Source organism: Arachis ipaensis, chromosome B4, assembly GCF_059453495.1.
Source record: "Arachis ipaensis isolate K30076 ecotype BB chromosome B4, ASM5945349v1, whole genome shotgun sequence".
Lineage (NCBI taxonomy): Eukaryota > Viridiplantae > Streptophyta > Magnoliopsida > Fabales > Fabaceae > Arachis > Arachis ipaensis.
The window spans coordinates 6,582,827-6,654,915 of NC_142439.1; the positions used below are offsets into that span (position 1 = coordinate 6,582,827).

General features: G+C 33.1%; 4 protein-coding genes and 1 pseudogene across 4 annotated transcripts; 3 read left to right on the plus strand and 2 right to left on the minus strand.

The window, feature by feature from the left end:
• Positions 1-8,401: 8,401 nt before the first annotated feature.
• LOC107638651 (chitin elicitor receptor kinase 1) lies at positions 8,402-20,815 on the minus strand. Its single transcript, XM_016342007.3, has 12 exons — positions 20,140-20,815; positions 11,651-11,684; positions 11,516-11,520; positions 11,254-11,412; positions 10,783-10,976; positions 10,604-10,693; positions 10,431-10,524; positions 10,190-10,341; positions 9,979-10,070; positions 9,531-9,669; positions 9,323-9,421; positions 8,402-8,673 (listed from the first exon to the last, which is right to left on the minus strand). Exons 1-12 carry the CDS (start codon positions 20,792-20,794, stop codon positions 8,509-8,511), a joined length of 1,878 nt encoding a protein of 625 aa, XP_016197493.1. The 5' UTR covers positions 20,795-20,815; the 3' UTR covers positions 8,402-8,508.
• A 4,993-nt stretch (positions 20,816-25,808) lies between these two features.
• On the plus strand, positions 25,809-28,059 carry LOC148566560 (serine/threonine-protein phosphatase 7 long form homolog). Its single transcript, XM_088484303.1, has 4 exons — positions 25,809-25,886; positions 26,816-27,528; positions 27,623-27,740; positions 27,799-28,059. Exons 1-4 carry the CDS (start codon positions 25,809-25,811, stop codon positions 28,057-28,059), a joined length of 1,170 nt encoding a protein of 389 aa, XP_088340429.1.
• A 3-nt stretch (positions 28,060-28,062) lies between these two features.
• LOC148566561 (uncharacterized) lies at positions 28,063-28,737 on the plus strand. Its single transcript, XM_088484304.1, has one exon. The coding sequence runs from the start codon at positions 28,063-28,065 to the stop codon at positions 28,735-28,737; it is 675 nt and encodes a 224-aa protein (XP_088340430.1).
• A 247-nt stretch (positions 28,738-28,984) lies between these two features.
• On the minus strand, positions 28,985-29,990 carry LOC107635924 (uncharacterized). Its single transcript, XM_016339472.2, has 2 exons — positions 29,924-29,990; positions 28,985-29,634 (listed from the first exon to the last, which is right to left on the minus strand). Exons 1-2 carry the CDS (start codon positions 29,982-29,984, stop codon positions 28,985-28,987), a joined length of 711 nt encoding a protein of 236 aa, XP_016194958.2. The 5' UTR covers positions 29,985-29,990.
• Positions 29,991-31,698: 1,708 nt separating this feature from the next.
• On the plus strand, positions 31,699-31,866 carry LOC148566562 (small nucleolar RNA U3; annotated as a pseudogene).
• The last annotated feature ends 40,223 nt before the right edge of the window (positions 31,867-72,089 follow it).

A 72,089-nucleotide genomic window follows, 5' to 3' on the forward strand; every position in this document is an offset into this window, starting at 1 on the left:
AATAAAGATACGTAAATAATTATATCAAATAAATAAGAATATAACATTACTAGAGATTAAACCATTATAATTTTTATTATTCTATATTATTTTTATATTGAAATAAGACAAGCTAACTCACCTATATTTATATAAACAACTAAAATGAAGATAATTCAAAATTATTGGTTAATTAAATTGCATAAACTAATTAAATATCTTTAATAAATTACATAACAAAACCAAGCATAATTAGATTGCATAACTAATTAAATAATTATTTTAATTGTATATTAAAATTAATCATTAAAATTAGTTATTAGTATAAAATACATATTAAAAATAAATTAATTTATACATATATTTGTATAAAAATATATAATAATTAATTTTGATATCTAATTTTAATGTATAAATAATATTTTTGTTAAATTAAATAACATTAGAAAATTGCATGATTATTTTCCATACATAAATGCATAATTGAATAGCAAATATCATGTATTTTGAGTTGTGTAACATGGATAAATTAAATCTAATTCAATTTCTGACAATATATATATAATTTATTATGATGATATATTTTAGAGGCTATATACATATACACACACTCATATATATTGTCCACTTTCTTCTTTTAATCAGGATTCGAATCTTCGCGCAACTTTCTACGAAAGCCAACAATTCCTCCACTCAAAGACATATTGCATTATTTATACACAATTGATTAGTATTTTAATTATCAGTCAAATTCTAAGAGCTTATTTAAAAACTATTTAACATGTGAAAAGAATTTATTTTTTTAAAAAAAATATTTCTATTTAAAACTCAATTCTATGATTTGGAATTACTATGATATATTAATAGAATAGAATTAAGTTTGAAGAGTGGAAGAGTGTATTTAAAAATCTAATCATTTTTTGTTTGATTTACAAAGGAAGAAAAATGAGAATTAGAATTCTCAAAAGAATTTAAATCATTCATTTTTAGTTATTCTTGTTTTGTCGATTTTTAGTAAATCGATGGTGGTTCGATTCTAATGGTCTGAGAGCGAAATCTACTCCTCTTTTGCAGGTACCAATTTTTCTATAAGTGCATCAAAGGTCTTCGAATTAGACGAGTATTAAAAATGTTAAAAGGGTATCAAATAAAATAATAGAAGATAAACTGACTGAAATTGAAAAGGTTTGCATTGAATTTAAAAAAAGTGATAAAATGCCTTTGATTGAATCAAAGGACTTTGGACATAAAAATTAAAGATGCTGAAATGTAAATTTGACATGAAAATTAAACAATGCTTGAAAGATAAATTTGTTTGAAAAGTAAAGTTTGTTGAAAATCATAAATTAAAAAGATAAAGACATGGAAGGAACCCTATAAAAATCGAACTCGAATGCAGACTTAGAAATTCACTGGGATATGAGTATGTTTAAGTGTATTTCTGAAGAAAAGTTCCAACCTTAATTTCCTAAGACTTTCTAATATTTATAACCCATTTTCATAACCGACCATAAATGACATGATGCCCCTTGTGTGCGAAACTTTGGGTAACCGTTCCCGCTCTTTTGCCCAAAAGTATTACTGAAAAATCCTTAACTTGAAAAAGCCTTCGATCCTCCTCATTCGAGTAGCTACTCGATTCATCATGTCCGTCAAATCCATGCCAGCAGTTCTCTACTTGATGCTTGCACGTGCATCTCTTCTGATATCTACTTCCATTTCAAAACCTCATTTAACGTTTCGAATCAGTTTAACCTTCAAAAGTAATTATCTTGACTAACAATTCTAAAACCAAAAAAAAAAAAAAATTCAACTTTTGAGTGTATTATAATTCATAATATTCTAAACAAACTCTAATACTCTTACACATTCAATTAGTATTAAATGTTTTAATCTAAAGAATTCTAATTTTATATCAACTTGACAATGGACGTATAGTGTTTTTGTCAAAAATGAGTCTATGTTAAAAACAATATTCTGCCATTAATAAGTGAAATAGATATATTGGTAATAAATTAGCCACAATATTAATTTAATTTTATCTATAATTATATATTATTGTTGATAAAAAATTTAATTATAAAAAGTAAAAACTGACGATGATTATTTATTAATGTTTATAAAACCTATATTAAATATATTCTGCTTCAAGACTTGTTCTTATTTGCTAATCTTAAACCTATGTTTCATGTAGCTACTAATTTTTAGTGAAAATCTTGAAAAAATATTTTGAGAGGCAAATATCATATAATGTTATCTAAATTAAAACTACAAAGAAAATCTGCATAAAATTAGTTTTTTTATACCTTTTGAATATAAGTTTAGAGGTGACAAATGTAATGTGAAAAAAATTAATAACATCCATAATTTAATTTGATCAAAATAAGAGAGAGTAAGAGTTAGTGTTTAAATAATTTTTTAAATATGTAAAAAGTAATGTGATTGTTTGCACAAATATAATTTCTTAAAAGTAATTAATTCAGGATTACATTAGTCCTTTTTATTTTTGCTGTGTTCCATAAAATAAAAAAAGAAGTTTCTTATTGGTGTCTTCAAAATATAGCCATTGGACTATATATGAAACGAAACCCAACAATGAACCCTTACAAGTTACAAGGTTGCCGCTGCTCACATCAGTTCGGATGCGGCTCGGCTGAATAACACTTGTTGCGATAGGCTTTGACAAGCTGCTGTCTACCAAACAGTAAATTGCCAGATTTTATCGAATGGGAATATCTGTATGAAGGCATCTGTACGCTATAATTGGCCATCAACTATATATCTAAAGAAAGAAAACAAGCATTTGCGTTTGGAGTGATGAATGATAATGATACCATAGGGCTGCCAAATATAGCGGTAGTTGGCTAGCTGCATGCGTTGAAACGGCGACGTAGGAGTGTTGTTTTTGTTCTTTTTGGGCTCCTTTTAGTTTTCAGTTTTGAGTTTTGACGTTAGAAGGTGGGTCCCACAGAATAGTGACACGTCGGCAACTTAGGCCGTGAAGCTTTTTAGCCGAGGGCGCGGCACATAGGGGTGGCAATATGTACCCTATCCGCAGGTACCCAATCCGACCCCACTCGATCGGGTAGGGTTGTCAACCCAATTCGCAGCGGATATGGTAGAGTGCGGGTAGGATTTTCGGGAGCCTCAACCCTACCCGACCAACCCACACTCTATATATGTTTATATTATATACTTATATAAAAATATATTTTAAGTGAATGTTGAATTGAATCAAAAACCTCTCACTAAATGTAAAAGATCCACCAATAAAAAAAAATCATTAATAGATAATTTAATATTTTTTTTACATAAAAATTAATTCTATTTTAAATTATCATCAAGTTATATAATAACGTTGTATATTTTTTGTAACTCGCGGGTAGGATCGGGTACCCGCAGATTAAGAACAGATAAAGTTAGGGTTGAGATATTCTCAACCCTCGAATAGAGTTAAAGTTGAATCCAAACCCTACCCTACCCTACCCATTGCCACCCCTAGCAGCACCGCCTCACCAAAATACCCGTAGACCTACATCCTTCGTTCACTTAACTTAGCCCCCAAACGGAATGCTTTTCTATTACTTATAATTGGCTAACTTTATGAATATTAATCATATTGGGGCTCAGGATAAATACCTTGATTTGCCTTCTACAGTCTCTAAATCGAAAAAGGCTTCTTTTAGTATGATCAAAGAAAAGATTCGGAAAAGAATCCAAGGGTGGAAGCGCAATCTTCTTTCGTCAGGTGGTAGACACATATTGCTTAAGGCAGTGGGAGAAGCTATTCCTATTTACACATTGTCTTGGTTCAAGTTGCCTGATGGTTTAATTTCGGAAATTCACTCTCTACTTTCTCAGTTCTGGTGGGGACAAAAAGGTTCTGAAAGGCGGATGGCTTGGATTAGCTGGGACACTATGACTCGCCCACGAAAAGAAGGAGGCCTTGGATTTAAAGATCTCAGAATCCAAAATCTGGCGCTTTTAGGCAAACAGTTTTGGCGACTTGTAACACAACCTACTTCCTTATTATCCAAAATACTAAGAGGTAAATACTTTAGCAATGGTAATGCTATAACGGCAGAAATTGGAGTCTTACCTTCTTGGGGATGGAGGAGCATACTGGAAGGCCGAAAGATTGTTGAAAAATGTCTTAATTGGGCTGTGGGTACTTGTGAGAATATCCGAACCTTTGAGGATCCTTGGCTGCCTCCTCCGTATCCTTTAATGATTTCTGACATGCCAAATAGACAAGCTATTTCTGAGTTGGTTCCAAGAGTTAAAGATCTAATTACTGAAGATAGGAATTGGAATCAGAATCTCATTCAAGAATTATTTTCCCAAGACATTGCAAACAGAATTTTGTCAGTTAAAATTCAGCAGGGTAGGGACAAATTGCAATGGAATTTGAACAAATCCAAGTAATATGATACAACTTCAGGTTACAGAATTGGCTATTTATTTTACCATCTGCCTCTGGAGCTTTGCCCTAATTATATGCAGCAGAAAAAGCCGTGGATTGATCTATGGAAGTTGAACTTGCCTCACAAAATTAAGCTATTTATCTGGAAAGCTCTCCATGGCCGACTTCCGGTGCTTGCTCAGATTCATCACCGCATCCCATCTATATCACCAATATGCCCCTGCTGTCATGAAGCAACGGAAACAGTCACTCATTGTTTAATCGATTGCTCTAGAATTAAAGACGTATGGTCTCAGATTTATCTTCGTGACTGTCTTCCCCCTCAGAGTTCTAACGACTTTTGGACATGGTGGACTGCATCAACAGAGATACTTAACCCGTTGAAGAATGCTGACCGTAATCCTCAATTGCTTGCCATCATTTGCTGGAACTGTTGGAAAGCTCGCAACCAGTTGATTTTTGAAGGTTCTACTTCTATGCCGTCTGCCATTCTAGCAAGCTCTATCAAGTTGCTCTGTGAAATCCAAAGAACTCCCAGTTTAGCGTCATCTCCATGAGGCAAACTCTTAGTTGCATGCAATTGGATTTATCATTCTTTCTTCTTTAAGATTTTTCTTCGTTTTTCGACCACGCACCGTCGGATGAATACCTTCAGTGTAGTATTTTTGGGAAATCCCCACCTTTTATTATGCTGTCCTGCTTTTGGACATCTTTGTATTTTATTTTTTAATAATTAATGAAATATAACCTATTATCTTTGGAGAAAAAAAATGGACATAGGACTTGTTTGGGTGAGCTTTTAAGAAAAGATTTTTTTTGAGTTATCTTTTTTTAAAAGATCTTATAGAAAAGTAAAAGTAATTTTATGTTTGGATATCTCATGTAAAAAAGTCTTTTTATCAATAAATTATGTTTGGGTATAACAATATAAAAGTACTTTTTGTTTATTTATTACATGAAAAACATTTTTTTAAGGAAAAAAGATCTTTTAAAAAAAGATGTAAATTACAGCTTCTCAAAAAAGATATTTTTTTTATTTTACTAGTGCTTTTACTTTTACTACTAGAAATTTGCCAAACACGTTAAAAGATAAAAAAATATATTTTTTCATTAAAAAATATCATTTTTTAACAAAATAATGGCGCCCAAACATGCATGCACGTAATTTTCCGTTATATTATTTGAAATTCCTTTATATAATTCATTTCTTTGAAATTGGTTTTATAAATGCATATTAATACATCAATAAATAACAAAAAAGTCTATGACCAAAAAAATGATGCTCTTTATTAATCAAATGGATAATTATAACTACATATATTTTTTTCTAACAATTTAATCTAAATCACTACATCCAAAAAACTGCAAAAAATACTACCTCCAAGTTAAAAGTGAATAAAGTTAGTTTTAAGTTGTATTAATTCCAAAAAGATACTCATAATAATCCTTATCTTTGACAGCTTGGTCAATAACATACATTATCATCTTCTTAATATATTCCATAAAAAATCATCCAAAATCAATAAACATATAAAAAACAAAGATATGGCAAACATATTTTCAGTACATGCTCTTTTAATTAGATTGAAGCACACTATATAACTTAAAAAAAAATACAAATTGAAAAAATATTTGTGCTCTGGCCTTGTGATTTTTGGAAGACTACTGAACTCATCCGTAAAAAACGCACATGTGAATATTTTCTATTTTTCTTGCGACACAAAGTCTGTAATTACTTTTATGCATGACTATAAACAAGATTTAGGATATGAAAATTTGGTTCACATATACAGAAAATAGTGAAGTTATATATGAAGAAAATATTTAGATGCTCATAAATCAAGAGATAAGTTTTACCTTTAAGCTAGTTATGAGTACTACTAATAGTAATATTAGCCATCTTCCATTGAATTTCTTGCTGATAAATTTAAGAATAAAGCTCTATGGAATTTTGTATGGGACTTAGAAACGCCAAAAAAGGTGAAGGTTCATATGTGAAAAACGCTTTATGGAAGGCTCCGATTGAAACTATACAGAAGAATAGTTACAATTTCAAAAATATGTCATCGCTGCAACCAAGCTCCAGAGTCAATTATACACTGTTTTGTCTCTTGTCCGCACTTGAAGCTTATTTGGTAGCTTGATGACATGCATGGAGGAAATGGAGAAGAAGATGATGAGGTTTTTCTCATATGGTGGATGAAAGTTATAAAGAAGCCGAACAAAAAATCTAAGATTCGGATGAGTAGTTTAGTAGCAATTCTGTTACGAAGAATATAGGTAGCAAAAAACAAATGAATTTTTGAAGAAAAGAAAATGACACCTCAAAAAATATGGAAAGAAGGAGTGAAACTCAATGAAGAATATGTATCAAATAAGTTTGGTGATTCCATAAATAAACTTTACGTAAATAAATAAAGTTTAGTCAATGTGATAGGTGAATTTTGTATAAACTTTATGAAAACACAATAAAAAAAATTAAATCCTAAAAGGTAACATGAATTTTTTTGGGAATTAATTTTTTTTTATATTTTATAATAGAAAAAAAACCTGATTAATATTGAGGTGATCTAATATATTAGATAATTTTATTTTTTAATTATAATTTTGGTTAAAAAAATTATATAGCAAATAATTAACTATAATTTCTCAATTTAAATTAGTTAATTTATTTTTAAATAAAATACGGTGAAAAATCTAACATCATAGCTATATCAATTGATTTTTTAATTAAATCATTTATATAAAATAAATCAATTTTTTTAAATCAAATAGTAGTCCGTGTCATTCATCCAAAATAATTTATATGAAGTCCACTGCAGTCTGCAGGTGAGTTTTTGCCTTATGATAATAGTAGCCCGTAAATTAATAGTCACTAACGTTTAGAAAAAAAAAAAAAACCAAATAGTAACGTTTGCAACTTGGAAATAGGAAATTAAATGGATCCTAATAGACATATAATTATGGAGTATATAATTAAAATTTATTAACTTAAATCCAAAATATATAATACGAATTATTTTTGCTTTAAAAACAAACCTCCTAAAGAATCCAGTTAATTCTGTTTAAGATTTATTTTTTTTTATCTTTTTAAAGCTCTTTTATAATAATTCAATTGTTCAAAAAAAATTTTGATATTATATTTTTTAAAAGAGTACGTATTCTTCTAATAAAAAATGTGAAGTTTTAGGAGTCTTTCACTTTTTTTTTAGTCCTCAATTTTGGATTTTATATTTTTTTCTAATAAAATTAAATATTCTCTTTGCTTTTAAAAAAAACTTTTAGCCAAACTCAAATGATATGGTTTTCTCAACATCCTATTAGATAACTTAAATTTTTAAAATTTGTTTCTTTTACGAATAGTTTAAAATTTAATTTTAAACATAGTTAATCCTTTAAAAATAGTTTAAGCTAAAAGTCCTATATAAGTGACTAAATTATATAATGATAGTTGAAATTTAAGGTTGTGCATTCCTAAAATTTTAATTGTACTATTATTGTTTTTGAGATTAAACTCCGCTCAAATAAATATGCGTGCAAACTATGTTACATGTTTATAATCATAAAAAGACGTTTCTACTTTAATTAACACAAAAAAACAAACATATTTAAAAATTTGTTAAGCTTAATAAATAAAATCTATTTTAATACTCTTAAGGAGATTATTTTTTATTAATGACAATTCAAAGGATTTTTTTTAGTATCTGTTAACTTAATTTTCTTTTATGTCTGAGTTCTAATCTTTTATAAATAATTGTTAAACATAATAGATTTTGTGTCCTAGGCAATCTAAAAGTATATATAAAGTGAATATATACAAATATACAACACGTAAAACATTAAATGTAAAATAATAAGAATCAAACATTATAAGATCTTTATTGCTGTACATCTTTAAAGACACATAAAAGTTATATAAAATCTAAAGATATATTTATATATATAATATTGTTTTTATTTACAGATTCAAAGTAGAGATTAGATTCATGTCATGAATAATGCTAGATTGCTCGTGCTGAGAAAATTGGGAGTTCTATATTGCTTAAGGGCGAAGAGAAACATGTATATGTAAATATATGACTATGAATAACCCCACTAAGCTAAGGCTACCTTCCAGCCATTAAATGCACCAAAGCTTGGTTTTCATAGAAAGAGCCAACATCCCAATCCTCAGTTGCTGATGAAAGTGTCATTAATGCTACCACAATTGATCTCATGCTTGGCCTTAGTTGAGGGTTTTCATGTGTGCAAGCTCTAGCAAGTTGACACATCTGCAAAAGTCAAACTCAAAGTCAACCAAAAAAAATGAATCTTCGGTTTGTTATTTGTTCCTATTCTATCTCAACTTTCCATTTGATGTCCACTAGTGTTCTAATAGAAATGTTTAATAATAATAAAAATATTAGTTAAAAATGGTCAAAATTTATTATTTTTGGCTTTATTTAATACATCTTATAATAAATAAATATTAAATAAATTAAACTCAAATTATTTAGACGAATTATTTTTTGTCTTTCTAATATTATCAATATTTTAATTAGAACTCTGCATTTTATTGCACTGACTTTTATTGAAATTATTTTTTTTTGTATAGAATCAATTATATATCTATAAAAAGTAGACTCATACAAAATTATATTAATTGAGTTGTTTTTATGTGAAGATCATAAGTAAAACTGTTAAATTATTATATTTGAGTTATCTTCGTATAGAGATCATAAATAAAAATAATTTCATATAAATAGTCACCAAATTAGGATCATTTTTTAGAAAAATATAAAAATATTATATGTCACGTAATCATTTTAAACCTCAATAAAAATTAATATGTCTTTAATTTAATATCGAATATAATATCCTCCAATATTAAAACGTTGAGTGTAATTTCTCAACAAGTTCAACTGTTCAAGTAATAATCACCTTAAATACAGAGTCAACAGAGTAGTTGTCACCAAGTCTAGGATCAACATATTTTGAAAGATCTTCTTTTGGGTCTGTTTGACTAAGAACCTCTTCAAACTGCAATTTTTTTTCCACAAAGAAAGTGAAAATATATTGAGTGGAATGTGTGATGAGTTATAAATAGTGATTAGACCAACAAAAAAAAAAGGAAAAGGAAAAAACAGACCAAGGCAACTAGCCCTTTTGATTCAGTCACAATTTCATTTGTCTTGATAATAGCTTCCTTTCCGGATATGAGTTCATAGAGAACAACACCAAAAGCATATACATCTATTTTGGGGGAAACTTCACCATACTGTGCATATCTGCATAAAAAGTATGCACTTGGTCAATATATATATAGTTAAGAAAAGTTTTGTACTATTAACACACATTTTGAAACTCCAAGTGAATCAAACACCATAATCAAACAGCCACTAATACTACCAATGTATGGTATATATTGAGAAATATATGGATAACATCAATAAACTTTTGTCTTAGTGGTCTACTTGCTAAGAGTTTAATTTTGATGTACTGACAGAATAAGCGCTTTTGCTAACCATTTACACGGTCGAAAGAACATTGAAAGAACATCTATAGGTAAGGAGTTAAATGGTAAGTAAGAATCATACTCTGGAGGCATATAGCCAAATGTACCAACAAGACGTGTCTGTAATGAAGAGCTACCATATTCAGTCAATCTTGTTAGACCAAAATCTGCAACCTGTGATAAAGGTTGTAAACTCAGCATTCAACTTTCTGGAAATGCATATCCAAAATCAACAGATTCTGGATCAAATCTGCTGCAAAATAACAGTGATAAGCGCTCGATGCAACGCAAACCTTTCCGCGAAAGTTTTTGTCTATCAAAATGTTTGCTGACTTAATATCTCTATGGATATAGACAGGAACTGTATGCTCATGAATGTATTCCAGTCCTCTTGCTGAATCCAGTGCAATTTGAACTCTAATAGGCCATGATAATGAATCCCTCCCTATATAGCAACTATATTAATTAACAATCTCCAAACTGAAACCAAGACTATGAGATCATGAATGAATTGTTCTTGTTTATTAATTTTACCTGAGCCACGCAAATGTTGACTTAGATTGCCATTCTCAATGTATTCATAAACCAAAAATAAGGAGCCTTCAACACAATATCCTATTAAACGCACCTGCATAAGTAACATACATTAAAATTATGAATCCTTCACAATGCAATTTGAATAAGATGAAGCAAAATTTCATTCATACCAAGTTCAAGTGATGGACGCGTGTTAGAACCTTGAGTTCAGCAAGGAATTCTTTTGATGCTTGCATATCCATTCTCTTAATTGCCGCTTTCTGCAAAATAAATGAGTATAGAATTGAATCTCAATCTAGAAAACATTCTTATGATTTTAATAGAGATTTTTAAACAGGATGTGACAGACCTCATCCCTAAGCTCTGCATAGTATACAGAACCAAAACCACCTTGACCAATTTTGTTATCTATGCTAAAGCCATTAGTAGCTTTGGCCAACTCTTCATATGAGAACTCCACTGACTTGTCAACTGTAATACCGGTCAACCTTGGCGAAATCACAGGGGAAGATTCTGATCCCTTACTCAACCTGCTTCCACAACCTAAATAAGATTTTTTTATATTCACATTTCAATTTCAATTTCATCTCCAAAAGCAGAAATCTTACATTACATTATTACAAACAAGGCCAAAAAGTTGAGGCTAAAACACACTTATCTGTCATACATTCTGATAAGTATACTATTCAATCATAATGCTACTTGATTAACTAACTTATTAGTCATTAACCATAGTATCATCAGAATGATTAAGTAAAATAAAGCATGAATGCTTGAGAAACATTAGAGCATTGAAAGAAAACAAGCTAAGAAAGGGTACCATGTTGGAGTTGAGTAAATTGATCATGAGGGAGAAGGGACACCTCAGCCACCACTTTCTTTCTTCTAAATAGAGCAAAATAGAGAACAAGTGCCAATAATAATAATCCAGTAACAGCACCTCCAATAACTATGCCAGCAATGGCTCCACCAGAGATTCCTGTTTAAACAAATTGGTACAACAACAACAACAATGTCACCACCTCATAGCAAAATCACTCACCAAGATTACTTATGACCACACTTAAGAGTGTTAACATCACCTGATCTGCAAAAGAGAGAGAGAAAAAAAAAGAAGGCATAAATGTTGCAATTACTAAAAAAACTTAGAACAGAATTGACTCATTGCAAAGAATTGAATAATGTTGAAACTTAAATTGGCCAAACTATAAGCCTACCCCAATAGCAGTGGCGGAAACTTTCCATTTTCATCTGCATTTAAAAGCACAAAAGATCAGCAATTAATGCATACAAAATTTTTCTGTAGAAAATCAATCACAAAATACTTGACAATTCTTTCAAGACAAAGTTTATCTCAATTAAAAGATTTGCATGTCATTTTTATATATAAGAAAAAAATGAATACACCAAGTATATGCGTTTGAGAGAATGAGAGAGAGAGAAAGAGAGAGAGCGAGAGTGAGGGGGGGGAAACACAGAGTGGGGTAGAACTAGAGAGTTACAGAAAAATGACCCTAAGGTTTGGAATAGAGAAGAGTATTTACGTTTGGAAAATGATTCGTTCTCTGTTTTCATCACCAATCTGCCACAAGATGTCTCCAAGAAGGAACTTTTTCAGTTGTTCCAATGGACGGGACGAATCAACGACATCTATTTAGCTCGAAAAATGAAAAATGAGAAGGTGTACTTGTTTGCGTTTGTTCGATATACAACGAAAGGGGGGCATTGAAGGCTATAGCAGAAATGCATCAAACAAGTATTAGGGGAAAAATAATCTCAGTAAGTGAGGCAAAGTATAGAAGGCCAATGGAAGGGAAGACCACCAGGATACGCAAGGGAGATAATGCAAGACCTGAGATAGAGAAAAGGCAACCTTGGAAAGGAAAAAGTCCGATACGAGTGGAAGAAACGAAGAGCGCTACATCTACCAAGGATCCGCACGGAAACGGTTGGACGAAAAAGGTTGAAGTTCCAATAGCAAAAGAGAATTTCGATTGGTTGCTAAGGAGTCTGGTAGGAGGAACAACGACGGCAATTAACTTCATATCGCTATAGAGAGGGATCAAAAAGAATTTTCCTCAGGTTGTTGAAGTCAGAGAACTTGGAGCGTATAAAGCCTTGCTAGTTTTTGACACCGTGAAGAATGCGGTAGAAGCGTTCACATTCAAAATGAATTGCTTCCTGCAATTCTTTCATACTGTATGGAGATGGGAGGAATCGGAACGCAGTGAGACTAGAAGAGTTTGGCTGGAATGTTTTGGAATACCGCTACATACTTGGTCAGTGGAGACGTTCAACAGAATAGGCGGACTATGGGGAGAAGTAATCAAGTGTGATGAAAGGACGGAATCAGCCTTATCGTTCAGTTCTGGTCGTGTGTTAATTGATACTTGTGTGTTTGATGTTATCAAGGAATGGGTGCATCTCACCGTAGGTACTAGTGGTTTCGATGTCTTTGTAAAAGAGGTGGGACATGAGGTATATGGAGATAATAGTTTACTGGAGGATGCAAATGTACGGGAAAGAGGCGAAAGTTCAAACCCACAGTCTGGTGAAAAAGTGGTGATGGCGGCGGTCTGGGATCCGGCGACCGAGATCATCATGGAACGGGAAAATGACAGGGATGAGGACAAGGGTAGAATGGTAACATCAGATATTTTTTTGAACGAGTGCAATCAAGAAAATTCAAAACAGCATCAAATGCAAATGGAAACGGGTTCTATCAGAATTAATGGAATTAATGGCGAGGCTGCTTGTGCGAGATTTGACAATTATGATGAAGCGGATTCGGAAAGAACGAATACGGATATTTGCATTGATGATGGAAGTGGATCCAAAAGATTGGAGGAAGGTAGACAAGGTTGGGAATGTGTGGGGTTGGGCTCCAATAATGCTGCGGCCCACTTACAAGGCTCCAAGCCTTGTCTCCTGATTGATCATGCAGGAATTGGGCTGCTCAAGGAGAAGCGAATGGACTGTGCGGCTGGACAACAAGAGACCGGGCAGGGAGATGGGTTGGGTCAAGAGCTGATCGGGTCCGTCGGGTCGGGTCAGTAGGAACAAATCTTGGACGCAGCTGGACTCTCTGAAACGGGCTGCTTACCTCAGCGCCCTCCACTCGCTAATCACGCTGCATTGAATGGAAGTACCATGCATCTTGACTCAGCTGCGCGTCCCTATGGGCTGTCGGGGTCGGATTCGGTGAAGGGTCTTGGAATCCAGCGGAGGGGCAATTGTTACGCTGGGGTGGAGAGCCGGTTAGCGAAGGGGATTGAGGAACGCCATGAACAAGGGGAGGCTGTGGACAAACCGGATGGAAGAAGGGTGGAGCAGGGGACTCAGGGAAGCGGTAGGGTACAACTGCAGAAGGACAAGAGTAATGATTTAGAGATCGGAAAAGAGGATGAAGCTGGAGAAAATAGAGATGTGGAAGGTAAGGGCACAGAGGAGGTAGGATCTAATGCGGAAGAGGAAGAAACAAATCAGGAAGCTGATAAGAGGCGTCTGCAGGAATATCAGATAGCCGAAAATAAAGAAACATAGAAGCTAGCTATGGAGTCAGGTGCAGTTTTTTATGATGAAGAAGAAGATATTATGGCGATTTTAAAAAGTCAGAATGAAGCTCTGGCGGCGAAAAGAAAGATTGCAAAACAAAAGGAGAAAGCAAGGAGGTGTAGGCCCAAACAACATAAAAAGGTGTGTAATAATTCATTTAAATGATTTATAGTTGCTGGAATATTAGAGGCTTAGGAGGGGATGGAAAGTTGAGTATGGTGAAAGAGTTGAAAAAGAAGTTTAAATTGAATATGCTAGGATTAATTGAAACTAAGAGGGAGGTAGTGACTAAATTTGATGTTGGTCGAGTGTGGGGTTGTGACACGGTGGGCTGGGAATATGTGGAATCAGTAGGAGCCTCTGGCGGTTTATTATTAATGTGGGATGATTTGCTGTTTAAACAATTGAACTACTATAAAGGAGATGGGTGGCTTTGTGTGGAAGGCGTGCTGACAAAAAATAACTTTAACTGTGCATTCTGTTTGGTGTATGGCGCACATGTCCGGAATGAGAAACTGAAGATGTGGGAGGAGTTGAGCTATATTGTGGGCCTATGTCAGGTTCCGTTTTGTTTTATGGGGGACTTTAATGAAATACTAAAGTTGGAGGAAAGAAAGGATGCAGCTAGTTTACCGGCTACTGCAGAAGACTTTAAGGAATGGGTGCAAGATTTACAGCTAGTGGATCTACCGCTTACTGATCGGAAATTCACATGGTTTCGAGGTCGTTCTTGTAGCCGAATAGATAGGGTTCTTGTCAGTGTGGAGTGGCTTGAGGAGTTTCCAGATACTCGTTTGAGAGGAGGACCTAGAGGGTTATTAGATCATTACCCGTTGATTCTAGAAGATGCGAGATTTAGTGCTGGTCCAAGACCGTTCCGAAGCTTAGACTCCTGGTTTACACATGAAGGGTTTCTGAGGATGGTGAAGGAGGAGTGGAGGAACTTGGGTAATGAACATTTTACTAGTAAGTTGAAGGCGTTGACGGTTCCGCTTAGGAAATGGCACAAGGACAATTTTGGGGATATTGAAAACAGAATAAAGAAGTTTGAGGAAGAAATCAAGAAGATTGATGACGTGGTCAGTGCTGGCAGTTATGATGGAACACTGGAAGCTAGACGGAAGGCTCTTGTGACTTGTTGTGCGAAGTGGTATGCCAGAAAAGAGATTCATTGGAAGCAGATGTCCCGATCTCAACATGCTAGGGACATGGATAAGAACACCAGGTACTTCCATAATATAGCATCAGCTAGAAGAAGAAACAACAGAATCGAGTCTCTGGTAATTAATGGCAGAGTAGTGAGGAACCAGGCTAGAATAAAAGTTGCAATTACAGGATACTATAAAGAACTATATCGACAGGAACTCTACCCAAGGGTTGGAATCCGTGCTGGGTTGGTAAGGCAGATTAATGAGGAGGAAGCAGGAGAGTTAGAGGTGGTACCATCACCCGAGGAAGTTCGAGAGGCAGTTTGGGATTGTGGATCCAGTAAAGCGCCAGGTATTGATGGTTACAATATGAACTTCATAAAGAAATGTTGGGATGAGATTGGCCAAGAGTTTACTGCAGCTGTTTTGGACTTTTTCCAAAGTACGAAGCTACCAACAGATGCTAACGTAACATGGGTGGCGCTAGCCCCAAAATTTGTGGGAGCTAAGGAAATTAAAGATTTAAGGCCAATTAGCATGGTTGGTTGTGTTTATAAGGTGATATCCAAAGTCTTGGTGAGAAGAATGCGGTCAGTAATGCCAGGTTTAGTGGGAGAGATGCAGTCTGCATTTGTGAAGGGTCGCAAGATACATGACGGTGCCCTCATTGCTTGTGAGACGGTCCAATGGCTGAAGTCGCGTAAGAAGCAGGCGGCAATTAGCAAACTTGACTTTCAGAAAGCTTATGACAAAGTGAGATGGAGCTTTGTGGATGAGGTGCTCCAAAATATGGGATTTGGCCCCAGATGGAGAGCATGGGTGAAGGAATGTGTGACCACAGCATCCATTTCATTGTTGATTAATGGATCACCAACCAAGCCGTTCAGGATGGAGAGAGGTTTGAGACAAGGAGATCCGCTGTCGCCTTTCCTATTCGTTCTGGTTGTTGACGTCTTGCATAGGATGGTGGGTGAGGCAGTCAGGAATGGGCGCATCTCTCCACTGTTGGTGGGTAGGGACAACATAGAATTGTCGCATCTCCAATTTGCGGATGACACAATTTTATTTTGTCCTCAGGATACAGAAACAATAATGAACTATAAGAGGCTTTTGCGTTGTTTCGAGTGGATGTCTGGCCTGAGTATCAACTTCGAGAAGTCAAATCTGATTCCGGTTAACTGTGAGCAGGAATGGGCGACAGATATGTGTGGTTTGTTGGGATGCGCCGAAGCTACTTTACCAGTCAGGTATTTAGGAATCTCGTTAGGTGCAAACCCCCGGTTGGTGAAGACATGGAAACCGATCATAGATAAGGTGGAAGATAAGCTCAGTTTGTGGAAAGCTAAGTCCCTCAACAAAGCTGGCAAGCTGGTACTCATAAAATCTGTCCTGAATAGTCTGCCGGTTTACTACCTGAGCTTGTACAAAATGCCAAAAGCGGTTGCAGACAAGATTATCGGGTTACAGAGAAGATTTTTGTGGAGTAAAGATGATGGGAAAAACGGTATACCACTTGTGAAATGGGAGATGGTACAAGCACTGAAAAAGTTAGGAGGTTTGGGGGTGGGGGATGCGTTGATCATGAATACGGTGCTACTGTTCAAGTGGTGGTGGCATTTTTCGAAGGAAGACTGTCCGCTGTGGAAGAAGGTTGTCTGTTCTTGTAATCTGTTGGACCCTTCTGTGATGTTGTCAAAACAGCCATTACCTATAAGAGGAGGCCCGTGGAAAGATATTTGTCAGCTTAATTTTAAAGAGCCACATAGGAGAGATATGATGATTAGTGGTTTGGCTATGGAGGTGGGAAATGGCAGATGTATCCGTTTTTGGGAGGACGATTGGCTACAAGGTGGTCCGTTAAAAGATAGTTTTCCAAGACTCTTCTCTGTTTCAAACCAACAAGGATCTATAGTAGGTGATTGTGGGTTCTGTGATGGGATAGAGTGGGTGTGGAACTTTCAGTGGAGGAGAGAGTTATTCCAATGGGAACTTGAGCTGCTCAATCAACTATATGACCGATTGCGAGTAGTAAGAATGTTGCCTAGTAGAGACGATACAATTGTATGGAAATTTGATAACACAGGTATCTATTCTACTAATTCCTTTGTGCAGGTGCTACAGAAAGAGACTCTCCCAAAAGACATCACAAGCTACAGCTTCACTAGTGCCATTTGGAGAGGATTGGTGCCGCCAAGAGTAGAGCTTTTTGCGTGGTTTGTCCTAATAGGCAGGATCAACACTAAAGAGAGACTGAGTAGGCTAGGAATTATACCCAATAGCGATACGATTTGTGTGTTGTGTAAAAAAGAAATAGAATTTGTGCACCATTTGTTTCTTGGTTGTGAAATTACTTGGCAGGTGTGGTGCGCTTGGTTGAGGGGTGCAGACAGAGCATGGGCTATTCCGGGGACTGTAAAAGAACTGTTTGAGAGTTGGATGAAAATGTCTGGTCGTAGTTCTGAGAGGAAGAAGTGGCAGATAGGATTCTTCGCGGTTATCTGAAATATTTGGTTAGAACGGAATAACAGGATCTTCCAGAAATTGGAAACAGGTGTTGATGGAATAAAGAATAAGTCGTTTCTGAGCTACAAGGAATGGTGTGGCGTTAATCCGTTTGGTTGTTGATAGCAATGCCGGAGATAACAGCAGATCCTACTCCAGAGTTATGTATCTTTATTTTGGTTTTTGTGTTGTTACCTTTTAATGTTTGCTCCATTCTATTGTGTTGAGCTCTCTTTCTTCAAAAAAAAATCAAGTATATGCGTTTTATTCTTATTAGTTGAATGATTTATAATTTTATTAACATAAACTGAAATTATATAATGATTAAACTACACATATTTTAATTGATATTAATTCTCACTCATTAGGTGTTCTAAAAGGAAATACTGCCAACTGAAATTATCTTCTAACTTTATTAAACTAAAATATACCTGCTTAGCCGCCTGTCCAGGTAATATTATTGTTAGTGACATCATGTTTCTTTTATACTAAATAAATATGATATTTAGTAGACTAGAGTATTGAAATTTAAGATCAATAAATTTTGTTGAATAAGGAGATTCGAACTCTAAATGAGTATAGAAAAATTATACCATTTGAACTTATGGATATCGGCAATAGTATAATACGATTACATATAATATCAAACAATAAATCTTCTTGACAAAAGTGACAAATTTTATTGCAATTCTGATCTATGTCAATTTGTTTTGTTTCATAAGAAATTATCGTCAGGCTAAATAAGAAGCGGACAAATATGAACGAAGCGTGATCTCTATTATTTATTTATTTATTTTTAACAACTCTCGATCTCCAAACCTATTATCAGAAGGGATCATAAAAATAATACACCAGCAAGATTTTTTTCATTCCATTATTTCGTTTCATTGCTAGACTAATGATTGCCGTTAATAAAATAAAATTAAAATGTATGTTTTATTTCTGTAAGTTGATAGTTGTGAAGATCATAATTGTCAGAACCAATCGGTAATCGAATCGTTTAAATTATTAATTTATTAATTTAATTAGTGAGTCATTAATTGAATTGTTTAATTATAATTAATAAATATAAATTTTAAAAATATAATTTAATTTAAATATGTTATGTACTTAGAAAAAACAAATATAATGAAAAGCAATTTGATCTAGTGACACAAAAAGAATTACCAAAAAGGCTTTTTTGTTAATGTTGACTGATTTGGTATGATTTTAATCTATTTTTTTTCTTAAATTGTTAGAATGTTAGATTGGACTAATTTAAAATTCTATTTTTTTTTGGTCATGGACTAATTTAAAATTCGATTCACTAAATTTTCAGTCGAACTGATCCGTCTAGTCCAATTTTAACAATTATTGTCGAAATTATTGTTTTCCAAAACGGTCGAATATACTGAATCAAAAGGAGAATATATGCCTCTTATTCGTTTTTTTTTTTAACTAAAGATAGGAGACTCGAACCCGCAACTTTTTAAATGAATATGAGAAGACTATGTCATTCCTCTTATTCGTTGAAATAATTAAAATATACGTTTTTAATTAAAAAAAAATGCATGTAAACATTCTGTTTGGACCTCAGGAAAGACGGGGAAGTCGTAACCCTCACCAAAGGTGAGAAACCACCGTCTCGGCGAGGAAGTCTCAACTTTCACTAAAGATGTTTGAAACTCACTTACAAACTTAAAACAACATTCAATTTCAAGCAAACGGTTTCTCAAAATAGTATATATAAACCAAAAATCATTTCAACACCATACATGAACTGGCTTGAAATTATAAGATAATTTCGTGAATGGCCAAAGCCAAACTAGAGCTATACCTAATAATAATTAAGCGCACAAAAAATACAACTTCACATACAGTTGAAAGGCCAAAATTGGAACCAATTTTTTATTTATTTATTAAAGTACAACTATTTGCCTGAATATATTTTTATATAAAAAAAAGTGAATACTTCGGCCGTCTTTGACAATTATTTTGAAAGTACAACAAAGTTTAAAAAAAATACACAACCCGTCCTTTGATTTTTTTTTTGGCACAAAAGTCTCATTATTCTTTTAAGATAATTATCAAGAATTAAGTTGATTTTTTTTGTTAAAAATTTCATTATCTTTTGAGATAATTGTCAAAGATTGTTTAGAATTTTTTTCTAAAAATAATTATTAAAAGTATTTAAGTAATTTAACATATTTAACTATATTAGTTAACATAATGATAACATGTCTTTTCATCTTAATTATTATTTTTGTGTCATGGTCACTAAAATTTTGAATATTTTTAAATTTAAAATTATAAGAGCTAAAAATTTAATTTAATTTTTAAATTTTTTTTATATTTTAATTTTAAATAAGTTAATCGATTTTATAAAATGTATATTAAATCTGAAGATTTTATTATAATTTAAATATTACTATGATTTTATGTTTTACTACTTAATTTATTTTTCTCTATTTTATATATGACCAGTTGCATAAGAAAAATGCATAAAATAGAGCTACACGTACCTTTGGCCGGCACAAAAACAATTCCATTCCCGGCACCAAAATCAGAGCCCTGATTGTACCTCTGCAGCAACTCGGCCGGCACGGTGGATTCGGCCGCCACCGTGTTCAAATCCTGGCCGATCCTAAGGGGATACGTGGCAAACAATCCATAATCCTTAGACACATGTATATCTCCGCAGGAACAATTTACAGTGACATTGATCTGAACACCATCAGGAATGTTTATAGCTGGATAGCTATTAACCCTACTCAGCCACTCCTGAGTTGTGAGGTTTGAGAAAGCAACATGAGCAATGTTATTGTACGTGTCACCGCGATGTGTTTCGTATGAAAAAGTGTGACCTAAGAAATCACCGTTCAAGCAGTCACATGAGAAGGGAACGTTGATCCTTTCTTGCTTATCAATGGAATCTGGGTTTTTTATTTCAGGGTTGTATTTCAGAATCTCTGACTGTGGTTTTCCGAAGATGGTGGTGATGTAAGTGAGGTTTGTTCCTGGCCATAGGTAATAGGAAGCTAGTGCAAGGTTGCACCCAGAACTGCATTTAGCTTCGGATTTTGTGGTTGTGGCAGGGAACAAGAGAAGATAACAGAGAATAAGGAGATCAATCAATGGAACATGCTGCTGTTTTCTTGCGTTTGGCTTTCTGCTCATTTTTGTGCTTATGGAAATGGAAAAATCGTTGAGAAGTTGGACCTTGGACGAATATAAATATATAAATTTTACTAATTTATATGTGTTATGTAAAAAGTACTAGAATATATAAAATTTAATATATTGTTAATATTAGCAAAAAATTGCTAATATTTTAGTATTTATGTTTATTTAAATTGTTTTGAAGCATTGTCATGTTTAATTTAAAATTGGATGTTTGCGTGGAGAATATGACTACTTAAGCTTCATCTGGAAAGGGAAGCAAGCGTAACTCCAAATGGGCGATTTTCAAATGTTTAGTAGTTACAAAAGGTTAGTACAATGTGAATAAATAAAAGGAGAAAAATGTCACTTTCTAAAACGCTATCAAACTACGTATTATAATGAAAATGGAGACGGTAGCAAATTTCACACTTAAATCAGTTAGAACCTTATACAGTATACTTAAAGTGGATTAAAATTTAGCTTAAATTTTATCTGTGTGTTTAATAGTAAAAATAGGCTTGCTTTTTTTTTTTTTTTTTACCAAAGATAGGAGACTCGAACCCGCAACTTCTTAATTGAGTATGGGGAGACTATGCCATTTGAGCTATAACTCATTGGCTACAATAGGCTTGCTTTATCTCCGTGTTTCATTGCATATATATATATATATACCAATAGAGTAATATGGTTGGATGCAGGATTTGGAGAAGCTTTCCAGAAAAAAAGGCTGCTAATAACCTACACAATTTCTTTTAACTACACTGCAATTAAAATTGTTGCTGCTCAACTTGAGGTTGATAATTCCTTCTTTGAAATTGCCTTTTTCTGCTAAGCTTTTGTTAGTTTTTGTTTTGGTTCTTCTTGCTTAAGCATATGTTCACACTAATTACTTTCAGCCATGAGAAATACATTAGAAAAGGGAAAAGTTTCAGTCTTTAAACGTTTAAATTTTGTAATAGTATATATCATACTCAACAGATTTTATTACATGCTCCCATGTGTTCAATTTTGTAATAATGTTGATAATTTCCTTGAGCAGAGCTACAACCCCGAAGCACATGAAGAGTTAATGGAATTTTTGAGTAGACACTCGTTGAAAGATGGGGACAAATTCTGTGCCACTATGATGAGAGAATCATCAAGACATAAGAACTTAGTTAATCACGTTTACCGAGCTACTTGAATTATTATAGGTGCGATCAGCATACTGCAAAAATGATTTTGAATGGAACAACTTGAAGCGCCTAGCTTTTAAGGTTTGTAATTCAATAACGTTTTCATTGTATTCAGAATGGTGATGATAATGCTAAAATTTATTCAAGTTACCGTATATATAAATGCAACTGATTGTTCCTGCCTTTATTGCAGAAACCACTCCCGTTGAAACTGAGAAGTGAATAGTCCCAACAACGATGTGCAAGCTTCATTGTTTCTTGTCACTCTGTTGCTGCATATAAGAGCAAAAGGGTTAAGATATATAATAGCACTAAATGCATTTGTTTCTGCTTTCCTTACCAGAAAAGCACAAGATATTTGTGTGAAAAATGTATATCTCACATCAAACTTGAATGGAGGACTAAATCTTCAAAGTGGTGTTTTAGATTAACAATTTTTACTATTTTAGTCTATCAAATTCAAAATTATTTATACTGGTTCTCGAGATTTAGTTGTGGACATTATATTGATCCTTGGACCCTTTCTAGTATTAAATCAGCGAATTAAGTAATGAATTGGCTCAAACTTGCCATGCTAGACACATGGCTAAAGAGCGTCATTTTGTTTTGGCACTTAAATAAGGCAAAAACAAGAAGAGAAAGAAGAGTTTATATAATGTGCAAATCATTATATTTCCCTTTATTCTTGATTCGGGTGGGTTTCGTGAGAAATAGATTAAGTGAAAAATAATAGTTAAGGTGAGAGATTAGGGGTAAGTAAACTTGTGAGGAAGACACTTCTGTTAATGGCAAATAAACAATACAAGAATTAATAGTGAGGAAGAGAGGTGGAGAACAAGTGTTGAGACCTCCACTAATGTCACAAAAGGATGAACGAGCTTTGTTTAAAGTGGACAAGAATGGTTTACAGAGAAGAGAAGCTCTAAGAAGAGGATGAAGGTGAAGGTGAAAGTAAAGGATGAAAAGGGTTTCAAGATCTGTGAAGAAGAAGATGATCAAGGTGAAAGTGAAGAGTGAGAGTGAAGGATGAAGAATGAAGGAAAAGATGATTTACAGAGATGGCTTGAGGTCTCTTTTATAGTGTAAAACCATGATGAAGAGGACATCCATTGGCCAATGGTTTTTAGTCTGACATTTGGTTTACTGCTCTTTCCAAAATATCTTTAAGTATTTGGGATCACCTCAAGTCTTGTCAGCTGAAAAGGGTAGGAAGTTGATACCCACACGTTAAACTAAAGCTCCTGACATGTGACATTAGTGAATGGACATCTAGTTTGGTTTTCTTTCAACTAGATGACACCCTTACATTCCAAATCCAACCAATCCACTTCCACCAATATAGTTTCCACCGAAGAGAAATTCAACTCCTCAAGGTGTTATTTTGGGTTCCATCCTTTTAGCCCAATACCCTTAAGAGGAACTTAACTCTTTTTTGACCATGTTTGTAGGTCATTATAAAAATAATTATGTACAAAAAAGTTTTATATTTTTAGTACACAATCAATTCTTCAAAACAATTTTGTTTTTACCTTATTTAAGAGCTAAAACCAAAAGATATTTTTTGCTAGCTCAGCATTCTGTTCGTTGACTCAAGGCTTAAAAAGATCTAAGAATCAATATAGTATCTGGAGTTAGATTTCAAGAACCAGTATAATGAATTTTAAATCTGATAAATTAAAATAATAAAAATAGTAAATTTTAGAGATCAATGTAAAAATTTAGTCTTGAATGGAGATTAAGCAGATCAGCAGAAGGCATTACCTCAACATAGTGATGGAGATCATTTGAGGCAATGAGGCATGAATTCCCCCATTGCTGATATACGAATGAGCGTCATAGGCCCAAAGAAACCAAAAATACAAACAAAACAAAACCCCAACACAAAGAAACAAAACAAACTGACCAAAGAAAAACAAAACAAATAATTCTTTTTTTTTTTGGTTTCCCACGGTATCCCCCAACCCGGCAGGTCAAGGACTAATCCGTCGCGGTACTGAGCTCCATTTAAGGGTTTGCCGCTGGCCAATGGGTTGCTGCATGCACAAGGCGGGATTCGAACCCCCGACACTTGCTTAAGCGGACTAGTGAGCTAACCACTAGTTGCATATTAGCTATTTTTATTTTTATGACTTTGGTCTTACTGCAATGTCTAATAGGCTTTTATGTCCAGTATTGATTGAGGTTTTTCGTTTCAAATTAAATAAATTGACGTAAATTCAAGTGTCCAGACCCAAGATCCCCCCCAAAAAATGGTCTATACAATAAGAAGTGCAGTAGACATCACTTGTTAAACAATGTCTTTCCCAGTCCAAAAAATTTGTCATTCTTCTTTGGGTCTTAGGCCCCTTATGTTACCCCCCAAAAAAAGAAGAGGGAATGCATTGTTAATCCTAGAACAAATTCATTCCCATAATACCATTTTGCTTAGGTTAAGCGAGTTAATCCACGAGGGTTACGTGTGTGCCGCCACGATCTCAAAGATTATACATTTTAAAGAGGGAATGCATTATTTCTTCAATGCACTTCTTGGGGTCCAAAGGTGAATGATGTAGTAATTAACGGAAGGCATAATAATGATTGTAGCAAATCAAATCAAATGATTTTTGGCATGGCAATCTATGTTAAAGCTGAGGTAAATATAATTGCAGATTGTGTTACTCGAGCAATTACCTTTTGCAAGTCTCAAGTAACTTGAATACTTCTGATCACACAATGAATAATAATGCGATTTGGTGCATACATCAATGGATATTTTCGCTAGCTTGACATTTAGTTATATGCTATGTCACTATTAATAATCTACCATCTGCAACAATAAAATAATATTATTCGTTATTAATTAATTATTTCTAGAACACATGACAAGGATGAATATGAATGGATGATAAGCAATGTTAATTAGTAGTACATACCAAAAATAAAGGAGAGAACAGCAAACAAAACAATAAGAAAAGTGGACATAATCTGATTCCTCATTGTTTTCGGTATCACGAGAATTAATTTGTGAGAGAGAACCGAAGGAATGATCAATTTGGTAAGAAACTGGAAATTCTTCGTTGCTCGAGTTAATATTCCTTAGTGATTGGTGACTTTAACGCCATTTCAGCACATCATAAAAAAAAGGGGGATCGTATGAAGTCGAGAAGTTCCATTGAAGCTTTCAACAACTTTATGAATGAAGGAGGACTGGTGAATTTGGGATATATTGGGAGTAAATTTACATGGAGCAACAAGCAATATGGTGAGAGTTTTGTTAGAGAAAGACTGGATAGATGCTTGGTCTCATCAAAGTTGAGGTTAGACTACCTAAAAGCCACGGTCACTCACTTAAGAAAAACAAAATTCAAAGAATAAAAGATGCATGGCATGAAAAACTACAACAATAAAACAGTATTATTTATTATTAATTAATTATTTCTATAGAACAAATAACAAGGATAAATCATGAGAGTTTTTTAATTTTGATATGGAGACGGTGAACGAGTTTCATAGCGTTATGAGGGTTTGGGGTGTTTCACGGAGATGTGACGGCGTTGTTGAAGAAATCGGTGGCACCGATGAGGGGGGACGGAAATCGGTGGCAACGATTTCAGGGCGCGGATGGGACGCAAATCGGTGGCACCGATTGGTGACCCCTTGCCACGCGTCACGCATGCAGCTGGCTTGTGGGTAGCCCGTGACTCCTATGCGTGTTTCATCCCTCAAAACCCGTGTTTCCCTATCTCTTTCACCCTCCCAACAGTTTCTCATTTACTCTCACACAAACTATCCCTTTCCCCTTTCTGCAACGCTTAAACCCCACCATTTCACCATTGTTGGACCACCAAAAAGCTCAGTAAAAAATCTGAGTAAAAATGCCAAAAAGACGAAAAATTAAGGAAGTAAATCAACCAGAGGTTCATATTGTTAATTATCTTGGAGATCCAAATTATGTAAGTTTTTATTTTTTAATAATTTTATTTAAAAATAATGATAGTGAGAATTTTAAATTTTATTAGCAATATATTAGAATGGCATTAAGTAGAAATTAAGCATGTATGTATGTATGTATAATTCTATTATTAGGTGGTTAGAAATAGAAATTAAAATAGAAATAAACTTTATATGTATGTATGTATGAATGTATGAATGATATGGTTAGTTAGTATATTATCAGTATTAGTAATTGAGTTTAATTAATTATTATGATGAAAAATAAAAATTTAATTTATTGTTTTATTTATGATCTTTAACAATTGAATTTTAATTTAGTAAAATTTAAACAATAAATTAATAATAACTAAAATTATATGCTGTGTTAGATAATAATAATAATAATAATAATAATAATAATAATAATAATAATAATAATAATAATAATAACTAATTAATATGTATGCTGTTTGAATAATAATAATAATAATAATAATAAATTAGTATGCTGTTCTATACGAATAATAATAGTAATAAAAATTATAATTATAATAAAAAAATTAGTATGTATGCTGTTTGAATAATAATAATAATAATAATAATAAAACTAGTATGTATGTTGTTTGAAAAATAATAATAATAATTAAAAAAAATTAATATGCTGTTTTATATGTATGAATAATAATAATAATAATAATAATAATAATAATAATAATAATAATAATAATAATAATAATAATAGAGGCTGATTTACTGTGTAAGGTTAATTAATTTCTGTTATAAAGTAATGAATATGATTGAAGGATTTACTGTATAACAGATTTAATGTGTATGTTTGAAATGCAATTATGCTGGGAATTAGTTATAATGGACATGTTAAGGATAATTGTGTTTTTGAATAATATAGTTATATTATACTTGTTCTTATAATGGAAATGTGATATTGTAGGCTTCAAGGATGTTAATGTGTGATCATTTACATCCGCCGGATCCATACAACGAAATTGTTGAGCCACATTTACGCGAGACTGGATTTTATTATGTATCCCAAATTGGAGTTATTAAAGGTCAGTCAGCAATGATTAATGCTCTGATTGAGAGATGGCGGCTCGAGACTCACACTTTTCATTTTCCGGTTGGTGAGTGTGCCGTGACCTTGGAGGATGTGGCGCTAATCCTCGGTCTGCCGACAAATAGTCTTCCGGTTACAGGTCCGACCATGAGTAGCTTTGAGGCATTGGAAGCCGAGTGCTTGCACCAATTTGGAATTGCATCGAGGAAGACGGATTGTAGAGGGAGCTTTATAAAATTAAAGTGGTTTAGGGGTTTGAAAGATCGTATAGTGTTGAATGATGATGTGCACATACAGATGTATGTAAAGTGTCACATAATGTTATTTGGGACAGTTCTGTTTGCAGATAAGTCGGGTACAGCGGTGCACTGGAAATTTTTACCTTTGCTCCGCAACTTCGGTGGGATCATACAGTTTAGTTGGGGTTCAGCGTGCCTGGCACACTTGTATAGATCATTGTGTAGGGCAACTCGTGTCGACTGCAAGGAGATGGACGGTCCACTGACACTGTTGGTCAGTTGGGCTTGGATCCGGCTACCATTTCTAGCGCCGATTCCCGGCAATCCCGTAGTGTTTCCAGTTGCAAACAGGTAATTTTGATTATAGTATGCATTGAAAGAATTGATAGAAATTGTATTTTTTTTTATGGTAAGATAAGTTAACTAATGGATTGTCCGTCGGCAGGTGGCATAACTGGGACCGTCAAAACTATCCCTACCGATATAAAACGCTTGCGCACTACAGGAGGTTGTTGGATGGTCTACAAGAAGGACAAGTATTTTGTAAAATACAAGTACTTTATGTAACTTGTTAAGTGAATTAATTGTTGTGTAATAATCTGACTGGTTCGATGTGTCCAGTTTGTTTGGCAGGCTTATGGCATTGGATACATCGACCCAGACGTAATTCCTTTAGCCATCCGTCATAATTCGGTTATCTGGAGTGCCACAGTGCCACTTATATCTTTTGAATGCATTGAGTGGCATGCAACTGATAGAGTCAGGAGGCAATTTGGATTGACACAGGGTGTTCCTGCTCAAGGGCAGGATCTAGGTGCATCACACGGTGAAGTTCTAACTGGGCCTAAGAATCAAGATTGGGCCGATACCCACTCTCTTTAGGTGATGCAGTGGACAAATCGATATAGTCACACTCTCTCGGATGACTTCGAGCATTTACATTATCCGTTGGAAATTTACATGCATTGGTACCGAGCAGCATTTGGTGACCACTTGCAATTGTCGAACCTTGTCTTTGAAGAGAATCCAGAAGGTCCTCCACCACCACCACCACCGGCACCGGAACCGGAACCGACACCAGTACCTCCACCACCACCGCCACCGGAACCGCCACAACAGGGGGTTGAGTATTTTACACCATATGTTCCTGACACGCATCCGTCTGATTATTACTCAGCGTCAGTCCCGGCACATCAACAGAATTGGGGTGGTCCACAGTTTGAGTATGGAGAGCAACCTTCATTCAGTCAGCTGCTTGGTTTCATGGCATCGGGGTCTTACCACTCACATTCAGGTAACTATGTTGACATTCCCACTGACCACCAAGCACATTTGGCTGGTATTACTCCAGCTAGGGGGTCATTGGATTTGAGATCTCGGGTTCGCACTTCATCTGATAATTCTGGTGCCAGAATGTCTGTTGACTCGAGCAGAAGTGCTGAAGCGGCGGGAGGGATCATACAAAGTGGAAACCCTAGACGTATTCCGATGACTCTGATTCAGGAGAGTAATAGAAGTTGGACTCAATATGGCGGATACAAAACATATGGAAAGCTCTAGGAGGAGACCACGCCCCATTACTTCGTTCAATAGCTGACCTAATCGAATCGTGTCGATCAGAGATAAGTCCCACACCATCACGTGTCACCACATGTTGACGCAGGTTGCTCAGAAAAAAGTACCATGCATCAGAAGTCTCTCCCTCCACTATGGCAAATGCAATAGGCACGATGTTGTTATTACCATCTTGTGAGACTGCAACCAATAAACAACCCTTGTATTTTCCATACAAATGAGTTCCGTCCACCTACACCACTGGCTTGCAGTGTCTGAAGGCCCTTATACAGGGGTAATAACTCCAGAAAATTCTATGTAGAACACGTATATCAGGAACCAAATCATCCCCCTGGTAAGCAGGCATTGTTTCAAAGTGAACCACTGCTGATGGCTCTTTGTGGCACATGGCCTCAAACCATATGGGCAAAGTTTCGTACGATGCTTCCCAACTTCCGAAAATTGATTCGACCGCCTGCTGCTTTGCTAACCAAGCCTTGCGATAACTGATGGTGTAGTTAAACTTTGACTGGACATCAGCAATTACTGATTTCACCTTTATAGACGGGTCAACCTCTACCAACGGCTTTATTGCTTCTGCAACTGTCTTGGAATCCAGCTTTGAATGGTCTTGAGAAATAGTAGACCTGGTACAAGTGTGACTTCCATTGTACCTCCTTATCTCCCAACAGTACTTCTTCTGCATTTTGGTTACCCTGATCAACCAGTCACAACCATTCCCATATTGTGTACATTTGGCATAGAATGTCGTCGGTTCCGACTCATATACCCGATAGTCCACACCTCTCCGGATGGTATAATCTTTCATTGCCTTTGTTACTGCCTCCCTTGAACTGAATTCCATCCCCACTGTAAACTCACCATCCGCCACAACAGGAGGCGCTGCATACATCAAAAGTAATAAATGCTTCATTATGTACTCAGTAAGAAGTCTTTTATTACAACTCAATTAATAAACACACTTTACTATGTAAGATTGTTATACTCTTATTTTTCGCTATTGAAATCTACGTAAAGAACAACTAAATATCATTCACAACAAAAAACTATTAATTAATAAAAAAATCAAGCGCTATGGTCACAAATGCCTAGTCACATATCACATACATTACTCATCCGACTTATTGATCTGCTACTTCAGAGTTTCACATAGCTACCTAGGTTTACGCACCTGCATTCATATATTGCGGAAACTCTGGTGCGTGCATAGCCTCCAAATCCAACGACCGCATGAAAGAAGGCTCTTGAAACGGATGCGAGTCTGCTAGTGCATTTGCAACTTCCGCCACTTCTGCGTTCATGGCGCCGCCAGCTTCATCTTCGTCTTCACCTGGACCGATGATCTCATAGTTACTTTCAAATTCATCTCCGCTTTCACTATTATAATCTTCCAATTCAATGTTACGGTCCGCTTCAGATTGCTCAAACTCAATATATAACTCGATGCACGACATCCGGTGGCGATTTTCCATGTACATTGAAAACATTTCATGCATATCTGCTTCGTGCGTCACGTACTTGGTCTGAAATTGAACAAACCCACCAAACACAGGTAAAGGATACCTGTACAAAATACACGATATTCTCCTACATCTTTGAGAATCTATCTTCTCACAAATCACACCTTTCAATTCCTCAAATGACAATATGAACGGAATAACAACATTTAATGGATTTTCACACACAAATTGAACTCCCTCATATGTTTGCAATAAGATCTGTCCGTAATAATAAATCTTCAATACAACTCTATCATCCATAACACTATACGTACTTGACTATTTTCAACCTCACAGAATTTTTTTTTACAAAAAAAAATGGAGATGAATCAGAGAACAGAAGAGAAGAGGATGAACATGACGAGGAAGAAATGGGGCTTCTGTGAACTCACCATCCGCTTTTTGTATGCACTAACGGGCAAATCGGACGGACCGACCGCTGCACCCCCCAAATCGGTGGGTCCGATTTGTGCACCCCGGATTAAAATAAAATTTTCTGCCTCTAGTAATCGGTGGGACCGATTACTGCACTCATCCGATAACGTCTTCCTCCACCAGAAATCGGTGGCACCGATTTGTTCCCCATCAACCTCTCCCTCACACAAATCGGTGGCACCGATTTGTTCCCCATCAACCTCTCTCACACAAATCGGTGGGACCGATTTGTGGTTCTTCCTCTCTGCTTGAAATCGGTGGCACCGATTTCTTCCCCCAAAATTTCAAAAACGCAATACCGTCATAACAGTGTAAATCATCGGTAATGATCATATCTCAGCATAACTCACCGGTAATGATCATATCTAAAAAAATCAGCCAAATCATGAATGGATGATAAAGAATGTTACTTAGTAAAAAATACCAGAGACAAAGGAGAGAACAACAATAGGTAATATGATACATGATAAAATTATTAATTAAAAAATTATAAAAAGAGATAAAAATTAAATTCTTAATGTATTTGTTTGTATTTATTAAAATAAATTATTTAAAATTTTTTATTATTAACAATATTAATTTGTCTTTAAATTAAGAATTTATTTATTTTATGTTCTAAAGACATATATTAAGATTACAAATTAAAAAATTTTTTATTGGAAATACAAAAGATTTAAATTTTTAATATATTTATTTTGTATTTATTAAATAAAAAAATTTTAAAACCTTTAACTAATGATAAATTTATCATGTGTCCTTAAAAAATATATTAGCTAAATTCTTAAAACAATTGTTAGTTAAATTTTTACTAAACTCCTAATTAGTATTTGGGAATTGATAAGAGTAATCATTTTATTTTATTTGGTAGGTTGTTGACACTAAATGATAACACTAAGTAATGATCTATGTTACGTGTATATTAAAATTAGTTGCTAGAGCGAAGTTAGTCTTACATCGATTGTTTTTAGCTAGATAAGGAGAGTTATATAGCCAAAGAGTGATACACAAGGATACGATCTTACTTGAACAGGATCTGTTCTATAGGCTCGTACGACTGTATCCTTGAGTTCTAAGGAGACAGGAACCCAAGTCTGGTTGATGAATTGTAACTGTGTGATCAGAGCGTGATTAATGCTGTTGTTGATGAAGATGCGTGGTATTTTTGTTTGTGAGATTGAATCCAAATGGCATGTTGAGGATGATTTTTTCATTTTTTTCCCCTCCCCTTTCAGACTTTAAGTGTAGTTTGTAGACTGAAACCAAACGGCATGTCGAGATATTTGTTGAAATATAAATAAAATGAAATTTTTGCTTTTATATTGATTCAGGCGTATACTTTATCATACATTGTCACAAAATAACCTGCCTGAAGTTTGTAACAATCAGGAAGTTTTGAGTTTGGAGCGAAACCGTATAAGATTAGTAGCTCTATTCAGGAAGGTTCAGGAAAGAAGGTGAATACCAAGTCCTCTTGGGAGCAATCGGTTGAGAGGTTAGAGAAAGCAGTAGTTCATGATCATGAAGGTTTTTCTAAGCCAGGACCATCATTAGCAAGTAAAGAAAGGAATAGCGGATTGGCTGAGAAAGTGAGAGTTCAGAGGACTGAGAGAAGTGACTATGGAACCAGGTATGGGAAGTTTGATAATCATGATGATGGTGAAGTAGGTGATGGTGAAATAGAGGAAGCCATTGATGATCCAAGGTGGGATAACATAAAGAACAGGTACAGGGGGATGGGGGGGGAGCAAAAGTTGGATCAGAAAGGCCTGAGTTTAGAAGATGGAATAAGCAGGAAAATTGGGGTAGAAAGACTTGGAAAGAGGCCACAGAATCCACTGTGCCTAAGATTGTTGGTGAGGGAATCTATGGGGTTGGACCGGTTTTGGCTGCACTGTCGGCTGAACGTAGGGAATTCTATGCATTGTACGTGCAAGAAGGTTTGGATTTGAGTAGTAACAATAGGAAGAAAAAGGACAAGAAAGGATTTGAGAAAGTTCTGAAGATTGTGGAAAAGGTTGGTTTAACTATAAAAGATGCATCAAAACATGATCTAAATAGTTACAGACAGATGAGTTTGGAGTTTGTATGCTATATTGTATTGCAGCTCTGTTACACTTAAATAGTTAACTGCGGTGGATTAGCCATATAAGCTCTTTGCTTAACTACTATTTCTTACAAATAGAAGTTGGTAAACTGACTTGATTGATCCCGTCTTTGAAATTCTCCAGCCCCTCTGTTTGTTTATGGTCTGAGAAGTTAAAAAATATTAAATATATAACGCTAGGAAACTTTGCCTGAGCAAAATTGATCAATTTTTCATGCCCATTGTGTTTAGGGTTTGAAAAGCTATGCTTTATAGATGAATCCTTTGTTTTGCTTTTTTTATCATATTATCCATCTCCTTAAATCTTACTGAAATTATTCTTTTATAAAAAGGATAAAAAGAAAATGTCTATTGTATTTAACTTATAATATGTTTTATTAATCCATCATATTTTTTCAAAAACTCTGCTAATCTGAGCTTATTTTCTAATGTGCAGTCCCAGAAGAATACACGTGTTGCAGAAGCTGATTTTCCGGTATTTCTTATTAGAAAAAATACCATTTTTTTTCATTTTCAAGTTTTCCCTTGTTGATATTAGTAATATTAGTCTTGTAAATTTATTAGAAATTTTAAAATTTTAAATTTACAAACTGCAGATAAAGGTTGAAGACTTCTTTAGGTACTTTTTCTCAGATGATGCTGTAAACTTTCATGAGTCTTTCCATAAAAGATGCGGTGATAAAGGTAGCCTGCATGAAACAACTATGAAACTTCTGCATATGAAAAATCATCTTTAATTTTGTATGCTTTGCTGGTTGTGAGCATGGTTTAAAGGGAAAAATTTAAGATGACTAATACCTGTCAATACACCTTAATGTTTTGTCGAGGATGATTTTTTCATTTTTCCCCCTCCCCTTTCAGACTTCAAGTGTAGTTCGTGGCGTCCTCAAGAGAAATTTGGGTATGCTCGTGAACTATCTTTTCAACATCCAATAAGACTTTATCTTGGTATGTTTCTGCCAGCTTTATTTCTCTTTTCTATCTGAGGTTCAACTAAAATTTTGAATGAAGCCAAAGTGAATGCCTAATATGGGGGCTTATTTACAGAGAAATATATGAACATATTGATGAGTTACAAAATTCCATTTCATGGAAAAAATGATTGAGTAGTGCATGCTTTAAGTAGTTAAGTTTGAAGTTATTAATTCAAATTAAGTAAATATAAGATAGAAAAAATTGTTAAATCTAAGATCCTGAGCATATGTCCTTTGATGAAGCAATAATAAGATATTTGATGTGTCCTTATGATTTTTAAAAACTTAGCAAACTGTTCCGATGGAGACCTGCCAGTGGACATAATTGTGTTTCCTTTTCAGGAGCAAAATTTGGTGGCTCACCCAGCACCACCAGCGTCTGCTGTCTTTGCCGCCGCTCCTCTGTTTCGCAGCCTCTGAGCCGCGAACTCCATCGCCGGTTCCATCTTCACCTGGCCGTTGAACACCCTTAACTTACACCATGAGGACCACGACTCGCCTTTTGCCTTCTTCGATTCTGCCTGCTGCTCTTCTGCCCTGTGCTATCCGGTTCTGCCCTAATTTCCACCTTCTTCTAGGTTGTCTTTTTTTTTTCCTGCCCTATTTTGTTGTTTTGCCGTTATCTCTTGAATGATTTAATTGCTGTTGCTGCTGCTGGGTCCCAAATCTGTTTGATTATATCAATTTAATTCTTACCAACAGTCTCCGATTGATGCGAATAGCGGCCATGGATCAACTCATTTTCCGAACTTAGATGTGGTATGTCCTTATCTGTTCCTTGTTCCATAGAACCTGAAATTTGTTTGTGCAATTCTGGTTGTTGTATTTCTGATTTTGTGCACTTGGTACATATGAATTTGTCCATATCTAATTTAAGTGTGAAAGTCTGGTTAATTAGTGCATGAACAGTGCTATAGGGACATATCAGGATTGTGTTAAAGGAAATGGAAGAAAGAAACACCTGCAGATTTTCATGGTTTGAATGAAACAAGAATGCATAATTTCTTGAATTCACCTCTTTTGCCGTGACCATGTTATTTTTTTTTTGTATACGCTTTCTTGGTTTACTATGTCTACGTGTTCCCTTCATTGCAAGCTCAAGTGGGAAAATCTTGTGAAATGTTGCTTTTGATTTGAACAGAATAACATTACTGTTTTCTAATCTCACCATACATGCTGGTCAGAAACTTTAAATTCTTACCTTTTGTTTCTCAAACGTTCTTCCTGCACTGAAATACTGATGTTGTATGTATGGTTCTTTTATGTCTTAATAATTTACTACAAGTATATGTTGGCGCATTGGCAATTGCTATTGCTCTTCTGTTTTAAGTTGTGTTGATCGAAGTTCTTCGTCTCCCTAATAGGTATTTCACAAAATCAAACTTTTAATCATATTTTGTTTCTGGCATCCAGGGTAGGAGTCTAAACTTTTTAGTCACTTAAATTTGTCCCTAAATTTAACTGTTTCAGGTGCTGTTGTAGTTGGTTGTAGAGGTATCAAAAATTTCATGAGTACTCTGCTGGTTGTGGTTTAGTAGTAGATGTAGAATCTAATTTTGTATACTATATCTAATTTTTAGTAGTAAATTCTAAGTGATATTATGGTTATTTTGATATGACTATGTTTATTTTAGTGTGAGATGTATGAATTTTTATAATTAACTTCATTCTAGTATTTTTGGATCATTATTATAAATATATTTTGGTTAGAGATAATTTTTATTATTTAAAGGAATTATTTAGTATAATTATGTATTTATTTTTATTTTATAATATCAACTCATTTAAATAAAAATACAGAATTATTATACATGTAATCATATTAACTATTATGTTGTATTAATAATTATTAGATATATATATATATATATAAAGACCTATGTCTATACTTATATACAGTAGTTATAGTATACAAAAAAAAAAAAAAAAAACTGAGACCTAAGGTTACACTTATATACAGTAGCTATAGTATACAAAAAAAAAAAAAAAAACAAAAGACCTAAGGCTACACTTATAAAAAGTAGTCAATTAATTATTAAAATAAATTATTTTTTTTTAAATTAAAAAGTTCTCTCTCTTCTCCACTCACTCTATCTGTTTTAAATTTTTAATTAATACGTCATGATTTCTAACATTTATTATCAAATGTGTCATATAGCACTTTCATTGCAATTGAAATAATTTCTTTTTTTAAAATTAAAAAGCTCTCTCTTTCTCCTTTTATATCTTTTTTTTTTATTTATCAATTCTATATCTCTTATATATTATTACTAATCCATTATATATTATTAATTTTTTAAAAAATGTGATATATGACACCCTCTTTCATTATAATTAAATTGACATTTTTTCTTCAAAATCAGAGGTATCTCCTTTCCCTATACGCTTTTGTATGTCTCTTCCTCCTCCACCTATTTCATTTTTTATATATTATCACTAATTACTAATTTAAGTCATTTCACCATCAAAATGTATCATACAATATTTTTTTATTACAATTAAAATTAATATCTATAATAGGTCATTGATTTGACAATCAAAATATATTATATGATATTTTTTTTATTGTAATTAAAATAATTTTTTTTAATTAAGGAATTTTCCCTTTTTTTCTCGTTCTATCTCTCTTGACTATTTAATCAATATACCACCATTTCTAAAATTTATTACCAAAATATTATTTTTTAAAAAACTATTTATTCAGATACGATCATTTCTCACGATGATACCTTTTTTTGTTGGATTTCTCACGATGATACCTTTTTTTGTTGGGTATGCCGACTAAAAATCGCATATCTGGGAAGCGCTCTTCTAACAAGAAAAACAATAATCCATAAAGCATTCGTTGCACAAAAAAAATGAAAAATATACTAAAACAGAACGCTAATCTCGTATCCCTTTCTTTCTCTCATTTGATAAAATCTTTAGTATTTATTTAAAAAAAAACCTTAGATTTTATTAAATTTTAAATTTATAATAAAACTAAATATTAAGATATGGATAAAAATACTAGTTTATATATAAAATATACTAAATAAATAAATATTCATAATATATAGAACTGAAAGTGAGTCAAGCCAATTCATGAACCAGTTCGAGTTTGATTTGTTAATAGTTCGATAAGCTAAACTCGTGAGTTGGTGAGCCGAGTTTGAACTTAGAATTGAGCTCATAAATTAAATGAGTCGAGTTTGAGTTTGGATAAACTCAATTCATCAGCTCATGAACTAGCTCGATTATATATAAAATATTAAAAGTATATATAAATGTATATAAGATATGCGTATACATAATAATTTTATATATATAATTTTATAAATAACACACACACACAGATATATATATTCTTAATTATTTAATTAAAATTTTATAGTCATTTTTTATATATAATTTTTATGTAGGACATAAATAAAAAATTTATAATTGATAGGTAGACAATATATAAAATTTATCTTTTTTAATATTTTTTAATATATATATAATAAGTTATAATTTATTGATATAGAATTATAGATTATATTCATATTATTTGAGTCAGCTCATGAGCTTTCGTTGAGCCGCGCTTGAGCTTGCAAAATAGGCTCGATTGTTAATAAATCAAACTGTAAGTCAAGCTTAATTTTTGTGAACTGAACTTAAATTTGGTCTAATTCGACTTACTTTCGGCCTTAATAATATAGAACAGAGATGCCACTAACTATTTTTTAAATGACTCAACTAATCGTGTATTGCAAAAAGGTGATTAACAATAGTATGATACAAATATATGCATGGTGACAATTTGTTAGCTAGGGGCGAAACGGATCATCTTTCAACTACGATGCTACATTTTATATTGTTAGAATGCTCTGCTAAACGTTCTTTTCGGTTTAAAATTTCATGGACTTATATACATTTTGCCCCAACGAAATACATGCATTTCAGTATTTCACCTCCAACAAAATAATATATTATCATATACCTATAACTCACATAATTTAATCCATTTGAGTTGATTGAATGGTTAGCTCATTTATCTACTTAAACAAGTGTTAAAAGTTTAAATCTTGTATTGTGCATGCAGCAACCCATTGATCAAAGACAAACCCTTAAATAAAATTCAAATTCACGACCAATTAGTTATTTGCCTACTGTGCATTATTGCAATTATTATTGAAGCAAAAATCAAATAAAATAATTTCTCAAATTAATTTTCCATTTTTAAATAGGATAATCGTCGATGTCATTCACAATTTAATAGATATATAACATCATTTACTTTTCTACCCGGGATAAATTTCAATTTGAATTATTTTATTATTCTAATACATTTTTCATATTAACTTGAAAATCAAAGTGCCTTATACAAATATCTAAACTAAGGCACTTTTATTTGCCAAAATATTTCTCATCCAGTAAAATACTAAAATAATAGAAACCTTTTTTCATCTTCGTTGCGACGAGCTATACTTCGGTCAGACATATTAATACAAGAACAATAACAAAAGGAACTAACTAAGGCCATTATTATGAAGGTAACTTAGGTAGGGAAATATCAAGGGTTTTTGGGGGCATTGCAATTTGGGTCGTAATCATAGTAAAAGCAATCACAAATTTTAGTATTATAGCAAAAGCCACTGGTAAATCCCAATTCAGCATGTGCATACTTCCGAATACACAAATGATAGCACTCCGGTTGGCTGCAATGTTCAACGGTTTCTCTTGCTTCACAATAATGAACATCAGGTCTTGCCGTTGCTAATAATAATCCACAATAATCTGCATCAACAAACATATATATGCATGTAATCTTCATGTATTATTTTTTATTTATTTATTGCAATTGTACAATAGTGTATATGTATTATTACATACCAGAGTCAAAGGAGAGAACAAGAAGCAAAACAATGATAAATCTTGGCAGAGTTTGCTTCATCATTGTTCCCGGCTTCACAGTTATTAAGATTTAGATTGATTATACATGGAGTGATGAAGAGATATATATATATAGCTGTATCAAAGATGTGATTTTGATAAACCAAACTTTTCTCTTATAGGTAAGTGCCAAAGGTTGGATCTTTTTATTTTTATTACCATAAAAATTACAAGAGATATATTTTTTTTACTTGTTGAATCGTGCGTGTTAGTGTGTTGGACACATTTTAAACATAACACTAATGGATATTTGTTCGATATACATGTTTGTTATATCCAACCGAATCTTAATTAAAAATAAAAAAAAAATATTTTAAATATATTTAAATACATCTAAATATACCATTACATATTAGTGTGTTCAACCTTATTTTTAACATGTATTTTTAAAATAAATTTAGAAATAATATATTATTATTTATTAAAACAAAAAATTATTTTAAATATTTTATATAATTAAAATAATATATTAAAAATAATTAAAAAATTAATTTATATTTTAATATTAATAAAATAATAAAATATTATTATAATTTATCTAAAAAATATTTTATATTTTATATATATGTATATCTTTATATCTTATAAAATTTTAAATTTATTTATTAATGTATCTTATATCATATTGTATTTTGTGTCCGTGTATCCATGTGAGTACATTATAACTAAAAACTTAAAGAACCATAAAAATATAAATAAAAAAAACAAAGTTATATTGAATTAAATTTATATTCTCTCTCTTCATTCAAATCATTATTACTCTATTGCGTTCTGCATTAAGTCTGCGGTTGACAATCTTTTGATTTAATGATAAGAGATACTAGTTTACTAATATAAAGCAATACCAAAAGTAGGACTTTTGGTAAAAATTTAAGAGCGTTTGCGTTTTTAAAAAAAGCACAAATTTTTCTTTTTTTTTTTTGACAATATTATGTTCTTAAGTTTGTATTTTTTAATAAGAATAAAATATTAAGTTAGTCTTTTATGTTTTAGATTTAATTTTATTTTGGTCTCTGAAGTTTAAAGTGTCATATTTGAATTTAAAAAAATTTTATTTAATTTTAATATAGTCTTACTGTGAAATTAATGTTAAATATTTAATGAAACTCAGTTTTTAAATATAGAAAATTTATATAACTAAACTCTTCGGTTGTCGAAAAAAATTTCCTGTGTAATAGAGATGATAATGGCTTTGTCCTGCCAGTAACAAACTTCTCAGCGAAAACCAAGTTCTCGAAGATGTTCTCCATATACTTGATCCAAGATTAATGATAATGCATGTGATGCATCCACTGCTAATCCTCTCAAGTTTGTACATCTTTTTTAAGGAAGGATATTAAAGTTTGGTAGAACAATAACGTTAATTATTTAACATTGACTTTACATTATATTAAAGCTAAATGGCTGGACTTTATTGAAGTTAAATGAAATTTTTTTGTTATTCAAATAGGACATTTTAAATCTTAAAGAATCAAAACAGAATTAGACCCAAACATAAAGGACTAATTTAGTACTTTACCGTTTTAAAAAATAAGAATATTTTAAAAGCATTTAAGATGGAATTTTTAAAAGTGTATTGTATTTAGGTTTAATTACTCTGTTGGTCCTTATAGTTTCGCGAAATTTTCAATTAGGTCCCTATACTTTTTTTCCTTTTAATTGGGTCCCTATACGTTAATTTTTTTTTTTCAATTTAGTCCCTATTAACGTTAAACGTAAAAAAAATGTTAGTGAATTATGAAATTATTTTTATACTCTTAGGGACCTAATTGAAAAGAAAAAAAAAATATAGGGACTTAATTAAAAATTTCGGTAAAACTATAAATATTCAATGAAAGATATTCCTATAATCCCTATTCAATGATTCTAAGACATGAAAAATATTCTTATAATCTATTTTATTTTGTCACTATCATTCTTTTGCTTATTTATATACAAATTGTACCAAAAATACCTTCTCTTTTTTTTATGACTTTAAAAATACCTTATCTTAAGAATCTAAAAAAAAAGAATGGATAAAATAAAATAGAAATAGTAGTAATAAGTATATATAAAATTCAGTTTCTATCATTCAAGTATTCATTATGATCATGTAACATTTTATATTTGTGTGGATTCATGGAATATAGTTTGTGTTTTTATCATATCATGGTACACTATAGAAAACCACAAAGCTAGGAAATTTGTGTTATTGAAATTTAAAATCTAAAAATGAAAACAATAGAAAACGTAATTTTAGTGTAATACAAATAATGTAGAAATTAGTTCTTGTGTTGCCGCCTCCCACTCTTTGAACTAGCATGAGAATCAACAATAACATTAATAACGGCTGGTTTCCAAGCTGAGAAGAATTCTGAAAGAGCATATTTGAGTTCAGCAGATGTCCCAACAAGATAGTCATCTCTACCAAAAGCTTTAGTAGCCTGCTTTCAGCAATACATGCTACAAAGTCAGCTATATAGTTTGTTAACTTATAGAACACACTCTAGCTTTCTTTTTTTTCCTTTTCTTCCCAAAAGCAGTAAAAGAATACTCATCTTGATCCAAAAGATCAATGAGAATACATCAACATATAGAGTCATAATGAACTCATTATTTGAACAAAGCTATCAAGAATTACCACATTTCCAATAACAAATATCTCATCTTAAATCGAACTCAAAATTATTCATGGTTTATAGACAGAAAAATTTTAGGATTTTGTATCAATCAAGATGCCTCTAAATCTAAAGACATATACCAAAAAAGAGACGTAATTTGTTTTGTTATCATGTTCATGATTACTTTAAATTTAAAGGATCTGTATCATCATGGTAATACAATTGGTCATCCTTTACACCATCAGTCATAGTAGACTTTATGAATCCATAACAAGAGTCTTCAATAAGTTTCTCTTAATCTCTCCCATGTATTAATACTAACATATCATAAACCAAGTCCTTTGCATTGCATACAACATCAACCACAAAAAGACTTAACAATTCATTAAACTATGGACCCTCAAAATGAAATGGCCCTATCCTAAAAGACTTAACCATTTACCGAACCTTTGCCATGCCTTTGAATGATAGAATGATACATATAGCAAATAAGCCATTTGGACACCTTCAATATCAAAAGCATCCAGATTTTCAACTATTTACAGCCAGCACAAAGCAGTAACAAGATATCCATAATATAGTGAGTCAACACAATTTTTCATAGCAACATTCATGTATGGCCAGAGTTAGTATCAATTATAAGTTACCAGTCAGAAGTCAAAAATCAAAACATTCCACTCCTAGTTTATATATACACTAAAGTTTCAAGACTATTTACCCATCAAAACTTGCCTAAATACTAAATGTTAGTAGCATGTAATGTTAATTTCCTTCTAAAGGACACCAATAAGCCTAACTGCTGCAATCAAGGTCAGACTCGGAGGCAGAGCCTTATATATTCATCAATTTTTGCTGTTACTTACAAATATTATGGATATCCTAATTCCCCTCATATTTTTTTTCTAAAATATTATTAACCCCAATTGTAATGGGAAAACAGAGTAGTTCCCTCTCTAAACCCTCCTTATATGTTTGATTCCTTCTCCTTCCCTCTAAAAACCTAAAGCTACCACAAAAAATCCGTTCCACATGAAAAGAGCATAACCAAACTGAGGCAAAAAGCTAAAAAAGAAAGTGCAATTGAAGGTGAAACTGACCAATTACGACCAAGGACCTCAGGCAACAAGGCGAGGTGCGGCCAGGCGAGGCGTGGTGCGGCGACGCGAGGCATGTGATGCGTGAGCATCTTTCCTATATTTTCCTAGTGAATTTGCACCTAAATTGTTGAATTTAATTAAGAATTAATTATATTTTAGCCACTATAGATGCTATTTTGAGTTTTGTGCAATTTTATTTATTTTAGGTAGCATTCGGATGGATTTGATGAAGTTTCTGCAGAGAAAGAGAAGAAGCCAAGGAGATGACCAGCGAATACCGACGCGGACGCATGGCTCACGCGACCGCGCAGAATAGAGGAAATCGCAATGACGCGATCGCGTGCCTGACGCGAACACGTGGATTGGAATCTGCACAAATAACATGAACGCGTGGACGACGCGGACGCGTCACATGCACCACATGCAGAAAACGCAGAAAACGCTGGGGGCGATTTCTGGGCTGTTTTAACCGAGTTTCCAGCCCAGAAAATATAGATTAGAAGCTGCAGAATGGACAAATCAAGTGGTCCCCATCCATCCATTGAAGACTTGATTATTTTAATTAATTCGAATTTAAATTCAAATCTTAAATTAGGAAAAGATATTATTTTAAGTTTAATTTTAAATATTAGATTTTAAATTTATTAGGATTAGATATAAAAAGGGATCTAATGCCATCAGATTGGAACTCTGTACATTTTTACCTGAATCCTTATTTTCTCTTTTCCATGAGCAACTAAACCTTCACTGTTAAGGTTAGGAGCTCCGTCTATTTCTATGGATTAATTTTATTGCTTTTACTATTTTAATTTATGTATGGATTTATAATTTAAGAATTGTTTTCGCTCTTTATTTTATGAATTTGGGTGGAACGGAAGTATGACCCTCTTTCTATTTGAGTTCTTGTAAAACTTGGAAAAGCTCTTTACCTGAACAACAGCTTGAAAACTATTTCTCCTAAATTTTAATTATCTGAATTTAATAGGATACGTGACATATAATCCTTTTACCTCTTGGATAATTAGAGTTTTTGTGGCATATAAACTAGAAATTGATTATCACCCTCTAATTTGAATTAATTGACCAAGGAATTGGCAGTTAATGAATTTTAGAGGAGACTAGGAAGGTCTAAGGAATTAGGGTCTAATCACATACAGTTTGCCATAAATTAAATCCTGCATAATTAAATTAGTTAGTAAGAAAAGTTAATCCGGAAAAATAGATAACTCTGAAACCTTAACTATCTTCTCCATATTTTTTCTAAAGTATTTACTCGCCTTTCTTCAATATTTTTGATATTGTTTAATATCTTTTATATTGCATCTCAACACCAATTTTTGTTTGTTTAACTAAGCCTATCAAACACTATTGTTGCTTAGTCCATCAATCCTCGTGGGATCGACCCTTACTCACGTAAGGTATTACTTGGTACGACCCATTGCACTTGCCGATAAGTTAATGGGTTATAAATACCGCACCAAGTTTTTGGCGTCGTTGTCGAGAATTGATTGTGATTGACAACTATTTGTTGTTTGATTACTTAGATAATTTTTCTTTTAATTAAATTTTTTTTATTATTAGTATTTTCGAAAAAAAAAATCTTTTTCTTTACGTTTTATTTTTTCTTTTCCGTTACACTTTTTTTTTCTTTGGTTCCTGCCCCCCCTCCCTGTTCTTTCTCATTCGTTTCTTTTTTTTTGTTTTGTTTTAAAAAAATAAAATAAAATAAAAATAATTTAATATTAATATTTTTTTTTAATTTCTAAAATTAAATTTGATGTCCCGTACTAACTTTCTTTTAAAAAATACTTTTTAAAATAGTAGTATTTTTATTTGTTTAAATTCTTTTTTTAGTTGACCTCTTTTTATTTATTTTTGAATTCTTCTTTTATTTTTATTATTTTTTTATTTTATTTCTTTTCAAAAATTTTTTTTTTCTTTCTTCTTTACTTTCTTAATTACCACATGGTGCGTTTAATTCTTTTTGGTGTGTTGTGCTAAGGAAAAATAATGGAGAGGGATCACATGGGTTACTACTCCCACCCAAGTAGTAATTCATATGATTGTGGATGGAGGAACTACCCGAATTTTGGTGGGCAAGGTCAAAACCAAAGAAACTTCAGTGCTCCATATTCCAACTATCAAGAATCACCATCTCCATATTCATATCAAGAACCACCATCTTCATATCCATACCAAGAGCCACCACCTCTCTATCCATATCAAGAACCACCATCTTTTTACCCATATCAAGAGCCACTATCTCCCTATCCATACCAAGAACCATCATCTTTTTAATCTTATCAAGAATCATCACCTCCTTCTTATTCATTTCAAATACCATCAAATCTTGAGCTTCTCATGAAAGAATTCTTACAGGATATAAAGACAAGTGTCAAAAATATAGAGAAGCACGTGCAGTCGATTATCAAGTCACAGGAAGAGGAGCAAGCAAATTCCTTCCCAAGAAATATAATACAAGATCCTATAGAAGAAAGTGAGAAAATCAATCAAAAGAGTTCATACTCCAGTGAACTAGAGAACTTTCCATCCTCACACATGGAAGAAGAGGAAGATGCAAAAACAAAGGAGGAAGATGCACCCACGAAGGAGGAAGATGCACAACCTCCCATGCCCTTGGTAAGAAATGAAGAAGAGATTGAATTAGAAGACAGCTACCAAGAAGAAGATGTTGAAATTGAGGAAGCCTGCAAAGAAGTGGAAGAGTTCAAAGAAGAACACAAGGGAATGGAGCTTGCAAGACCTCTCCCAAAGCCATCACCATCCAATACAACATTCAAGTGGGTAAAATTTCTATCCTTAACCCTTACTTTCCAACTTGAATATGGGCTACTGGAGACGGATGGTCAACTTAGAGCTCTTTGTGGCATTAAGAGTAAGAGGAAGATGGTTAGTGCTAAGAATTGTCAAGCAAGGTTCAATATAGTTGCATGCTCCGAATTGAAGTGCAAGAATTGGTGTAGAGTTCAATTGAACGGGTCTAAAAGGTTTTTTGGATGTCTCTGTGAGAATTCAGATCAATTGCCACCCGGTGAAAACAATGGTGATACACAAGAAGACGGGTGTAAAATCAAGGTTTGGGACCCTGGAATTCATTCCCACAATCAACACTCTTGGGGCCTTGTCACTTGCTTCAAAGGCTTTATGCGCCTAGTTTGGGATCCCAATAGCCATTGGAATTACAAACATTGGTGGAGATTCCTGGATCAGTACAAGCACAAGTCACCATGACAAAAAGCTCACAACATGTCCAACTTAAGGACTTTAACTAAAAGTGCTTGGTGGGAGACAACCCACCGTGGTATGATCGTTCTTTTTCATTCTTAGTTATTTTTCGTAGTAGTAGTTTTCTTAGTTATTTGATTTTTATTGAGTTCTTACTAATTTTCTGATCATGCAGCTATGTTCTTCCAGGAACCAAACACCTCAAGCTATATTTCAAAAAAAAAAAGGAGGCACATGACGCGCAAGCGTCATTGACGCGGACACGTCAATCATGTGTGCGTAAAAAATAAAAATTGATAGAGAGTTGCGCGGGAGTGGCACTGGATTCATGCCTTTCGCACAAACGATTCCACGCGAACACGTACCTCATGCGTTCGCGTCGTTTGTGATTTTCGCCATTCACGCGGGCGCGTCACTGACGCGAACGCATGACCTGCAAATTCGACGTAAAAGAGCATCTGGACAGAGAGTTATGCTGGCTTGGGGCAAGAAGTGTGCTAAAAGCACAAATTTGGTCACGCGGACGCGTGATTGACACGTTCACGTCAGTTGCACATATGGCCATCCACGCGTGCGCATGCACGACGCGAACGCGTCGTATGAGAATTTGGCTCCCAAGCCATGCGAATAGAAAGTCACGCGGGCGCGTGGCTGGCTTCGCGCGAATCGCACAGAATCTAAGGCACGCGGACGCGTGCCTGACGCTAACGCGTCATTATGAAGAATGCGCGACGTACGCGATCGCGTCATTGACGCGAACGCGTCGCTTGCGCCGCCCAGTTTTCTTTCTCTCTCTCCCAATCCTAATTCTCTCTTATTCTCTTATCCTTTTATTTTTTCTTTAATTTTAACATTTGTCTCTTCTATTTTCAGTTCTTATTTACTTGAGGACAAGCAAACCTTTAAGTTTGGTGTTGACGCTTCACTTAAGGATTTTCTGTTTATTCTTATGGCACCAAAGGGAGGCGAATCATCTTCACAAAGGAGCACAACCTGAAGAATAAAACGACCGCTAAGATAACCCAGGTGGTTGAGTTCCTTTCATTTTTTATTCCCTCCCACTTTTATTATGTATGTTCCGATTTCCTACTACTTTGTTTTGTTTATTGCATGATCCTTTATTAGTAGATTCATAGGTTCTAGTTTAATTTTTCTGTTAAATGCTTTAATTCTGAAAGATGTCTCATGTATTGCCCACTAAACTTGAAATCAAAAAGAAAGAAAAACAGATGTAGTGCATGAGAGTTTGAATTTAATTTTTAGAGTAGTCTCACTTACTTAGATGTGGTGGTATTTTCTATGATTCTGAATGAATGCTTGAACAGTGCATATTTTTGATAGTGAAGTTTATGAATGTTAAAATTGTTGGCTCTTGAAAGAATGATGAAAAAGGAAAATGTTATTGATAATCTGAAAAATCATAAAATTGATTCTTGAAGCAAAAAAAAGCAGTGAAAAACACAAAGCTTGCAATATATATATAAAATAAAAAAAAACAGAGAAAAAGCCAATAACCCTTTAAACTAAAAGACAAAGGGTAAAAAGGATCCAAGGCTTTGAGCATTAATGGATAGGAGGGCCAAAAGGAATAAAATCCTGGCCTAAGCGGCTAAATCAAGCTGTCCCTAACCATGTGCTTGTGGTGTGAAGGTGTCAAGTGAAAAGCTTGAGACTGAGCGGTTAAAGTCGTGATCCAAAACAAAAAGAGTGTGCTTAAGAACTCTGGGCACCTCTAACTGGGGACTCCAGCAAAGCTGAGTCACAATCTGAAAAGGTTCACCCAGTTATGTGTCTGTGGAATTTATGTATCCGGTGTTAATATTGGAAAACAAAATGCTTAGGGTCACGGCCAAGACTCATAAAGTAGCTGTGTTCAAGAATCAACATACTGAATTAGGGGAATCAATAACACTATCTAAATTCTGAGTTCCTAAGGATGCCAATCATTCTGAACTTCAAAGGATAAAGTGAGATGCCAAAACTATTCAGGATTGCAGTTGTAAACCCCACTATAAGAGAAGACATGGGCTTAATCGAACTCTCATTCTCATGCAAATTCACATCCTAAGCTTATATTAGTTTTGGTTGCTTGAGGACAAACAACAGTTTAAGTTTGGTGTTGTGATGCGTGAGCATCTTTCCTATATTTTCCTAGTGAATTTGCACCTAAATTGTTGAATTTAATTAAGAATTAATTATATTTTAGCCACTATGGATGCTATTTTGAGTTTTGTGCAATTTTATTTATTTTAGGTAGCATTCGGATGGATTTGATGAAGTTTCTGCAGAGAAAGAGAAGAAGTCAAGGAGATGACCAGCGAATACCGGCGCGGACGCATGGCTCACGCGACCGCGCGGAATAGAGGAAATCGCAATGACGCGATCGCGTGCCTGACGCGAACACGTGGATTGGAATCTGAACAAATGACGCGAACGCGTGAACGACGCGGACGCGTCACATGCGCCACATGCAGAAAACGCAGAAAAACGCTGGGGGCGATTTCTGGGCTATTTTAACCCAGTTTTCAGCCCAGAAAATACAGATTAGAAGCTGCAGAATGGACAAATCAAGTGGTTCCCATCCATCCATTGAAGACTTGATTATTTTAATTAATTCGAATTTAAATTCAAATCTTAAATTAGGAAAAGATATTATTTTAAGTTTAATTTTAAATATTAGATTTTAAATTTATTAGGATTAGATATAAAAAGGGATCTAATGCCATCAGATTGGAACTCTGTACATTTTTACCTGAATCCTTATTTTCTCTTTTCCATGAGCAACTAAACCTCCACTGTTAAGGTTAGGAGCTCTGTCTATTTCTATGGATTAATTTTATTGCTTTTACTATTTTAATTTATGTATGGATTTATAATTTAAGAATTGTTTTCACTCTTTATTTTATGAATTTGGGTGGAACGGAAGTATGATCATCTTTCTATTTGAGTTCTTGTAAAACTTGGAAAAGCTCTTTACCTGAACAACAGCTTGAAAACTATTTCTCCTAAATTTTAATTATCTGAATTTAATAGGATATGTGACATATAATCCTTTTATTACCTCTTAGATAATTAGAATTTTTGTGGCATATAAACTAGAAATTAATTATCACCCTCTAATTGGAATTAATTGACCAAGGAATTGGCAGTTAATACATTTTAGAGGAGACTAGGAAGGTCTAAGGAATTAGGGTCTAGTCACATACAATTTGCCATAAATTAAATCCTGCATAATTAAATTAGTTAGTAAGAAAAGTTAATCCAGAAAAATAGATAACTCTGAAACCTTAACTATTTTCTCCATATTTTTTCTAAAGTATTTACTTACCTTTCTTCAATATTTTTGATATTGTTTAATGTCTTTTATATTGCATCTCAACACCAATTTTTATTTGTCTAACTAAGCCTATCAAACACTATTGTTGCTTAGTCCATCAATCATCGTGGGATCGACCCTTACTCACGTAAGATATTACTTGGTACGACCCAGTGCACTTGCCGGTAAGTTAGTGGGTTATAAATACCGCACCAGTATGGCACGGCGATCCACGGCGAGGGAACGCGATGGAAGCGACACACCATCAGCGCTGAGCAGAGCAGACGGACGATCAGCGCAGAGCAGTGCAGCGTAGACCAAGGACGATGGACAATGACAACGACGGACGCTCATGCCACCAAGGATGACGACGACGACACCAACAAAGGGAGGAAAAACGCCACTGACTTCAGAGAACAATCGCCAGCTAGGGTTTTTACTTTTGGGACAAAATGTCAAGGGTAATTTTGGTATTTTGAAAAAATGGATGTGGGTTCAATTAGCTGTTTTAATTTAATTAAGAGAATATTCTATTTTTGAACAGAATATTCCGTTATATCAAACGATTTTGTCACGACAGGGACTAAATTGAAAAAAAAATTAACGTATAGGGACCCAATTAAAAGGAAAAAAAGTATAGGGACCTAATTGAAAATTTCGCGAAATTATAAGGATCAATAGAGTAATTAAAAAAATGTTAGAGATTCTATATACAATAATTCATTAACTAATAACTTATCCTTAAATGGAGATCAAATCTACAATAAATCAATTTTTAGTCTATAAATTTGTGAGATACTGTAAAAAACTAAAAAAAAAAAAATTCTAGCAGTATCAACTATGAGAATGAGATAGTTTTATTTTTATTTTTTATTATACTATGTCATGGTTTATTTTTGTCTTTGTTCTACTTTGTTGGATTGAGTTTTTCCATTTTTTAAAGAAAAAACATAACCTCCTACATTAATTAATTTTAAAATTAACTTTTATATTTATTTTTATTATAATATTTTTAAATTTTAAAAATTAATTTTATCAAATATATTTATTATTGTTTATATTTTTATAAAATAAAAAATTTATCAAACTCAGTCTACATCTAATTAAAGTAAATTAATTTATCTTTTATATATATATATATATATATTTGGTACTTATAAATATAAATTTAGCTAATATATATTTTTATAACACATATTAAAATTATTACTAATAAAAATTTTAAATTTTTTATTTTAATAAATATATAATAAATATATTTATTTTTTTATTTTTTATAAATACTTTTTTAGTTAATAACCTTAGCATGTTCTGGAAGGGCTGGTATTTGTTAAACCGATAAATATTTTTGTTTGATAGATCAAATAAACTTTAGAAGTTAAATCTTGGTTTCTGTTGTCAATTTTTTTTGTTAAATAATGATTTAAAATATTAAATATTGATGTGGCAAGTAACATCTTAACATGATAATATCGGTCACTTTAGTGTTTAACTAACAATAAAGAGTAAATGGATTGTACACATTTTAAATTTAACTAGAACAAAAAAAATTACAATGACGTAAGCAAAGTAAATTTCAGAGACTAAAGTTATTAAATTCTAGAAAAAAAAAGGCTTGTTTTTCCATCTTTATGATTTTTGATTTATAGAAAAGTTTCTAAAAACTCTCTAGAAAAAATAATAACAATTGATGAAGCTCACGTCTAAAGCTTCATCGTCTTTTTTATTTTTTTCCTTTATTATTACAAAGAGTTGTATATAGTGACAGATTCAAAAAATTTTGATAATGGGGATAAAATATATAAAATATGATAATAATTTTTATAATAAAAATATTAAATTTACATAAAAAATTAGCTATCAAATTATCTATTATAAATTTGTGTATAAATATATATATATATTATTTAACTTATTTTTAATGTGTATTTTGTATTTTAAAATTTGTATTTTAAAATTTATTTTGTACAAATGATTATTTTATGTATACGTAACATAATTATTGTTATAATTATATTTTGTTATTATAAAATATGATTAGATTTCAAAATATCTAATTACAAATTAAAATACTAAAATAGTAATTTAAATAATAACATATAATTTAAAATTTAATTTTTTATAGTTCATATTTTAAAATCTTAACAATATATAATCAAAATGTCTTTTTTTTTTATGTATGTCGTTGAACAATAATTTAAAACTCAACTTTTATACAATTAGCTCTTGATGATATTCATAGTTAAAAAAGTTTATGTGTAGTTATAAAAAACTAAAACTAATTTTAAAAGAAGAAACACAAATGGATAGATAATATTCTTTCGAGTCCATTTTTAAGAAAGAATACCAATCTTATTTAAATTTTAAAATTGATCATTATAATAAATATCTAATATGAAGTACTCAAATTGACTATCAAATGTTAAAAGTTGAATAAAAAATTATTGTAAGGTCAAATTTAATAATTTAATGGAAGTAAATAAATATTATTATACTACATTATTCAATAAAATTCTAAATTATAATAAAAATGCTTGCTCCCACACCCGTAAAAATAGATCCATCTCTGTTGTATAACTTATTTAGTTCTATGTTTCTATTATTTTTTTCTGTTGCACTTACTACTAGTATTTTTGTTTATAGAAGGAGAAACATTAATTATATGTACGGTTTTAATTTTATGTTTAATTTTGATATAAAAACCATTGAAACGACGGAAAAAAATGTAAAAATATGGTTATTTATTCTAAAAATATATAAAAAAATATTAAATTAGTTCTTTATATTTGGGTTTAATTCTGTTTTGTTCTCTAAAATTTAAAGTATCTTATTTAAATTAAAAAAAAATTATTTAGTTTCAATGTAGTCCTACCATGAAATTAATGTTAAATAATTAATGAAACTCAATTTTTAAATATAAAAAACTTATATAACCAAACTCTTCAGTTGTCGAAGGAAGTTTTCTGTGATGACGATGGCCTTGTCCTCGTTGGCATCGATAAATTTTTTCGCAAAAAGTGAGTTTTCGAAGATATTCTCCATGTGCTTGAACTAAGATAAGTGGCTCGCAGTGATGCATCCACTGCTGATCCTGTGCTTCTTGAATTTGTATTTATTTTTTTTAGAAAAGAACATTAAAGTTTAGCAGGACATTAATATTTAACATTGACTTTACGATATAACTACACTTAAACCAAATAAAAATTTTTTAAATTTAAATAGAATATTTTAAATTTTAAAGACCCAAATAGAATTGAATTCAAATATAGAAGATCAATTTAATATTTTACCTAAAAAAAATTATCCTAAAAAGAAATGTACACCTAATATTGTACTAAAGAACAGATGTGGTATGGTGATGAGTTGGTGACAGTGATAATAATTTTAGATATGTACTAAAAATGAAGTGATTATTGGTTAATTTCTATGATGCATGGATATTGACACGGACATGCACTACAAAAAAAAATATTTGTAACCAAAAAAATTGTTAAAAAAAATCGAAATTTTGAAACAAAAGAATTTTGTAACAAAAAAAAGGGTCGTTGCAATATGTTCCGTTACAAAAAGTTTTTGTAACAAAAAATAAAACTGTTACAATTCAAACTAATATTTTGTAACAAATTTTTCTAATACAAAAAACCAAAAGTCATTAAAAAAGTGATAACAAATTTTGATCTCCAAAATATTTTGTGACAATATATTTTTTCCTATCATAAAATTTTGTTACAAAATGTAACTTGATTTTGTAACTTTTTTTTCTTTAGTTACAAAAGCAAAATATTTTTTTTGTAATAATTTTTTTAATACAAATTGCATGCATAATTTACCAAATTATTTTTTAATTAACTGATATATTAACTACTTTACTAAGCAAGTCAACATTTATATAATATATAACAACATACATAATTCAAACATACTTTATTTAACTAAAATTATTTTAAAACAAAATAACATTAGTGAGTACATTGATTAGTTCTATAAGTTATATTTCTTGTACAAGTTCAACCAAAAGTTAAAAGTCTAACATAGATTAGTGTCTGTATGAATCAAAATATTCTTCAACCCTTATAGTAGCATGTTGTCACCATTTTAGCAATCCTGAAAATATGAAAAACTGAAAGAAAAAATTAGAAATAAGATATAACACCAATTATAATTTTTTTTCATTAACTTTTATCCAAAATGTTTAGAAAAATTTTGGCAGAACCTCCCCTAAAACTTGAATATTTCCACCGTCTACGGTTCCATAAAAAACACCCAATTCACTACTTATTTCTCAGCTAATACACAACTAAATTTATCAAATCAAATAATAGGACATTTGTCATTTCTCAACCATGACACAAGTAAAATGTAATAAATAGATCCATATACAAATTAAACTATACTAATAATATATGAATCATCTAGGAATATGTATTGAAACCATAAGCAATTTTAGGAGTACCTTTAATTGTCTAGTTTCTTTCATTGTCAAAGCGCGCTATGAAAAAGTTCACAACGGCTTGTTGAGCTTCCAATTGAGCTTTCACTCGAGCTAATTCTTCCTCTTGGCGTGTTTGTTGCTTTTCAAGTTTTTCTTTGAGCACATCTATTTCCTTTGTTAGCTCCTCACGGTCTTGCATTGCCTCTTGAAGTTGTACTTGAATCCTTAACTTAGATTTCGAAACCTTTATGCCATAACCTAGCATCACAGCGACTATCACTTTCAAAGGGCTCTATGTAAACTAAATTTCAAGGCGGTTCTCTATAACTCCACAATACAAACTATCCTAATTCAATGCATTGTAAAAAACACAATCAATAACAAAATTGAATTAATATTTCTATGTTAATAATGATGATGTAGTTACCTAAGACACTCAATTCACAAACACAAAAATTTAAGAAAATAAAAAGTATCAAAATCACAAAAAAAATACAAAAAATAGAATCAAAATAATAAGGCACTAGAGTAAAATAATAAGGCACCATAGAATTGTCAACTTTCTGATAAAACATAATTGAAACAACAGAAATTGAAAGCGTCAAATAAAATGCTTGGACATACTCAAGAACATGATAAAAGAAGAGTTTGCTAGCAAGCTTTTGTCCAAACTCAACAGCCTACACCACCAGACAACAATCACAAAGATAGTAATGACAATATGATGCTAAGAATTGTACCAAGATAATCAATTAAAATATTCAACAGATTTGTCTGATCATATGATTAACAAATATAAAATGATCAAAGAATATGAAACAATGACTACATATGAGGATTTCTGCATGGGTTTTAGTTGTATATAGGGTAATTAAATCCATACCTCTGGGTTTTCTAGATACTGACCTTCAGACAAGAAATCTACAACTTCTGACTCAAGAAATTAAAACAGTTAGTGAACCTGCACATTTTGTGAAATCTGTCCTTCCTAGGAATAAACTCTTTCATTTTGCGGACAATTACTGCAAGTTCATCAATCTTTATCCAGATTTGGCTATAGCCTTTCGGGCTCACAATCTCCATTGGCACCCTCTTTATCACCATAGTACTCTTGTGCATTAGAATTGACTTTAATTTCAGCTTCAAATCCCTTGGACTTACTCCCTTGCACTTCTTGAATAGAACTAGTTTCAGATTGTAAATCCTTGCTCTCATCAACATTAATCAACTCAGATTTCACACCTTCAACCTTTTTCATCTTATCCCGATCTTCAGTATTAGTAACCTTTTCGATCGATTGAACGCTCTCTTCATTCTTATCCACTAAATCTTGATGTTCCATGGTTAAAAATTTAAAAAGAACCTAAGATTTCCTTGTCAACAATGCAAAAACTGAAAGTTTACCCAATAAAACATAAGCCCTGCAATATTTTCAGTTACCAGTCCATATTACTATATATACAAAAAATATTTAAAATACTAATCATCCAATTGTTCTAATTTTAGACGGCAGCAGAAAAATATAGTAAAATTAAGACTAAGAACTAGAGCAACAGTAAAGTATTTCAATTCCAATAGCAGAATACATCGAATAATCAGGACTGCGAGAATACAAACAAAACAAAACAAAAAATGGCTAACAAATAAAAATTATGGCATTCCAAGAGAGCAAATAATACATCGAAACAATTACAAAAAAATGAATGAATAGAAAGTTAGTCAAGAAGAAGAAGAAGGAGCAGGAATAGCTTACTGTTAGAGATCCAATCCAATGAGAAGAGTTGAAAGGAAGAAGCTTACTGTTAGAGATCCAATCCAATGAGAAGAGAAGAAGAAGAAGAAGAAGAAGAAGAGACTTAATTTTGATGCGTTATGAAAATGAAGACAGAGTATTTTTTACATTTTTTAAATTTCAGACCTTTTAATAGGTTTAGATCAATCCCAGTCTTGAAAACGATTTCTAATTATAAGATTCAACTTGTGATAGCATTATTCTTCAAAACGAAAGAATTTCAGTGTCTAGTATTTAGTAGTCAATGGCATGATTAAGTAGTCAATGGCATGATTAAGAAGCTAGGCAAGGCATGCAAACATATCATGAAAAGCAAGAGGATCTTCTGTCGGAAGCTCTTTGTTCCAAAAACCAAGCATGAAAAATAACACAGACATTGCTGCTGGGAACCTAGGACAAGGTGAAACTACAAAAAGGAAACACGGTTCAAGGCGCGGGCAACTCACTGTAAAAAGAAGAATGACAGAAGTGGAGCGGCGGCTCCGATGGCGACCTCCGGCAGCGGCGATGGAGACAGCTTCACAGACGGCGACATGGTTTGGCGATGGGCGGACCGGCGGCAACAGATCTGACGCGCGTCTCCTCTCTCTATGGCTGAGCTCCTTTGCGGTTTTGTTTCCTCCCTCGTGCGTCCTTCTCTTGTGACGGAACAGTGGCGGCGACGTCATGGAGCACGGCGCGGCGGTGGTGACGAGGCGTGGTGAAAACCGGCGACGACAGTAACGACGCGGCTGACGGCGATGGCTTCACGGACTGCGATGGCTTCACGGACAGCGATGCGGCTGACGGCGCGACTCCCTCTCCTCGCGGTTCTAGCGGTGGCAGCAGCGCGGCCCTCTCATCCTCGGATCTCCTTTCTTCTCTCTCCCCTTTCTCCCTCTTCGTGCTTCCCTTCTTCCCCTTTCTTTCTTTTATTTCTTTTTTAATTGCTGTTAGGTTTCTTTTTGTGTGTATTGAGTGTGAGTGTGTGACCGTGGGTGAGTGAGTGAGGGATGTGGCTGCTGTTTGTGTGTTAGATGGTTAGGGTAGAAAATTAGGTTTAAGTAAAATTGGGATTAATAAGTTAGCGTTTAATGTTTTGGGAGTATAAATTAAAGTTTTTTTTAGAGTAAAATTATTAATAAAGTAATAAAGTAAAGTAATAATTTAAAATCAAATTAAATATAAAGTAATTATTTTTGAAATACTGTTTAATTACTAACTTAAAATCTATCTTCGAAAAAATACTAATTCAATCAAAATTGATAATAATTAAATTAATTCTCTTTTATTTATAAAATAAGATTAAAAATTTAAATATTTAAAAGTAAGATATATAAAATATTCACTATTTATTTATTTATTTATTTTATAAAAACTCTAAATAATAAATAAAAATTTACTTAATTTATGTATAAAAATTTCCAAAAATATAATCTTAAATAAATATAATAGATTATAAATAATTAATTAATAACTTTTCATAATTAAGGGTCTTACACATTGTGCTTGGTGGAGTAGACGGCGCAGAGATGAGTGAGGCGCGAGTTAAGGGGTGAGCAATTAGGATTTTTTTTTTACTGCTTCACTCTATTACTTTTTACATTCAGCTAACTTAGTGTCTTAGTTTTTTTCTTTTATATTTAATTATTGTTCTTTATAAATATAATTTTAAATTTTTGTATGCTTTCAAAATTAATTTTTAGTTAACATTAAAAATCTTATTATGAATAAAAATTAATGAATATGAATAATATGTAAAAATTTTAATTTTTGAAACAAAATAAAATTATTCTGAAAAAATTATATAAACAAATTTTTTTAGCGTGTTTAACATTTTGAAAAAAAAATTGTTATAAAATATTTTTACATTTTTTGACAAACAAATAACTTATTATAAATAATGTTGAATTTGTGACAAATTAATTTTTTGTTACAAAACAATTGGACTTTTTGAAACAAAAAGATATTTTGTTACAAAATATTACGAATTTTTGCAACTTCTTTATTTTTTGTTACAAAATATTATAATATTTCGTAACAAAACAAAGGTTCGTTATAAAAACTAACATAATTTGTAACAACAAAAGTTAGGTTGTTACAAAATATTAGCATGTTTTGTAACAACTTGTAATATTATTATAAAAAATTATTCTTTTGTAACAATTACCGATTATTATTACAAAAAATTGTTTTTTTGTAACAATTTTAAATTTAATACAAAATTTTTGTTACAAATATTCCATTTTCTTGTAGTGATGGGACACGACACGATATGGGACACGCCGACACGCGATATGTTATGTGTTGAATAACTGTTACAAAGGGGAGAGATGGTTATGTGTTGAAGTAGTCCTATTAAATAATGAATTCAATTGTGCTTTCTGTTTAGTATATGGTGCTCATACTAGAATGGATAAACTGGTTGTGTGGGAGAAACTGAACTTTTTAGCTGGATTATGTCAAGTTTCGATATGTTACATGGGAGACTTTAATGAAGTGTTACAGATTGAAGAAAGGAAAGGTTAGAACAGGCTAACAGCGTCGGCAGAAGATTTTAAGGCTTGGATCCAAGATATGCAACTAGTGGACTTACCGTTGAATGACCGAAAATTTACATGGTTTAGAGGCCGTTCTTGCAGTCGAATCGATAGAGTCCTATTGAGTGTGAAATGGATTGAGAAATTTCCGGAGATTTGATTGAAAGGTGGACCGAGAGGTTTGTCGGATCACTGCCCAATTATAGTTGAGGATTTTAAAGTCAGAGGTGGACCACGACCTTTCGAAGCATAGACTTTTGGTTTACACACGAGGGTTTTTTAACAATGGTCAGGGAGGAGTGGAGGAATATTGGGAACCTGCAGTTCACAGAGAAGCTGAAGGCCTTAACGCTGCCTTTAGGTAGATGGCACAAGGACAAGTTTGGTGACACGGACAAGAAAATTCAGCGATTTGAAGAGGAGATCAAGAAGATAGATGATATGACTGGCATTGGAGTTTATGATGGTACAGTAGAGGCTAGAAGGAAAGCGCTGGTAAGTTGCTACAAGCGGTGGTATGTGAGAAAAAAATACACTGGAAGCAAATGTCTATGTCCAAGTATGCAAAGGACATGGATAAAAACTCTAGGTACTTTCATAACTTGGCATCGGCAAGACGGAGGAATAATAGAATTGATGCTTTGGTAATCAATGGAAGGCTAATAAGAAATCTAGCTCGGATCAAGATTGCTATCATAGAATTTTATAAGGATTTGTATCATCAGGAGAGATCACTGGTCGTGGAGTTTAGGGATGGTTTAGTAAATAGGATTGATGAAGAAGAGTCAGCGGCGTTGGAGAGTACACCGACAATGGAGGAGGTAAGAGAGGCAGTTTGGGATTGTGAATCATCTAAGGCTCCAGGAAGTGATGGGTATAACATGAATTTCATTAAAAAGTGTTGGGATGATATTGGTATAGAGTTCACGTCGATTGTGCTGGAGTTTTTCCGGTCATCAAAGTTGCCTTCTGATTAGAACATCACGTGGGTGGCACTAGCACCTAAATTCATTGGAGCCAAGGAGATTAAGGGCCTCAGGCCGATTAGCATGGTCGGATGCGTATATAAAGTAATCTTTAAAGTGATGGTTCGAAAGATGAGGTCAGTGATGCCAGTTCTAGTAAGGGAGTCTCAGAGTGCATTTGTGAAGGGCCAAAAAATTCATGATGGAGCACTCATTGCATGCGAAACTGTACAATAGTTAAAGATGAGGAAGAAGAAAGTGGTGATTATTAAATTAGACTTTCAGAAAGCGTATGATCGGGTTAAATGGAGCTTCATGGATATTGTGCTACGGAAGATGGGCTTTAGTTGGAGGTGGAGGAAATGGGTAAAGGAGTGTGTTGGCACTGCCTCGATGTCGATCTTGATAAATAGTTCACCTACTAAACCATTTAAGATGGAGAGGGGTTTGAGACAAGGTGACTCATTATCTCCATTTTTGTTTGTTCTTGTTATTGATGTTCTGCATAGGATGGTAGGGGAGGCAGTCAGAAACAGACGTATTTCACCTCTAATGGTTGGCAAGGATAATATAGCGTTGTCACATCTTCAGTTTGCAGATGACACCATATTGTTCTGCCCACCGGAGGAGGAGACCATCAGAAACTATGTCAGATTGCTGAGGTGCTTTGAGATATGTCGGGATTAAGTATAAACTTCGATAAGTCAAGTCTGATCCCAATCAATTGCGAATAGCCATGGACACACAACATGTGTAACTTATTGGGTTGTAAGGAGGCGAATCTTCCAGTCAGATATCTTTGCATTTCCTTGGGAGCGAACCCAAAGCGGGTCAGCACATGGAAACTGATAATTGACAAGGTCGAGGAGAAGCTTAGTCTATGAAAGGGAAAAGTTCTTAACAAAGCGGATAAGTTAGTCTTGATTAAATTTGTGTTGAATAGCTTGCCGGTGTACTATTTGAGTCTGTATAAGATGCCGAAGGCAGTGGTGGATAAGTTAATTTCGTTGCAGAGAAAATTTCTATGGAATAAGGAGGAAGGCAGGCCTGGCGTGGCACTTGTCAAGTCGGAAGTAGTTCAGGCTCCTAAAAAGTTGGGAGGATTGGGTGGGGTGATGTTGTAGTGAGAAACACAGCTCTCCTTTTTAAGTGGTGGTGACGGTTCTCAAAAAAGGAGTGCCCATTATGAAAGAAGGTGGTACGCTCTTGTCATAACTTGAACCCTAATGTGATGTTATCAGCTCAGACGTTGACTAGTAGAAGAGGTCCATGGAAGGATCGATATCTGTCAGTTGCAGTTCAAGGACCATAATGTGAGAGATAAGATGATTGCTGGGTTGTCTATGGAGGTGGGTGATTGAAGGAGGACTCGGTTCTGGAAAGATGTTTGGTTACAAAGTGGTTCGCTTAAGATGAGGTTTCCGAGACTTTTCTTTGTTTCAAACCAAACAGGATTTGTTATAGGGGATTGTGGGTTTTGGGATGGGTTAGAGTGAATTTGGAACTTCCAATGGAGACGAGAATTATACCAATGGGAGTTGGAACTAGTGAACCAAGTGCATGAGATTTTAAGACTTGTAAAGATAGCATGTGATATGCAAGATAGAGTTGTATGGAAGTTTGACAAGGAAGGTATTTTTTCCACTAACTCTTTTGTGCAGGTGTTGCAGTCTGAAACGCTATCGGAAGATATTACCAGCTACAGTTTCACCAGAACTATATGAAAAGGTTTGGTTCCGCCACAGGTGGAGTTATCTATCTGGTTTGCTTTGATAGGAAGAGTAAACACTAAAGAAAGATTGCATAAACTGGGCATTATTAGCCATGGTGATAACATGTGTGTGTTGTGTAATAAAGATGTGGAACATATTCACCACTTGTTTCTTGGTTGTGAGTTTACGTGGCAGGTGTGGTGTGAATGGCTCTCTGAATTTGGAAGACTGTGGTCTATTCCAGTTTCACTGAAAGAACACTTTGAGAGTTGGACAGGTGTGGTTAGCAAGAAAGAGAAGCGAAGCAAGTGGCTCATATGTTTTTTTGCAGTAATATGGAATGTTTGGCTTGAGAGGAACGTGCGGATATTTAATAACAAGGAAGCCGGTGTACAAGAGGTGTTTCACAAATATTTGACAAATTATAAAGAGTGGAGTAGTGCGGATCCATTTTGTTGTTGATGGCAATGCCGAAGATAACAATAGAGATCGTGTTTCGATTGGTTGTTGTTGTTTTTGTTATCTGAGTACCTTTTGTTTCTATCGCTCCACTTTTATTGTATTGAGCTCGTTTGTTTAAAATATATATATATATATATATATATATATATATATATATATATATATAATATTTTACATAAATTGTAATAATATTTTGATATTTTATTGATATTAAAATATAAATTAAAATTTTTTATTATTTTTAATGTCTTATTTTAATTATATCAAGTATTTAAAATATTTTATATTTTAATAAATAATAATATATACTATATCTAAATTTATTTTAAGAATATATGTTAAGAACAAGACTAAATACGCTGATATATGATGGTATTTAAGTGTGTCCAGACGTATCCAATTTTTTTTTTTTATTAAGATACGATTGAATACAACAAATACACATATCAAATGAGTGTTAATAAATATTATATTTAAAATATGTCTAACACAAAAATACAACAATTCAAAAAAGTATCCATACTTCATAGGTTAATTCCGTAGATTTCAAACTTTTATATAATAGATTCTAATTGTACAAAGATTTTGCTTTTTATTTGATAATCAATAAACTAATGAGGGAAAAAAACCACAATCCCGCATAACAGTACACGTGACAAAATAATATAAAATACTAAAATAATATAAATTTTTTTCATCTTCGTTACGACGAGCTATACTTCGAACAGACATATTAATACAAGAACAATAACAAAAGGAACTAACTAAAGGCATTATGATGAAGGTAATAACTTAGGTAGGAAAAGATCAAGGGTTTTTGAGGGCATTGCAATTTGGGTCGTAATCATAGTAAAAGCAATCACAAATATGAGTATTATAGCAAAAGCCACTGGTAAATCCCAATTCAGCATGTGCATACTTCTGAATACACAAATTATAGCATTCCGGTGAGGTGCAATGTTCAACGGTTTCTCTTGCTTCACAATAATGAACATCAGGTCTTGCCGTCGCTAATAATAATCCACAATAATCTGCACCAACAAACATATATATGCATGTAATCTTCATGTAATATTTTTTATTTATTTATTGCAATTGTACAATAGTGTATATGTATTATTACATACCAGAGTCAAAGAAGAGGAGAAGAAGCAAAACAATGATAAATCTTGGCAGAGTTTGCTTCTTCATTGTTCCCGGCTTCACAGTTATTAAGATATAGATTGATTATGTATATATATAGGTGTTTCAAAGATGTGATTTTGAATTTTTGATAAACCAAACTTGTCATTTATAGGTAAGTGGCAAAGATTGGATCATTCTTATTACCATAAAAATTACAAGAGATAAGTACAAATTAAACATTTAGTTATTTTATCTGTGTATTACGTTTAGAACACAACACTTATCAACATTTATTTGATATCTGTGTCTATTATTGTACAATTATATTTTAATAAAAAAATAAAAAATTTTATTCTAAACATGCTTGAACATATTTAAATATCATAATGTATGAACATGTTTAACTTTATTCTTAACATATATTCTTGAAATAAATTTAAAAATAGTATATATATTATTATTCATTAAAATAAAAAATTATTTTAAATATTTTATATAATTAAAATAATACATTAAAAATAATTAAAAAATTAATTTATATTTTAATATCAATAAAATAATAAAATATTATTACAATGTATTTAAAAATATTTTATATTTTATATATATGTGTATCTCTATATTTTATAAGATTTTGAAATTCATATGTTAACTCATTTTATATTGTATCATATTTTGTGTCTGTATTCGTGTTCATTGTAGCTAAAAATTTAAAGAACGATAAAGGGTGTGTTTGGCAAACAAGTTGGAGTGGATAAAAGTGCGTTTAAGTTTTTTGATGCTTGGCAACCATTTTTTTCTCTTTTTGTATCTTAAAAGGGAGTTCACTTGAAGTAAGAAAATGTAGCGCGTTTAGATTTGTTGTTGGTCATTACTGATTTTAATAATTTTTTCCACAATTTTTTTATCATTTTTAATACTTTCTTTTATATTTTGATTTTTTATTAATTTTTTATTATAATTTTGTTATAATATAAATTATTGATTTTATTAAAAATAACAAAATAAATAAAAAAATTGATCATACATAACAATAGAATCATAAGTAATAAAATTTTATCGTCCAAAATAATACTAAATAAAAGAATACTGAGAGTATTAAAATAATTATAGAATATTTTTTATTTAATATTGTAAAATTCATCATTGTAATTCTTGTGCACTGTTTATTATTTTAATTTTTTTATTATATATAATATTGTTCTTGTTAGAAATAATAAATTAAATAAAAAATTAATTATAAATAATAATAAAATATAACTAATAAAAAATTAGAACTTAAAATAATAATAAAAAATACTTAAAAAGTTGTTATTTTTATATGTTATTTTTCATTTCATAAATAAATATTAATTTTATTATAATAATAAAAAATTATAACATATTAAAATAAAATATTATAAAAAATACTATATAAAAAAATACTTAAAAAAATATAAAAAAAGATTAAATATATTTTAAAAAATAATATTATAATTTAATATTATATTTTTTTAATAATTAACTAATTATCTTTCTAAAAGTGATTTTAATTAATATTATTCAAATAATATTTATTTTATCAAAATTAGTTTTAGTATAAAATTATCAAACATAAATCATATTGACATAAACTCACTTCTATCCAAAATTAATTTTATAAAATCACTTTTATTCAAATTTTAATTTGACAAATCTCAATCCAAAGTCCAAACACACACAAAATCATATCAGGTCTGCTACACATACAAGCCTTTTTGGCTTACAAGTTATACAAGTTGGCCCAGCCCAAAAAAAAAAATCACGCGGACTACACTCCTTTAGAATGGAGCGTAAACGCACGCGCCTTACACAATGATTGCGTTTTTTCAAAACACGTTCATTATGGCAGACTCTTCCTCTTCTTCCTCAATCAAAACGCAAACCGTCTAGTTCCAAGCCACATTCGAAACAAATTACGATTCTGAAGAAACGTTATAACTCCTCGCGAAGAGTAGATGAAATCAAGAACAAAAAATACAAATCTCCATCAAATATCACCAGAAAAAATGAAGAAACATTATTCAAGGTACTATTTTACTATTCTTCTAGGTTTTTCACATTGTTATATGAAATCAAAGAACTATATCGTCAGTATTTCTCTCTCTGTTTCACTGTTCTTAGTTTAGATCTCATATTACTGTTCTGATGACACTGTTCTTCGTTTACGCTATTTTGCGTACTTCTAGTGAATGCTTTAACGTGTGCTTTGATATGTTTTGGTACATGTTTTATGGATGTTTACATGTTTTTTAAGTAGATTTGTGCATGGTTACATGAAAGACTCTTCCTCTTCTAAATGATTTTTGGGTGTATATTGACAAACCCCATTTGTAGGGTTTATCTTGTATTGGTTTTTGGGGATTTTATCAACTTTTACCCACATTTATTCAATGAAATAGCATGGTTTTATAACTTCTCCCTTAATTGTGCTTAAGAGTGAAAACATGCTTTTTAGGACTTAAAACAGCTAAATTTAATTCACTTTGATTCTATTAGATGCCTTGATATGTTTGTTAAGTGATTTCAGATTTAGGAGGCAAAGATTGGATTAAGGGAATGAAGAAAAAAGCATGTAAAGTTTGAGAACTCATGAAGAAATGATGGAACCAAAAAACTGTCAAGCCTGACCTCTTTGCACTTAATTGACCATAACTTGAGCTACAGAGGTTCAAATGATGCGGTTCCAGTTGGGTTGGAAATTTAACATCCGGGGCTTCGAAACGATATAAGATTTGCCATAGTTGCATCACTCATAGGGGCGCGCACGCGCACAGTACGCGGACGCGCCGTTGGTGGCACATGACTCACTTAATGCAACACGTGGCCAGCGATTTGAGAAGCCTTGTGGGCCCAATCCAACTCATTTCTGATGCTATTTAAGCCAAGGATTGAAGGGGAATCAACATACTTTTCATACTTTACATTCTTTAATCATTAGTCATAGTTTAGTTTTAGAAATAGTTAGAGTTAGAGAGAGAAGCTCTCCCTTCTCTCTAGAATTAGGATTAGGAATTAGGGTTAGATTAGGATCTCATAGTTCTAGGTTTAATTCAAGTCTCCTTCTACTTCTACCTTCAATTGATGATTGCCACACTTTGGTTCTTCTCTCTATCCCTATTCTCTTGTTGTAATTTCTCTTATTTTGTTTCTAGGTTTTGTAATTGAGATACTCTTGTTCTCTCTATTTTCTTTCAATAATGCAATTTGAGGTAATTCATGATAATTGTGACTTCCTTGATTGTTGTTTTTAATTCTTTACATTCAATTGTAGTTAGAATTCATTCTTGTTGTGATTGACTATACTTTTCTTTTGTGCCTTCCAAGTGTTTGATTAAATGCTTGGAAGAATGTTAGACTAGAATTTTATGTTCTTGGCTTGAGAAGGTAACTTAGGATTTCTTGAGTCACTAGTGTCCAATTGATTGATAGTTGATAGCCATTAACTCTAGCCTTCATTAATCCAATTAGTGGAAAGCTAGGACTTATGGACTAGGATTGATATAACTCACTTGACTTTCCTTTGTTAATCAATTTAAGGATGACTAAGTGGGATTAATCCTTGCAACTACCATACTTGTGGCTAGTGATAATGATGAAGACCCTTGACAACCAAACCTTGCCAAGACCATTTTGTGAATAAAGTTTTCCTACCATTTACTATTCACATTCCTCATCCAAAACCCCAAAATAAACAAGTCCATAACCAATAACAAGAACACTACCCTGCAAGTCCTTTGAGAGACGACCCGAGGTTTAAATACTTCGGTTTATAGATTTTAGGGGTTTGTACTTGTGACAAACAAATTTTTGCATGAAAGGATTATTGTTGGTTTAGAGACTATACTTCAACGAGATTTTATTTGAGAAATTCTAAACCGTCAAAAATCCATTCATCAAAATGGCGCCGTTGCCGGGGACTTGCAATGGTGTTATGTTATTGGTTATTGTACATATGTGAATAGTGTAAATAGTTTGTCTTTTGCTTGTTTACTAGATTTTGCTAGTTTTATTTTGTTTTTCCATAATGAATTCTCACTTTGGCTATGAGTTTGGCTCTAATTGTGTTGTAGGGAATGTGAACTTCAATGCTAACATGTACCAAGGATGGAACATTCCAAGATGGGAGGAGCCTCAAGGAATTGATCACTCCTATTGGCATCAACCTCCGGACACTTATAGGTATAACCCTCATCCTAATGCATGTCAATTCAATGGCTATGGTGAATCACCTTGTGACTTCCAAGCAACACCACCATATGCCTATGAATCTCATCCTCAACATGAACTTCAACCATTCTCACAAGCCTTTCATCACCAAGCACCACCCTATAATCCATATCCACCACATGACCAATCACCCATATCATATTCTTATGACCACTATGAGCAAGAACCCTTAGAATCACCGCAACCCTACCAAGATTGCTACCAAGAACCACCTCAATGCACACCGTTTCCACAATTTTACCAAGAGAAACCACCTTCTTACCATAAAAACTCTCTCCAAATTAATGAACCGTCCTACTCACCCCAAGCCCCAATAGACGATCCTCTCATCTTGTTACTTCAAGGACAAGAAGCCATGAAGCGGGATACACTTGAGTTTGTGACCAATTTGACCAAGGTGGTGCACACTTTAGCCCACCAATGCTTGAATACTCAAGGTACTTCCGTGACCACATGTGAAAAGTCAAAAGAAGAGCAAAGCATGAAGGAGAAATTGGGAAATTCGGTGGAAAAGGAGGAGTCAAATTTTGTATTGGAGCAACTAGAGGAACCTATAATCATTGAAGAAAAGGAAGAAGTGGTTGAAGATTTAGGAGATGTTGAAAGTCCAAGGGAATGTAGTCTCATGGAGCACTCTTCCAAGGAGCTTGATATTGAAGTTGAAGAAGGTGCGCAACCCCCAAGGCATATCATCGTTGGAGACTTGGAAGAGGCTTATCAAGAGATGGATTCAATCATGGATGAATTTCTCTCTACAATGGAATCTTCACCCGTTGGACATGGAGTTGAAATTATAGAAGAGTATGCACAACCTCCCAAGGAAGATGAGAAGGGCATGGTGTATATTGAAATTGAAGAATATGAAGAGGTTGATCAAGAGATGACCTTGTTCATTAATGAATTTCTATCCAAAATTGAATCGCCTCTCATTAAACAAGAAGAAGTTCTTGAAGGTAACACCAAGCCACGTAACAAAGAGGATGAGGTTGAAAGTGAAAAGAATTGTGAAGAGGTGGAAACAACTAAAGAGGAGCACGAGAAAGTGGACCTTGCATGGTCCAAGTGTGGGGAAGCCCCTCTCCCCAAATTACCATCCAATACAACATTTAAGTGGGTAAAATCTCTATCCCTGAGCTTTAATCTCTCACTTGAATATGGTTTGCTTGAAAATGATGGTCAACTTAGAACCCTCTGTGGAATTAAAAGTAAAAACGAGTTGTATAGTGGTTGGAAAATAGGTGTTAAGCTTATCAAGGTCAAGGCCTCAAGGTATAGGGATGATGTTGGGGCAAGGATTACTTTATGCGGATCTAGGAGGAAGCATTGGTGGAGTAAAGAGAATTCTGTGAGTCAATCACCTTTATGTCAACCGCTCATCCGACAAAACCATGAAACTCAACTAACAGATGGGTGTGAAGACAAGATATGGGATCCCGGTTCGCTACGGGAAGATCAACTATGGGGACTCATATCTTGGGTAGAACTGTGCCCAAGCTTGATGAACATGGTTGGGAATTCTGTCAACCAATTGAGAAGCAAAAATCCTTGGAGATTCAAGGACGAGTACAAACACAAGCCACCATGACAATAGGCTTCTCAAAATGTCCAACTTAAGGACTTAAACTAAAAGTGCTAGGTGGGAGACACCCCACCATGGTAAACTCTTTCCATCCTCTTTTAGTTTTGTTTAATAAGTGATTTGAGTTGCCATTGTAGGTAGATTTTCATTTCATATTGATTTGTTTGTAAAGATTGGTTGTTAGTATGTTGTATTCATTAGTAGTAGATGAATAAATCCTAAAATCAAATTGCATTTTTGTGAATTGTTTGATATTTGATTGAATAAAGAAGAGTTTTGGACATTATAGGGAGCTCTTGGGCATTTTTTCTGCTTTTTGGGCAAAAAAAAAAAAAAAGGGCATCGGCGCGCTAGCACGCTGTGCGCGCGCGCGCGCGGATTGCACTTCTGCAACTTCTAGTACAAAAACCAGAGAGTTGTGCGCGCGTTGTGCCAGCATTGTGCTTGGAGCACAAGCTCATCCACGCGTAAGCGCGCTGTGCGCGCGCGCGCGGATTGTCCCTGCTGCATCCACGCGTAAGCGCGCAGTGCGCGCGCGCGCGGATTTGCACCCTGCTTTTCTCCTCCCTCCTTTCTCCTTCTTTCCTCTTCTCTTCTTCTTTCTTTCTCATTTTTTTTTCTTCTTCCTCTCTTGAAAGATTTTTTTTTCTTTTCTCTTTTAATGTAAATTAAAAAAAAATTAATATTAAAAAAATAAAAAAATATATAATAATAAATAAATAAATAAAAATAGAAAAAAAAATTTTTTCTCTTCTTCCATTTCCTTTTGTCTATTACATTTGCACACTTTTATTCTTTGTATTTTAATTCTATTTGTTCTCATTTTCTTTTCTAAATTTCTCATTTTAATAATGGTGTTGAATTCTCTCACTCAATTGTTGAGAATTTCTTGCATTTGTTTTGGTGCTTCATGACTTGTTACATTATTTGTAATATTTGTCAACACACAAGATTAGTGCTTTAGTCCTTCCTAATTCATTACCCTTTTTTTTTTCTTTCTCTTGTACCGCTTCATCATTGAGTTAGGATAGAACCAAATGCTTTCATGCGTATCACTAATCTTGTTTGTGTCAATTCTTATTTGATCTTGATGCTCAATATACTCGCCATGCTTTAACTTTACTCTTGCATCAAGTATCAGTTGATATGCCTTTTGCTTATATTGATTTCTCACTCACATGTTGTAGCTACCATGTAGTAGAGAATCATACTCTTATTTGGCATTAGCCCCCGCCTATGTTCTATTTACTTTGATATCTTTTTTGTAGGCTTAATTTTCTTTCTTTTTCTCTCCTTTTAGGCTGGCCACCAAGAAAGGAGGAAACGGAAAAGCTTTCAAATGGGGCAACAAATAAGTTCACCCGTACAACCTTTTGAAGGAGCTCATCAATTGTAGAAACCCGCCCACCTTGCTCTTCTTTGCATGCACCGAGGACGGTGCAAATTTCTAAGTGTGGGGAGGTCGTCCGACCGATCTCCATGGGTAACAATTTTCTTTCAACACCAATTTTTAATTTTTGTCGTTGTTAGATTAGTTGTTGCATTGCATGATAGGTTGCATGATAGTTAAAATTTGTACATATTTGAGCATTTTTTTTATGTTAGGACTACTTGGTTATGGTGATGATTTCTTTTCCAAGAAAATTGTTTTTAGGGCACCCTACCAATTTGAAAATTTTTGTTGAACTTGCTTGAAAGAATTTATTTTGGAACATGGTTTTGAGCTAAGAACACAAGCTTGTGAGATTTGAGCCTAATGGTGTGGTTACATCTTATAACCACTTATTTTCCTTCTTGCGTGTAATTGTTCTCTTTCTATGATTGTAATCTTTGATTTGTTTGAATCTATATGTCCCATTATTCCTTGTATTCATGCATTTATATGATTGAGGCCATCATTTCATTAGCTCACTTATCCAAATAGCCTTACCTTTTACTCTCCTTTGTTAGCCGATTTTGAGCCTACGCTTAACCCACTTGTTCTTATTTTAGCACATTACAAGCCTTAAAGCGGAAAACAATGAATGTCCTTTATTTGGATCTTTGATTGGCTTAGGCTAGTGAGTGTGAGTGTCATCCAAGAGTGGGAAAACTTTGGGACATTGGTTGGGATAAAAGGGTGTTTGTGGTTTGCATTTTTATATTGGGGAATTGGTACATACTCATGTATTGATTAAATGTATAGACCTTATGCATTAATGTTCTTGTATATAGTTTGAAAGAAAAAGAAATAAAAGTGAAAAAGAAAAAAAAAAGAAAAGAAAAGAAAAAAAAATGTATATAGAAAAAGAAAGAAAAAAAAAGAAAAGCAATAAAGGGGACAAAATGCCCCCAAAGTGAAGCTCAATAAGAATCAATGCATAAGTGTTGTGAAATGAAAAGAAAATACATGAGTATGTGAAAAAGTGAGGAAGGGGTAGTTAGATTAGTACTTAATTGTATAGGTCATTATATAGGTTAGGTGGGAAAGTTTAAGTTAATCAAAGATTCAAATCCTAAGTCCACTAGCCATATATGATCCTACCTTGACCCTAGCCCCATTACAACCTAAAGAAAAGACCTCATGATACATGTATGCATGCATTGAATAATTGTTGATTGTTAGATGAAAAATAAATCTTGGAAGGCATGATTAGGGGAGAATTGAGAGAATCAACCCCAAACACCGAGCGACTAGAGTGCAAACACTTCCGGTGAGGGTTCGATGCTCAATTTCTTGATTCCCGGCTTTCATGAGCGTTCTTCTCGCAAGTCTACTTGAACTTCATTTTGATATTCGAATTGGTAGGATTCATGAATCGTTATATGATCTTGACCCTACTTGTGCATGTATGACTTGGAGGATTGATTTATTTTTAACCAAGTAGGTAAAACCATTTTGCATTTAGTTGCATCCATTTAGATAATTGCATATAGTTTAGGTTGCATATAGTTTATTTACATTGAATAAATGTTGATACCCTTTGTTTCTCTCTTGGCTTAAGCATGAGGACATGCTTGGATTAAGTGTGGGGAGGTTGACAAACCCCATTTGTAGGGTTTATCTTGTATTGATTTTTGGGGATTTTATCAACTTTTACCCACATTTATTCAATGAAATAGCATGGTTTTATAACTTCTCCCTTAATTGTGCTTAAGAGTGAAAACATGCTTTTTAGGACTTAAAACAGCTAAATTTAATTCACCTTGATTCTATTAGATGCCTTGATATGTTTGTTAAGTGATTTCAGATTTAGGAGGCAAAGATTGGATTAAGGGAATGAAGAAAAAAGCATGTAAAGTTTGAGAACTCATGAAGAAATGATGGAACCAAAAAGCTGTCAAGCCTGACCTCTTTGCACTTAATTGACCATAACTTGAGCTACAGAGGTCCAAATGATGCAATTCCAGTTGGGTTGGAAAGTTAACATCCGGGGCTTCGAAACGATATAAGATTTGCCATAGTTGCATCACTCATAGGGGCGCGCACGCGCACAGTACGCGGATGCGCCGTTGGTGGCACATGACTCACTTAATGCAACACGTGGCCAGCGATTTGAGAAGCCTTGTGGGCCCAATCCAACTCATTTCTGATGCTATTTAAGCCAAGGATTGAAGGGGAATCAACATACTTTTCATACTTCACAAACTTTATTCATTAGTCATAGTTTAGTTTTAGAAATAATTAGAGTTAGAGAGAGAAGCTCTCCCTTCTCTCTAGAATTAGGATTAGGAATTAGGGTTAGATTAGGATCTCATAGTTCTAGGTTTAATTCAAGTCTCCTTCTACTTCTACCTTCAATTGATGATTGCCACACTTTGGTTCTTCTCTCTATCCCTATTCTCTTGTTGTAATTTCTCTTATTTTGTTTCTAGGTTTTGTAATTGAGATACTCTTGTTCTCTCTATTTTCTTTTAATAATGCAATTTGAGGTAATTCATGATAATTGTGACTTCCTTGATTGTTGTTGTTAATTCTTTACATTCAATTGTAGTTAGAATTCATTCTTGTTGTGATTGACTATACTTTTCTTTTGTGCCTTCCAAGTGTTTGATTAAATGCTTGGAAGAATGTTAGACTAGAATTTTATGTTCTTGGCTTGAGAAGGTAACTTAGGATTTCTTGAGTCACTAGTGTCCAATTGATTGATAGTTGATAGCCATTAACTCTAGCCTTCATTAATCCAATTAGTGGAAAGCTAGGACTTATGGACTAGGATTGATATAACTCACTTGACTTTCCTTTGTTAATCAATTTAAGGATGACTAAGTGGGATTAATCCTTGCAACTACCATACTTGTGGCTAGTGATAATGATGAAGACCCTTGACAACCAAAC

What these genes read in the sequence shown, in the direction of transcription:
- LOC107638651 (XM_016342007.3), bottom strand. Translation starts at nt 20,794, where the DNA reads ATGAGCAGAAAGCCAAACGCAAGAAAACAGCAGCATGTTCCATTGATT. An exon ending in TGTTTTTGTGCCGGCCAAAG is followed by an intron (nt 11,685 to 20,139) that starts GTACGTGTAGCT and finishes TTTTAAATGCAG; the next exon opens with ATGAAAATGGAAAGTTTCCG. An exon ending in ACAAAAACTTTCGCGGAAAG is followed by an intron (nt 10,071 to 10,189) that starts GTTTGCGTTGCA and finishes CCTTTATCACAG; the next exon opens with GTTGCAGATTTTGGTCTAAC.
- LOC148566560 (XM_088484303.1), top strand. Translation starts at nt 25,809, where the DNA reads ATGCCAAAAAGACGAAAAATTAAGGAAGTAAATCAACCAGAGGTTCAT. An exon ending in GTGTTTCCAGTTGCAAACAG is followed by an intron (nt 27,529 to 27,622) that starts GTAATTTTGATT and finishes GTCCGTCGGCAG; the next exon opens with GTGGCATAACTGGGACCGTC. An exon ending in GTAAAATACAAGTACTTTAT is followed by an intron (nt 27,741 to 27,798) that starts GTAACTTGTTAA and finishes CGATGTGTCCAG; the next exon opens with TTTGTTTGGCAGGCTTATGG.
- LOC148566561 (XM_088484304.1), top strand. Translation starts at nt 28,063, where the DNA reads ATGCAGTGGACAAATCGATATAGTCACACTCTCTCGGATGACTTCGAG.
- LOC107635924 (XM_016339472.2), bottom strand. Translation starts at nt 29,984, where the DNA reads ATGCGGTCGTTGGATTTGGAGGCTATGCACGCACCAGAGTTTCCGCAA. An exon ending in TCCGCAATATATGAATGCAG is followed by an intron (nt 29,635 to 29,923) that starts GTGCGTAAACCT and finishes TGATGTATGCAG; the next exon opens with CGCCTCCTGTTGTGGCGGAT.